The sequence below is a fragment of the Hibiscus syriacus genome, unplaced genomic scaffold (assembly GCF_006381635.1).
Source record: "Hibiscus syriacus cultivar Baekdansim isolate YM2019G1 unplaced genomic scaffold, ASM638163v2 tig00112988_pilon, whole genome shotgun sequence".
In the NCBI taxonomy this organism is placed as follows: Eukaryota; Viridiplantae; Streptophyta; class Magnoliopsida; order Malvales; family Malvaceae; genus Hibiscus; species Hibiscus syriacus.
Window position 1 is genome coordinate 772,513 of NW_024063432.1, and position 72,089 is coordinate 844,601.

Consider the following 72,089-nt stretch of genomic DNA (forward strand, 5'->3'; position numbering starts at 1 on the left):
CCAGGATATATAAATACGCCGCAAGAAACGCCGTTAAAACTAACGCCGCAAACATTAGCGGCGTTTGTAAATAAAAAACGCCTTAATAGCTTCAGACATTTAGTGGCGTTTGTAATGAACTATATATTACAATGAAATTATTACCTTAATACAATCCACAACTTGATTTTTGTTACTATTCGACATCTCATGTCATGACTGAAATTGATCGGTAGAAGATTAATATTGCGCGCAATCACGCCTAAGTAACCAGCCAGAACACGTGCTTCTGTTCCAATTGGTTGACCGACATCATTACTTGTAACTTTGACACGGTCTCTAGTAGGAAGGTCGTATAATTCCATCATTATCGTGTGACCTCTAGTCTTGTGTTTTTGACCATTTTCAACTACATAAGAAATAATTCAGTTTAAGTTTTTAAAATCAAGTCAATAAAAAAATAAACCACCAGTTAAATATAGTATCAAACATTACCTTTAACTTCTACAGTTTCTTCAATTGTATTCGGAACTTCCGAAGATTCACCACCAATCGATTCTTCATTATTTGGTTCTTTCTCCCCTTGAGGAGCTCGAACAATCCGCAGATCACTCAATTTCCTCCTATACATACTATCTACAATAAACAAATAACAATATTAGAAATCGAAGACACTCTGGAGATATTTGAAATATATTTTTAGTTTTCTTCTTCAAACACAAGTGAATCGAAAACATGTTACATGCATCTTTAATCACTATTTAAAACAGAAAATTTTAATTAATGGCTGATAATTTGCTGGACACAATAGCCATATGTGAAATTATCAAAGTCATTTTCATAATCAGTATACATATACCTGGAGAATAATAGTCCATGGAGCATGCTTAATTGAATTTGACAAAATACTACCAATCAACTACCTTGAAATATAAAATAAAAAGAAGTTATTGATACTTTGAAGATCCAAATAACACGTTTTGAAGTTTAAAGACCAATTTAGAACCTGGGTAATAATTTGGGATGTTTGGTGTAATTAATAAAAAACATTGTTATTTCTTAATAGAGAAAATAACTTCAGTGACCGAAAATGCCTTATAATATACGATTTTAACCAATTTTTTTTGGATTTGCGAAAATGACCAACAAATTCGCAACGCGAACTCCAATTTTGCAACACATGTTCCAAAATCGCAACGCAATTCGCAACACTAATTACCGATATAGGTAAACAGTACTATCGCAATGCGATTTTCAAATTCGCAACGAGATTTTCAAATTCGCAACGCTAATTACCGATATAGGTAAACAGTAATATCGCAACGCGATTTTCAAATTCGCAACGGTAATTACCGATATAGGTAAACAACATTTGCCCATAAACGCCGCTAATATTTTTTATTTTTATAATGCTTTACCCATAAACGCCACGTTATGTTTAAATTTAACAGCATTTGCTCTTAAAATGCCGCTAAAAACGCTGTGAAAAAATTATTTTGCTGTAGTGATAAGTATACACGTAAAAAAGTAATATATTGATATGTAATCTCGTCTACACATGGATTGAATTGACGACTTAATGATTGAATTATTGCTTATGAATGTTTTAAGGATACTAGGATATAAAGAGAGTATGTGGTAAAATAAAAGAAGTTATAAAGTGGGATTGAATAAGACAACCTCCCCTTAGTTTTTAGGGTTGCATGCTTAGAACAAATATATAGAAGCATGCATGCAAGAAGATTTAATATAGTAGTGGGATTGAATAAGACAACCTCCCCTTAGTTGTTAGGGTTGCATGCTTAGAACAAATATATAGAAGTATGCATGCAAGAAGATTTAATATAGTAATGGGATTCAATAAGACAACCTCCCCTTAGTTGTTAGGGTTGCATGCTTAGAACAAATATATAGAAGCATGCATGCAAGAAGATCGGTAACGATATTTTTAGGTCAAAAGCAAATATCAATTTTTATAATAATGGAGCAAACGCACAGACAACAAGAAGGAGAACTTGAAGCGATAGAAAGGAAAAGGCTCGTAACATTGTTTGTGGAAAACATATCGAAGACTTTGCATTAGAAAGGGTTATGGTTCGCGTTCAATAGGCATGGAAGGTAGCTGACGCGTAGATTGCGAGAAAGTTAAGTAGAGGAGGAAAGAGGTTTGGTTTTGTTAGGTTTGAGAAAAGAGAGGACGCTCTACGAGCCATTGAGAGACTTAGTAGCTTCCCGTTGTTTGGGCATAGACTGCTGGTATCTTTTGCTAAGTTCAGAGGTAATACGAGATGAGGAAGTCATGAACTTAAAACCAGTGGGAATCAAGCAGAAAATACAAGCAATAAGTATCAGCCGAGCAATAACACAGTTAATGTTCGGATTGGCCCTCGGCTAAATGTGGAAAGAGAGACACTGGCTACAAAAAGAATTCAAGGTCATGTTGAGCAAGATGAACTCTAGCCATTAAAAGAATGCCTTGTGGGTGAGATGGCCACAATATGCAATGTCAATGAAATCAACATTAGATTGAATAAGTGAGGGATGAAGGGCATCAAAGTACAGAGGCTTGGAGGGAAGAAATATTTACTCAGCTTTGACGATGATGAACTATTCATGTTGCTTGAAGACCTCAATTGGGCCAACCTTAAGGAGGTGTTCATAGATATTGAACCATGGACGGAATCTTTGTAGAGGGCAGATAGAGCGACGTGGATTGAGGGGTCAGGGATGCCGTTACACTGCTGGAAGCCTGGAACCACACAACGCTCAAGAGGGTGGCGGAGTTATGGGAATCATTCGATGTTTTGGGAGAAAATGCAGATCACTCGGGCGACTGTGAGAAGGTTACAATATTGATCATGAAAAATCATGAGAAGAAAATTGACGAAAAGGTGGAAATCAAGATTGAAAATATGATTTACGCAATTCGGGTTCATTTGTAGGCCTTTACGTATCATTTCTTAATCAATCAACATATGAAGTTTGTCATTAAACTAGTGTCTTTAGTGCAAGTGAAAGTCTATTTAGAAAGGAACTGATATAACCAAACTTCTTATCCATTTTAAGCTCAGTGTCTCAAAGTTTATCCGCAAAACATTCGAGTCTCATCACTTTGATTAAGTTTTGCATGGTATTGCTTGTTGATGGGGGTACAAATGGGTCAGAATTACTATAGATAGTTCTCTTCTTTTGATTTGGATGAAAAATCGTAACTAATTGTGAAACGGTTGTTGGTTGATGTCAATGTCTTCCACCTAGTGATAAATGAAGAGAAAAGCTTCATAAACTTCTCTCGATCTTGATGAGAGATTTTATAATGACTTATTGATGATGTCAGACATAGATTCGTTATGGCTACTCGTAGGTTAACATATCAGATGAATATGATCGGATGACAATAAATTTAAATTTGATAGGTCTCGTGGGTCTATCAACGGTCGCAACTTTCTAAAGGATGTCACAGCATAAGCTTTCACTCATTCTAATCATCATGAGTTAGCGGGGTACATTTTCTTCAAGTGTCGACAAGTAGAGCATTTTCATTGTGTGCTCTAATAAGGGATGGATCGAGGGATAGGTGAGACAGTTGTCTTTCGAAAATTTTAAAATCATTATATATTTTAGTTTTTTTAATGTATTTTCTATTGAAAATATGTTTTTGTCCCCTTGGAATTTTATAAGTTTAAGTTCGCCTCCTGAAATTTTAAAAATTCAAATTCACTCCCTTAACATAAAAAGTATGTCCATGGCAATGTTGAATGGAAGCCAACTCCACCATATCTTTCCAAGGCATCTAGCTCTGAGTTCAAGTCACAATCTGTGCTGGCTGCCGTTTGCTTCATTGAAAGAAACTGTGACATAAACCAAATCTAAACTAGTTCAATAAATTTGTGCTAAATCTTTCCCATCATATAACCATGCATACATATTAGGGATGAGCATGGGTCGGGTTTGGGTTGGGTTTCGGCCAACCCGGCCCAAAAATTTTACATCCTTAATCTGATTCGATCCGACCCGAAAAATATATACCCTCAACCCGACCCGAACCAACACGATTTTTTGAGATAAAATCCGAACCTAATCCGACCCGACCCTAAATAATAAAAAATAATATTTTTATTCAATAAAAACAACAACTTAATTGAAAAAAATAACATATAGAGGAGTATTATTGTAATTATTCCTAAATATATAAGGTAAAAAAAATTTTGGGTCATGTATTTTTCACCTTAAACCCTAATATGATCCGACCCAAACATCAACTTTAAAAAGCCGACCCGACCCGAATCGAAATTTTAAAAAAGCGCAACCCGATTGGGTCGGGTCGGAACCCGTCGGGTTCAGATCCTATGCCCATCCCTAATACATATAAACTCAAAGGAACAGACGTATAATTTTAAGAGGGGATGAACCTATAAAATTCAAAGAGACGAAAATATATTTTCAAAAGAAAATACATAAAAAAATCTAAAATATATAATATTTTTAAATTTTCAAGAACGACTGTCTCACCTGCCCTCGTTCGATTGATCCCTACAAACTCACCTCGACTTGATTCTGCAAGGACTGCACATAATTGATGATCTCATCAAGCATTACTGCCATCCCCATTGTCTGCAGATTGAAAATTATCAAACAAATGTGAAAATAGCGGAGAAAAGTTTTGTGCGTTTTGGTTAGGGATGGAGGTCGGATCAAGTCGGGTTTCCGGTTAATTGAACTCGAAAATATAAAACGTTAGTCAACTAACGATTTTCATATGGTGATATTTTGCTCCAAAACAAAATATTGGGGCTAAATTGTTCTAAAGAAGGATATGGGGCAAAGTGACAATTTTTGTAAAAGTTGGGGTAATTTTGTAATTATGTCTTTTTTTTAAAAAATCATACCTAATGTTTAGTCTTTGTTTCATTTTAGTAAAATTTAATGCGTTTAGAAACTAAACTATCAATTTTTTTCTGTTTTAGTATCTAAACTTTTAATTTTTTTTAAAAAAATTTAACATTAAGTTTTTAACAGGTACTTAAATGAAACAAAAATTAAACGATAGATAAACGATAGATATGATTTAAAAAAGAAATAAAATTTTAAATACTAAAACGAACTAAAATTAATAATTTAGGTACTAAAAGCGTAATTTACCCTCTAAACTTTAGCCCAACTCCGCATGTCTCTTCTTTTACATTTGGCATCAAATTAGTGCAAGCCAAGCCGCGTTCTCGTTGCCAGCACATCGAATCCCCGTGGCCCGAATGCTTCTGTCTTTAGGCAATTAAATAAAAAAAGTTCCTTTCCCATTGTTCCAGTGTACTGTATCTCACAACCCTCGCCTTTTCACTATTATTTCTTTATGACCCATCAAAGAATAATGAATTTTCTTCAAGAACAAGTTGTTTTGGAGCTCTTGTTTCTTGACATAGTCTTGTGAATCTTGCTATTTCCAGAGATGGGTTGGTGGAGATTTGTTCAACCAAGTTAATCTCACACGGGGCTCTTGATATTTGCTTGTGCACAAGTTTAGGGTTTTAGAAGGACTTGAAAGTTCACATTTTTCTTCTTTGTGGTGGTAAGTGTTTTCTTTTTTGTTCTCTCGTTTCTTTGGTTAGTTTAAGTAGTTGGGAACTTGGGATAAGGTCGTTAATGGAGTTCAACACATTGGTTTTCAAAAAAGTTGTAATTATTATGAGTCTTGAATTGGATTTCTTATGAAATCTGTTAGCAAATGTTTACAATCGTGTGAGTAGTTTTGTGTTTTGGTTTTTTTTCTTGCTTGTTAAAGTTGGTGGAGAATGTGTTACTTGGCTTGTTCGTAGGAATCATTTTGTTAATGCCGATTGGATACATTTAAAAGATTGCTAAAAGTACAACTTTTATGGTTGAAGTCCTGATCAAGGATTTAAATTGCGGTTGTGTTGCGTTTATTGCGATTGCGGTAACAGCGGATGCTATTGCTGTGAAATAACGGTTTCAGACAACACCTTCACCGTTATATGATGGCCGGTATTAAAATTTCTGGTGCTGATGTTTAAACTTTTTTTATGGATTGCATTTCAGTGGGCATGAATTGAGGGAGAAAGTTAGAAATGGCATTTGCGAGCAGAACACGAAATATGTTCGAGGCTTTGGTAAGTGAAGGATCATTAAATCGGTTACTTAGAAGGCGAAGCTCCTTTGCAGAGGAATTTGAGGAGCTGGAGAGGTCTCCATCTGCTGGAAACAATTGGATACCCGAGCTCTCTCCCCTTGCGAATATCGTCGTGCGCAGATGCTCAAAGTAGGTTGCCTCTGCCGCAACTTCTATATTAATCGAAAGTATTTTGTTTGATAAGTTTTCTATGTGCTCCTAAGTTCTAGTTCAACCCGGATGCAAATAAGGACATTGCAACCTGCCTTTTTACTGGTATATGTAGTTTCCTTAACAAACATGAAACGATGCAGAATCCTCGGAACCACTTCAATTGAGCTTCAGGAAAGCTTTAATGCTGAAGCATCCGATTCGATAAAGCAAAAGTTATGGTATGCGAGGAACTTCTTGGAATTCTGCTGTTTCAGGACTCTTGCTCTCTCCGCTCAAGTGATTGGTCATCTAGCGGATAAAAAGTTTCGACGCCTTACTTTCGACATGATGGTTGCCTGGGAATCCCCAACAGCTTCCAGTCAATCTTTAATTAATGTAAGTTTCATATTTTATGCATTTCTTCTTTTCAATCCATGAATGCATGCTACATTATAGTGTGAGAATGCCAAATGGTCTAATAATTTTGCACATTCAAACTATTCTCATGTACATGGAAAATGGTTTAGGGCCTTTAATCGTCCGTTAAACTCTAGAATTGATGCTAAAGTTTATGGTCATCATTTTGTCTTGATTGCAGTTAGATGATGATCTGTCAGTCGGGATGGAAGCTTTCTCTAGGATAGCTCCTGCGGTTCCCATCATTGCCAATGTGATTATTTGTGAAAATCTTTTTGAGGTTCTTACCGTCTCAACAGGTGGCCGGCTTCATTTCTCTGTCTATGACAAGTACCTAAATGGACTAGAGAGGTACGAGTCTTTGCATTGCCAATATCGTATATACTGTCATGTCGCTCTATTGGTTCTGTTTTGATCCCCAATGTGTTTCTAATGCAAAACTTTTCTGGTCAAAGATAAAAAAACCGTGCTCTATTTAGTTCTTGTCCTTGAAGGTTTAGATAACAACTAATCACCAAATAGGCTATATAGCCAAATAAAGGAATCCTAAGATAAATTCTTGATGTTGAAAGTTCTTACCAGAAGCCTAGTAAAATTTACCGCCTATTTAAATGCTGATTACTCCTTGTATCGGGTTTTAGTTTAAGTTAATCTGAAGAAGTTCATAGTAAATAAAAGGTCTAGTAATTTATGGAAGTATCTTCGTTTATCAAATCTGCATATCTAAATATAATTTTCTAAAATTTGATCTCTATAGAGCAATTAAAAAGATGAAGAGACAATCAGAATCATCTCTTTTGTCTGCCATTCGGTCATCGAGAGGAGAAAATATACTTGAGGTGGATGGAACAGTTACTACTCAACCGGTTTTTGAACATGTCGGAATATCAACATGGCCAGGCAAGTTGATGAATACCGAAAGTTTTATTCAATAAACTATTGTATGATATCTTTTTCGATTGGTGAAATTAATTACTTCTATCATGCCTTTTCCATTCCTTCTTTCATTCCGTTTTTGTTTTCGTAAATAGCTTTGATTGCCGATTAACACATGGTGCAATATTTGGCTTGTTCTGAGATTGTTCTTGCATGTCTTCAGGTCGATTAATACTGACAGATCATGCATTGTACTTTGAAGCCCTTCGAGTTGTATCTTATGATAAACCCAAAATATATGATTTATCAGATGATCTAAAACAAATTGTTAAACCTGAGCTCACTGGACCATGGGGTACTCGACTTTTTGACAAGGCAGTCTTATACAAATCCATTTCCTTGTAAGGCACGGTTCATATTTAATTTATTTTCTTTTAACTGTCCTTGTGATTTTTTTTATATTTTTTAGTGTCGAATCAATTATGATTTGTGTTTAATGCTTTAGTTTTAACATAAAGCTCATCTGAAAATATAATTTATCTGCTGATTGTGTATTGATTTTCCCTCGTAGATCAGAACCAGCTATTATCGGGTTTCCTGAACTTAAAGGGCACACTCGGCGTGATTACTGGCTAGCAATAATCCGGGAAGTTTTATATGTTCATAGATTTATAAATAAGTTCAACATTATTGGAATTGAAAAGGACGATGCACTTTCTAAAGCCGTTCTTGGAATTTTGCGTGTGCAAGCTGTTCAGGAAATTAGTTCCTCGAGTTCTGTTCGCTTCGAGTCTCTTCTCGTGTTTAACCTTTGTGACCAATTGCCCGGGGGAGATTTAGTACTGGAGACTCTTGCAAATATGTCAAGCTCAAGGGAATTAGACCGGGGTAAAAATGTTGCAACTAGTGGTGGCATGTACTCGATCTCAGCCTTGACCATGGCCTCGAACTTAGGTTTTATGTTTGGTTCAAGTTCAAATAATCCAAGTGAGGCTGGATTGCTTGTGGGTGAACTAGCTGTGGGCGAGATTAGTTTGATGGAGAGAGCGATTAAAGAGTCTAGAGAAAACTATAAAAAAGTGGTGCTAGCCCAAGAAACAGTTGATGGAGTTAAAGTAGATGGTATCGACACCAATGTAGCTGTTATGAAGGTATCACAGAAGATCCTTTTCGTTATGGAATATTGGTTATCGAATTAAATGTGGTTGGGAGACAAAGTAAATGGCTAAACACTGTACGCATGCGTTTGTTTTGTAACGATGCCATGAAAATATATCATTCAGTGTTGGTTAATGGAGCTATACTATAATCTCATAGTACTTTTCTTTTTTAATTTGCAGGAGTTACTTCTTCCGGTGATGGAACTCGGGAAGTTGCTTCTGTCGCTGGTATATTGGGATGATCATCTGAAGTCTTTTCTGTTCTGTTCGATTTTCACGTACATTATCTTCAGGTAAGGCACGAATCATAGGAGTTGGCTACGTAGTTATGTCGACATCTCGGTAGGTTTCCATATCATAGGAACTGGTTGTTGTCCATTTCAGGGGATGGGTGGGTTATACCTTTGCATCGGCTCTACTCCTTATTGCGATATTTATGGCGGTTACGAGATTTTGCAACCAAGGCCGGCCATTGGCCGAAATCAAGGTAAAAGCACCTCCTCCTATGACCACAATGGAGCAGCTTTTGGCTGTTCAGAATGCAATATCTCAAGCCGAACAGGTTATCCAGGACGGAAACATTGCTCTTCTTAAGTTTCGTGCCTTGCTGCTCTCGATTTTCCCACAGGTTATACTCTTTTAGTTTGTTTTTTGTTCTTACGCATCCCTCGTCTTTAAACCGAGCTGCATGCGCTGACATCCTGGCAATGACCAGGCAAGCGAGAAGCTTGCAGCCGCGCTGGTGCTTACAGCGTTGAGTCTGGCGTTGGTGCCTAGTAAATACGTGGTCATGGCGGTGTTCTTGGAGACGTTTACAAGATATTCGCCTCTGAGGAAGGCGAGCACGGAAAGATGGATGAGGAGACAGAGAGAGTGGTGGTTCAGCATCCCAGCAGCTCCGGTGGTACTTGAAATCCAAAGCCAGAGAGAAAAGGAAGATAAGAAGAGAAAGTGATTAGTTGACTGTAAATTGAAACAACTCAAAACATGAAATCAAAAATTGTTTTAATTTTTTCACAATCTAAAGATTATGAATTGTTGGTATTTGTAAGACAATACCATTTTATTATGGGTAAAATACATGTGGTCGGTTTTAGTATCTAAACTTTTAATCCTTTTAAAATAATTGTTAATATTTAGTTTTTATTTTATTTTAGGATTCCTGTTAAAAATTTCGTTAAGTTTTAAAAGAAATTTAAAGTTTAGGCACTAAAACGGATTAAAACTGATAGTTTAGATACTAAACGTGTAGTTTACCCCTTTATTATTCAAATAAAGTAATTAAAATTAAATCAGGCAACATCGGTATCTTCTCTTGATTATTGACTTGGAATGGATAAATTGAAAGTGAACGCGGAAATTTGGAGATTCCTCATAAATTTGCATTTCAATGTATCTCTGTTGAGTTTGAATTCTGTCGATAGAATTCAATTTTAGGGTTTAGATTCATCAATTTTAGGGTTTAGATTAATCAATTTTAGGGTTTAGGGGTTAAGTGATTAGATTCTAAGGTTTAGATTTAGATTTTAGAGTTGGATTAGAGTCTTAGATATTAGAAATAAAATAAACTTGTTTATCGATTCGTTTATGAGCTCGTTTATCTATTCATTTATTTATGTTCATGAATAAATTCATTTACTCAGTTTTGATTTTTCTTATTTGTACATTTTAAATATTGGTGATTGTAGTGACTAAATTGAACACATGATAAAAATTGAAATTTAAACTGTGAATTTTAGAGAGTTTAAGCACTAGTTGCGTAATTTTACCATTTTTCTTTATCTTGAAAGGGTAAAACTAAAATTTAACGTAGAAATGAATGATAAACGAATACTAAACAAACATTAAACGAACACTAAATGAATATGTTCATGAACGTTAAATGAACACGTTCGAGAACACAAACGAACGTTCACGAACATTGCAGGCAGTGCGACTTAGGGGGGTGACACTGGAAGAGCATTGCGTCTCCTACTGCTCCCAGCAGATGCTGTCCGTGAACCTGTTTTGCATGTACATCATGCATGCAAATGCATGCACCTCATGCATGCAAATGCATGCCAAATCACGTGAAGAATGACAGCAATAATATAGCCATTATTGGTACCTAATAATGGTGCAATTATTGTGTAAATGGGGTGATGAATTTTGAGATATATAGGGCGGGTGGGAACCCAAGTGAAGTGAAGAGAAGAGAAAGGAGAGGATAAGGAAGGAAGAAGGAAGGAAGAAGGAAAGGAAGAAGGAAGAAGGAAGAAGAAGAAGGAAGGAAGAAGGAAGAAGGAAGAAGAAGAAGGAGAAGGAGAAGGAAGAAGGAAGAAGGAGGAGGAAGAAGAAGGAAGAAGGAAGGAAGAAGGAAGGAAGAAGGAGGAAGGAGGAAGGAAGAAGGAAGAAGGAAGAAGGAAGAAGGAAGAAGGAAGAAGGAAGAAGGAAGGAAGAAGGAAGAAGGAAGAAGGAAGGAAGGAAGGAAGGAAGGAGGAAGGAGGAAGGAGGAAGGAAGAAAGAAGAAGGAAGGAAGAAGGAGGAAGGAAGAAGGAAGGAGGAAGAAGGAAGGAGGAAGAAGGAAGGAAAGGAAGGAAGGAAGGAAGGAAGGAAGAAGGAGGAAGGAAAAAGGAGGAAGGAAAAAGGAGGAAGGAAGAAGGAAGAAGGAAGAAGGAAGAAGGAAGAAGGAAAGAAAGAAAAAAATCACAATCTATTTGAAGGTATTTTTTTTATTATTTTATTTATATATTAGTATAGATGAGTTTTGATTTATTGTTTAAATCAGTTAGTTTAGATTAATTTATTGTTGTTAAAAAGTTGATTTTTTCTATAGATTTGTTCAAATAACAAAACAAAATTAGTTATTTTATCTTGACGCTCAACATATTTCAAGTCATTTGATATTGATGTTATTATTATTATTTAGTTTAATAAAATATTTTATTTTATTTGAGAACAAAATCATTATTATTAAATGATCAAAGTTTTTTTTATGATTAATTTAATGTTTTAATGATCTGTAGGAAGACCCAGAACGAGTCCTTTGTCATCGAATCAATTTTCCCAAGAAGCCACGTCAGTTTATTGAATATAAATTGCAACAAGTTGGATTTTATATTGTAACTTTTGTTCGAGATTTCAAGTTAGTTTCGGGTTTGATCAGTGCGTTGATTGAACGTTGGAGACTAGAGACACATACGTTTCATTTTTCGCGTGAAGAATGAACGATAACTTTGGAGGACGTGGCCATGCAACTCGGGGTCCCAACAAATGGGATGTCGATAGTGCATGATAATAAATACAACGTGGATTTTGCTTGCAATACGTTGCTTGGGAAGACAACATTAGACCTAGATTTAAAAGGATGACTTTTGAGGCTATCATGGTTGCAAAATGAATTTCCGCTCGATGATAATAGTTCCAATGAAGAAGTTTTATATGCAACTTGAGCATATATATTGGAGTTGATTTGGGGAGTTTTGATGTCAGATAAATTCGGTAATCTAGTTCACACTCATTATCTCTTATTTTTGGGAAATCTTCAGAATACTCGTCAATATAGTTGGGGATCAATGATATTGGCGTTCTTGTATCGTGAGATGTGCAAGACATTAATAATCGTAAATGATACTGTTACAGCGGAAATCAATAGATGTCTGATGTTACTACAATCATGGGCTTGACACAGACTTCCATTTTTAACACCGACCTAGTCAAACTACAGTTTATTTTTCTCTTGTCGGAAGATAATATTTCTTTTTGGTTTTAATTTAAAATATTAATTAGAATTTTATTAAATATTTTGATTAAAAATAATTAAAGAATATTTTTAATTGATTTACAGATGACAACATAAAATAGAAAGAATTGGGTTGGTGCATAATAACATTAAATATTTTAGGTTGGATATCGACATTAAAAGCAAAAAAGAGGTATATATATATAATTTGATTAATTGAATTTTATTATTATTATTATTATTATATTATGTTGTCTTAGGTTATGCTTACCTTAAATTTTAACTTTTTAGATAATTCATTTTTAAAGTTATTTTACAGTTTATTTGGAGGTTGTACATCGATGATTCGTGTGTGTCGCAAGATGTTTGGGATAGTTGTCAATATTGATGTATTGTTACACTGTTGATTCATTTTACTTTTTGTGGAGTACCAATCTTCAGATAAAGTGTTGAGGCAGTTTGGCTTCCACTAGCCTATTCTGCAACCTTCATACAATCATAATGAGCTCCAGAGATTGAACGCAAAGGGTAAGCATGCCAATAATTGGGCTGAGAGGCATATATATACTTCATTAATATTTGGAACAATAGAGGCTCATGCTTGCCAACTCTTCACCATCTTATGCAACTACTATCTACAATACATGCTTATATTGACCATACAACCACGTACCATCTACTTGGATCACGCGTTTGCAAAATGGAAATCCTTCTATGCATGACTTCAATGCCTTAAAGAGTCCATGAAATATTTTCTTCCCTGGAACAAATTGACCTTCTTCGGCGTATGTATGCATGGTTTGAGACTTTAATATGGTTCCCGGGATAAATCACTTCATTGCTTGTAACAAATATGATAGCTCATTGTACGATGTATCATAATCTTCATATATCAGCTTCATTGCCTTCAACTTCGCATTCAAAACCTTTTTGTATTTTACTTGGTATTCAATCTAGCTTCGAATAGATGCATTTTACACTGAACAATGGATTCTTGGATTTTTTTTCAACCAACACTTTCACGTATTCACATATTACATTAGAGTCCAATAGTCGGTGGTCTTATGCGATGGAGTTTCGCAAACATGTGTGAGGACTATTGTACCTTGCGATGACCCAAGCATCGTGCTTTTGAATTTTCGACACTATGATCTTTCACCTGCACTCTGAGCCATATTTAACACACTTTGCATATATGGTTTTTCTGGTTGGAGTCTGCAACGTGGATATCAACATGGCCTTTGATGGAATACTTTTTAATCGTCAACGTAGCTTTATTTTTTCCTCTAAATTGCATCCAAACTGGAAATGTGTTCGAATTTTCGAATGGTTCATTCATGTGATATGGAGTTAAATATGGCATGTTTGGGAATTCAGGTGCCCTCATTGCATCATAATCTTTCTCGTACATGTACATATAAGATGTAGCTTGGTACGGTGTTGGAACTTCATCGATGCCCAAATTAGGTGCACCTCCACCGCATACATTGTCATTGTCGGCCAAAATGGGTTCCTCAGTTTCTTCATCTTTGTTGGAATCATCATGTATTTCTCCTCATTGATTTTCAGCATCAACATCAACAGTCAGTTTCGATTGATGTATGCTTCTCGCCCCATACGCTGCTGCCGCATATGACCCATCAACTTCATTTCCACTTTTTAATAGTACCATAAAACTATTTTTTGACCTGTATGTCGAGTCCTCAAGCTCACTTCCAAAAGTCATTTGTGATGAATTTCAAGCCACATTTCTTGATGACCTGAGAACATTAGATATGTTACGCATGTAACATCCGCAATACCGGGTTAGTGACCAAATTGTAAAGTTTCAGAATTTGGTGACTAAAGTAGAAGAATGAAAGAATTCAATGATTATTTGAATATATATATATTGAAGGTTATTTGGTATTTATTAAAGGAAATTAAGGGTATTATGGTCATTTGACCAGAAAGATTTTTTTTATAATTTTTTTTAAAGGGTAATAAGCACGGAGGAAGAAGAGTCCAGAGCATTCTTCAGTCTTCTTCCTCCTCTCAACCGGGAAGCTTGGTATAAGGTAAGTGGGTCTTTAGTTGGTTAATTCTTTCGTTTTAAAGCTTGTTTTGATTCTTGGGATATTAAGAAAGATTAAGGAAAGCTTTAAGTGGCTTAAACCTCAAAGATTAACAAGTTATGAGAAATTAAGAAAAATGAGTTTTTAAGTGAATTTTTGATATGGAAGGAGTTAATAGATTGTGAAGTTGAATTTGACTTGTCAAGGATTAAATTAAGAGATATGAAGTGATAGAATGGGAATTATAACACATTGAAAATTTGGTATGATTTTTGAATCTTATATGGAAGATAGAATTTTGAGTTTAAAGAAGTGATTATGGAGTAGAAATGAGTTTAAGTATGTGTATGAAAGTTAGGAATATTAAAGGGAATGAAGTATGATGTGTTGAGCTGAAAATGAAGGATTTTCGAGCTCAAAATATGATTTCTGGGCAAGGGGAATCGGTACCCATTCAAGGGGAACCGATACCCCTTCAAACGAACAAGAATTTCCAGTATGTCATGGGGGAACCGATACCCCCATAGGGGGGAACCGATTCCCCCTAAAGGAAAATTGGGAATATGGGTTTAATAAGTTAGTTTAAGTTGCTAGTATCCAATTACAAGGTGTAGGTACCTAATGATGGTCTCGAAATGTACAATTATGTAGATTCTACGCATAAAGCAATTCCGGAACGTTTGGCAAGTAAGATCGATCAAGGGAAAGATAAGAGATTGGAATTGGCTAGTGAGGCCAGGTGAGTGCATATTAGTTAGTTTATGGTGCTAAATGGAAACAAGACTTGCGACAAGTCTATTTCCTATGTTAGAATGCATGAATATGATTATACGTATATGAATGACATGAATTGTATGTATGCATGAATATATGTGTTGACATGCTTTTGAATGTAATGTTATGAGAAGTATGTGCTATATAATGTATATATATATACATATGTGAAACTGAACTATGTGACTGCATGAGAAAGATATGAGCCATATGACATGATATAGGTGAACATGAGAAAGCAAAGTATGAGATATAAACTATGTGATCATAGTAAAATATAATTATATTATTATGATAAGTGAAATAAGCTGGATAATATTGATCTATAGGATGAAGTGAAAATAGTACACTAACTAGGGGATTTGAACATAAATGATAAGATGAACGTATAAGATAAGCTAGATGGGAAAGATTCATAGGTTTAAATAAAACTATAACACATGGGTTGAATGATAGAAATTTGTGAAGTTATATGAGAAGATTATAAGAGTGATATGAAATTGAATTAAGTAACAGATTAGATTATATATATAGAAATAATAGAAGTGAGATATGTTTATAAGTCTGCCCTAGATGAATACGAAATATAAGAGTGCTATATGATTTATATTAGGATAATCTTGAGGATATAGATATATAGATAGATATGAAATGAAATGAAATGAGTTATATGAATACACAATTATGTGATGAAATGGTGAATTACCTGAACATGTGAATATATATATATATGTTTAAGAGAAGGCATAAGATTAAGATATAAGCAATATGACTTATAAGTATTGCTATTATAATGTTACATGATATGTTATGTATGTTAAAGGAATTATGTGATGGTATAAGAAATGCTATGAAATATATATATGTGAAAACAAGTATAGGTTATGAGATAAGACTTATGACTATAAGCTACGTGAAAGTGTTCTAGGTGTTTCGATATATTATATGAAGTATATGATCTTATGTGAACAAGATATGATAAGTATGTTTATATGAATAAAGGTGATTGGGTGAGAAATGATAGAAATTATATGAAAACATGACATATGTGACATGTGAATTATATGGAAATGATCTACGTGCAAGTGAACTACGGGACTATGTGATCATATGAAAAGAAGCTATGTGATACGTGATATGTGAAAGTGAATTACAAGTTTATGTGAATATTTGAAATGAAATAAATGATAACGCCCATGTTATGTGTCATGAGAGCTAGGGGTATAGTTGGCATGCCAAGAGTCGAGGGTCTATTCGGTTCTTTAGGACATATGTATATTCTTTGGAACATGTGTGAAGTCTCGAAAGACACATACTTGATCCCTAGCATATGTATATGATTCTTAAGGAATTCTACGTGGTCCTTATGGACATCATTATATGGCACTACGGTGCAATTCTACGGGCACTTCGGTGCAATTCTACGGGCACTTCGGTGCAATTCTACGGGGCACTTCGGTGCATTTATACGAGCTGTGGTGACAGCATAGTGCACAACCTCTATAGACTCACATATCGATAGTTCTCACATATATACATGGGCTAATCCAGAAATATGAACAAATATAAGTTAGTGGTATGATAAATGCTATAGAAATGATATGATGTTGTGTGTGTATAGTGTTTGATTGAAATAGTATGTGATTATATGATAAACTGTTAATGATGAACTATGTGTATGCATGTATTTACTGCAATTAATATGATATGATTTTATACGATATGAAAAATGCATGAAGTTGCTGTAACATGATAGAACAGAACATGCATGTATCAATATAGGTTTTAAAGTGCATTAAGTTGTTATGCCTCACTAAGTCTTCGACTTAGCGTGTGATTGTTTCACACGTAGGTTTCGAGAAGAGTAAGGAGTGATGCGGAGCAAGACAGGTCAGTTTTCCTTACCAAAAGATCAGATCAGAAATATTTGACAAAGTATGTTTTTGGTTATGTATAAAGTGTTGGCATGTAATAAGTCATTAAGTACGAGCACTCTGATAAAGTCTGTATTTTGTTTTAAATAAAGTTTTAAATTTCCCGGGATTTTTCTTAAGAGTCAAGGTTTGAAAAGTCAATGTGACACTTCGGACTCGTATCCGGGTCGGATACGGGTTGGGGGTGTTACAACGCACCTCAACAAATAACTCAATAACTGCAACATTTGTTGACTCATGTAATCCAATCATGGTTCCTATATCATCATCTTCTTCAACTGGTATTGCAGCATATCTGATTGGATTGGGACATACCATAAACCTGTACTTCAAACCATCATCAGTAGCTCGAATTTTTCGTTCTATCCTCTGCTTTATTTCTACAATTGTAATGTCATTTTTTAATATCCTATTTATAGGTCTTTCAGACTGAAAACAACTCCAACCTTATTTTCACAATATGTCCATTATAATGGACAATCGTGAAAAATGTGTTGCTTATTTTCTGTACAAATTAAAATTTTGTATTTAGATTAAAAAATACAGGTACATAAATAATTATACTATGATCATAAATCGTAAAATGATATTATATAATATAAAAATATTATAATCATAATAACAACAATAAATCTATAAAGGTAAAATACATACAACTATTAATATTATAAAAATAATAATATTAACATAACAATAAATTGTAAAATACTTCAAATAAAATCTATTAACACTTCACCATTTCTTTCAACAACTTGACTTAAAAAATTGAAACAAATAATTTCACACTTACTCAAATTAAAATAACAGCAAAACGGACCAAATAAATAGACCAAAAAAAAAAACGCATCAAATGAACAATCAAATCTTTTAACCAATTGTTGTTATCTTCTCAATTTTAATTCCCGGATTCATTCATATTTATAAGGGTAAAGTATAGTAATGGTCACTGAACATTTCTGAAGCTTGCATTTAGGTCCCCCAACTTTTAAAACTTGCAATGCAGTCCCCAAACATTTATTCCGTTTGCAATATGGTCCCCCAACTTAAACCACCGTTAGAAAATTAGGGTAAATTATATAAATGGTCATTGAACTTTTTAGGTACTTGAATTTAGGTCCCCCAACTTTTAAAACTTACAAAACAGTCCTCAATTTCATTCTAAACCCCAATTTCCAAAGTAATTCAATTTCATTCTAAACCCTAAATTCTAAAATAATTCAATTAAATTCTAAATCCCAAATTCTAAAATACTTCAATTTAAGGTTTAGAAAATAAATTTATTAATTATTTCAAATAAACACATATTGATATAATATATAATTTATAAAAATTCAGAATATTATTTTACCAGGTCATATTGAACCTAGATCCACCTATTTATAATAACATTTCAATAGAAAGACGTTTCAAAATATTTTAAAAATATATATTATTTTTTACTAAACACGTGACTTTATGGAATTATGAAAGTGGCGTTGTCTTGATGGAATAATTTTTGTCAATGCGTTAAGTGAGTTTGTAAAACATTTGACAGAAAAATATAAACACGTGACAAGGTTGGCCTCTTTGATGGCTGCAACTTTTTTTCTTATTTGTCCTCCTGCATTCTTTTGACATCCTTAATTCACCGGGATATTGTGTGGCTTCAGCGGGACTTTGGCATATATATATGCAATCTCTTTGACACTGGACATGTTTGTATTGTCAACTTGTCACTTCTCTGAACTTGAGGATTTAATTTGATAATTTTCTGTTAAACTCTTAGTGTTTCTATGAAGCTATTTATTGGGGTTATTAGCACTTATCAATAAATTAGGGGGAAGGAAATCGGTATCTCAGACTATACATGACAACTCTGAACTTGTGGTATAGTAACACAAATTTTGGATGATTAAGAAGATGCTAATCTCATTGGAACTCATTGAAGATGTTAAATATATTATAGGCTTGGGAATGTTACTGCTTACTGCATATTAAAGAGCCTAATTACTGTACGTTAAATGCCATTGTCTTTATGGAAATGCTTAGGCATAGTTTTGAGTGCAATTAGATATACATGAATTACTTGCCTGAATTGAAGTGAAAATTTGTGTCGGATACCTACCAATTTGTTGACTTATGCTTTCATTGTTTTACGTCTCCTAATTGCTTTGTTTTTATTATATGTTTTGTGATGACAGATATGCTAGAGAAGACACGCACTATTTGCTGTACATTTATGATTTAATGAGAATCAAATTGCTATAAATACCTATGGAACCTGAATAGTGTGATGCTCCTTTGGTAGAGGTACGAAGCTATGAATCATAATTCACATTATTTTCTACATTCACCATAGTTTGTCATATCATAGTGCTGACCCTTCTTGGAGATGAGAAGCTAAGGGATTTCAATAGTCTTTAATCATAGTTAAATTCATGGAAGTGTTGTGCTCCTTTACATATTCCTCTGGCTTTTGACATTCTATTTTGTTCAAGCTTCAATGATAATCTACAACTGAGGCTATGTATTCAAAATGTTTAATGCATGTGTAATTTTTTTGATTTCCCCCCTTGAAATTAGCTTCTTGGTCATTGGTTCTCCTATTTTTCAAATAAATTTACATGGATGTATGAATTGAGAACTTTATTGCTTTCCGGTATTTATTTTGACCGTTATCTTACTGGAAAAGGTTTTCCTACTAGCAGGTCTACAAGCGTAGTTTTGATGTATGCATGCAACTATATTTTTCTGTCAAATGTTTTACAAACTCACTTAACGCATTGACAAAAATTATTCCATCAAGACAACGCCACTTTCATAATTCCATAAAGTCACGTGTTTAGTAAAAAATAATATATATTTTTAAAATATTTTGAAACGTCTTTCTATTGAAATGTTATTATAAATAGGTGGATCTAGGTTCAATATGACCTGGTAAAATAATATTCTGAATTTTTATAAATTATATATTATATCAATATGTGTTTATTTGAAATAATTAATAAATTTATTTTCTAAACCTTAAATTGAAGTATTTTAGAATTTGGGGTTTAGAATTTAATTGAATTATTTTGGAATTTAGGATTTAGAATGAAATTGAATTACTTTGGAAATTGGGGTTTAGAATGAAATTGAGGATTGTTTTGCAAGTTTTAAAAGTTGGGGGACCTAAATTCAAGTACCTGAAAAGTTCAATGACCATTTATATAATTTACCCTAATTTTCTAACGGTGGTTTAAGTTGAGGGACCATATTGCAAACGGAATAAATGTTTGGGGATTGTATTGCAAGTTTTAAAAGTTAGGGGACCTAAATGCAAACTTCAGAAATATTCAGTGACCATTACTATAATTTACCCTCTATATAATTGTATCTATGAACAGGGCATGGTTCGATATAGCTGGAGACATCAGTCTACATAGGTAAAATGCATGAAAAAACTTTGAAATTATGGACTGCCATGTGTTGTGCTTGGCGATGCATGGTATTCCACGAGTTTTGCATGTGTCGCATGGTGCTCCGTACGAGTAGTGTTTGTATTATTTAAGAAAATAATTTCGATCCAATATTTTTATGTAATCACCATTTTTATCCCAAATAATAATAATAATAATAATAATAATAATAATAATAATAATAATAATAATAATAATAATAATAATCCTGCAAAATTTGGGCCTCCCATGCCCAGTTATTGTTACTGCCATCAGCAAGATCTCCAGCAGTCTCCACGTCCGATCAATGTAACACGAAATCCCAGCTCAGCTACAGCAGTCACAAGCAGAGTAACAAAATAAGAAAAAATGTCACTTTCTTTTTATTAAGATCTAATACGGGTTCTATATAAACCCACACAAAAATATGTAAAGAGGAGAGGACCCATGTATTCAAAGTAATACACAGAGGAATAAAACGTAAGTTTTTTTTCATATATGGAAATACTTCAAAGCAACAAAAAACAACCCATTCGAACCAAGCAAGCATTTTTCATTTTTTTTTTCTATTCATTTAAGTTAGCCAAACAAGAACAAAAAAAAATGAAAAGAAGAAGAATAAAGGAAGTTTACCTCTCGGCCAAGGACTCGCCGATGTTTGGAGTCACCATCGACGAATCCGAACGGTGAAGAGAAGCGCACGGAGGAGGGGAACCATATACTTCAGAACCACCACGATCCAACGACTGCCGGGGTAGATCGGGGCATCAAAAGTCGAAGTGTCTAGGCCTTGTTTCAAGGTGTTGGAGGCCGGTTCTCGTGAAAACAAGCCCGGATCCATGACCACCGCGTTGAGGTGAGCCAGCCCGAGGAATTTGGGCCCTAACGACCACTGGCAATGGCGGCTGCGCGTTGAGGTGAGCCAGCCCGAGGCCTTGTTTCAAGAGCTTTGTGGACGGTGCCAAAGTGGTGACAACGACAGCAGAGGCGCCAGTACCTGTGAAGAGACGGAGGCCAAGAGAAAGAAAGGTTCCCGCTACTCCATTTTCTAGAGCATTTGGGTAAATTGCGTGTATTTCTTTTAATGTTTTATCATTTATTGCTACTGCTAAATTATATGTTCCTTTTTTGTTACTTTTCTAACTAGTTATTTGTTTAACATCAAAAGCTTTGCTGCATTAGGAGCTGGTCTTTCTTGGGGAACAGTTCAGGAATTTGCCAAGAGGCTTGTTTATGGTTCTCCAAACTCAAATGAAAAGCAGTCTGCTGTTTCACAATTCTTGTCCGAAAAAAATGCAGAAAGATTGGCTCTTGCATTACGTAGGATGCGTGGGGCCACTCTTAAAGTCAGACAAATGTTAAGCATACAGGATGAGTCCATTGTTCCAGCTCCGGTATGCTGACTTATGTTATTTTTTCCCCTGCCGTTACCCGTATGTGTTACGGTGATGTTTAATTAATGTAATTTGGTAGTGGGGGAAAGTTCATTCTGGGAATGGTATATTTATGGTTGTTTGTTGAGAATCAATTTAAGAATATGTGTTGTTGGAGCTTATGGTTTTTATTTTCTAGTTTTCTGATTAAGGTTACTTTCCTAAAAGACTCTGTAGAGCGCTCAATCATACTTTTACCTACTCCCATTTGTTGTAGATATTAGCTGCTCTGGATATTGTGCGTCAAGGCGCAGATGTGATGCCAAGGAGCCAGCTCAATCAAGTTTTAGATGCTGAACTTGGTCCTGGTTGGTCAACAAAGCTGACTAGCTTTGATTATGAACCCTTGGTTGCTACAAGTATAGGCCATGTAAGAAAAATGGTTGCATGTTTATTATGTTGTCATGCTGACTAGGATGTTCCCCATATGCTTTGTCTTTAACCTTTTAAAGCAGAATGTTTTTTTGTCTATACGTTGCTCCATGCTACAAAGAGTCTTTATGTACAAAATCTTGTATCTACAAGTGGACATGTTAATATCAATTACTCATTTTATTTCTGGCATTGATGTTATTTGGTTGGAATTGATCATTGTTTAATGCTCTGGCATTTCTGTTCTTTTCAACCTTCATTTGTGTTCACTGGTGTTTTGTGTGATAATTGCCTTGTTTAATTTAATTTGTCCCTGGCAGTTGATGCATGTTACTACTTACACATGGTTTCCTTCTTTTATATATATAAATTCATTTTTTTGAGTTTTGCTTATGCTTTTCGGCATTTAAAAAATGATCATCTTTGTTTTTTAACTCTAGACGTGAGTTCAAGTTGAATTCACAGTAAAATGATTGGCTTTTGTGGAGAAAGACAAGAACTTGTCATATCATATCATTCCTTCCTATGTTTTGTCTATTATACAGTAGGGGTATAAAATTATTATCTCGCTCAGGGCATTAAAATTCATTGGACCGGCCCTGCGTGTAACTGACTCTCGAACCTATTTTCTGGTTTTCGTAGACCCTAAACTTGACATTTTGATAAAAATAAAATATTTTATTAAAATCAATCGGTTTTTATGGTGTCCCGATCACACCTTAAAATGATTGGCGACGACTCTTAACATTTCAAAACCTTTTCAAAGAAAACCCTTAAGTTCATACTTGTTTTTCCTCAATCGGGCGAAAAACGGTGTCGACATATTCGAGTCATTTTCTTTCTAGAAAATATCATAAAAATTTAGCTCAATTATACAATTATAGTTTTAATAAAAATATTTTAAATTATACAGATTAAAAAACGTTGACAAATATTCAATTAATTTTTAAATAAACGCGATTATAACAATACGAGATAAAGAATATTAACAATTGTAATTCTTAAAAAAAAATACTTCAAATTGTACGAGATAAAAATGTTGATAATTATGGTATCTTTTGAATTTAATAGCTACTTTTTAAGGTGTATTAAATTTAATATGGATTATAAAGCCACTATACTTTTTAAACTAAATAACTAATATTAAATATTTTTATAATTTTAAAATAAATAATGGTAGATATATTTTAATTTTAAAATTATAATAATTACATTATTTTTGTTATAAAAAAATTTATTTTATAATAGATAGGATTAAAAAAATAGATCAATATAACTTATTCAAAACATTGTGTAAAATTATTTTCTGATGACAAGTATCTCGTTCATCTTATTTATATATTTAAAACTTCAAAATGCAATTAAATAAACACTTGACACTACTTTAAGATAGTTGTAAAACCTTATTTATAGGTAAATTATGCATTTAGTACATAAATTATCAGTTTTAGTATGTAGACATCCATTTTTTTCAAAATCATACCTAACGTTTAGTTTTTGTTTTATTTTAATATCTCATCGTAAAAAGCTTAACACGTTTAGTACCTAAACTATCAATTTTGGTCTATTTTAGTACATAAACTTTCAATTTTGAACAGAGATACTTAAATGAAACAAAAACTAAATTTTGTAACAGCATGGTACTAAAATAAAACAGAAACTAAACTTTAGGTATGATTTTAAAAAAATTGAAAGTTTAGGTACTAAAACGGACCAAAACTGATAGTTTAGATACTAAACACATAATTTAACCCTTAATTATTTAATATTATACCAAAATAGTTATCCAAAAAATATAATTTAATAACAAAAATCGATATAAATTAAACTTGGTACATGTAAAAAATTTATTTATTCTCCTTGAAAATACAAAACTATAGTTCCATGAATAAAATCAGAACCTTATTTGCGTAATCAAAACCAATAATTAAAAAAACTATAAAAAGTAATGGAATAAAATATTTTCCTCTTCAAAAATAATATATATTTTTTAAAAAATATAAAAAAAAATAATCGCGAAAGTCATTCATCCCTTCCAATCCTGAAGAAGAAGAAATGGAGCATCTCATGTTTGGTGTAGGGATGGCAAACGGGTACAGTTTCGTGGATTCCGCATCGCACCCGCTCCAATTGGGGCGGGGATGGATATAATTTTAGCGGGTAGTGGGCGGGTGTGGATTTAGAAAGTGATACCTGTCGCGGGTGGTGGGGGGTAATGGTTTGAGACATTACCCGCCCCGCATCCGCCCGCCCAACTAAATATTCATTAAATTTTGGACCATTATGAATTTAGGTGTAATTTTAGAGACTAATTTATAAATTCTAATACTGTATAAGATGTAACATGTAATTTAACCAAATATTAGGGATATTTAGTCTTTATTTTGATCTCGTCTTTAGTCTTTAATCTCGTTATTGCACCGATCTTTCTTGGTCTCCACTCTTTAGGTACGTTTCTTCTTCTTCTTTAGTCTTTAATCTGGTCTCTTCTTTAGTCTTTAATCTTTAGTCTCTGTGCCCCAAACCTACAAAAACCCAACTTTGATTCCTATATTTTGCTTGTTTCTCGAGCATAAAAAATAAAGGAAAAAAGGTGTTTTCTTTATGCAGTTTTACCTCCGAACTTCACACTGTAAAGCTTAGCCACTTTCTTTCTCAGCTGTCAAAGCTTGTTAGATTCTTTTTCTACAGTTAAAACTCAGGTATTTTCTCTCTTTCTCTCAAGACCTATGATTTAAAAGTTCCAATTTTTTGCTTGTTTCTCGAGACACAATGTATACTTCCATTTCGTTTTTTTCCTTCTAATTTCATTTATCGAGTGCTGATTTGTGATGGGTATTTTTTTAACTTCAGTGGTGTTTTCAAAATTTTGAAGTTTTAGTTAGAGGGTAAAGAGTTCTAGAAGCTTTGTCAGAATTTTGTTTAAAAGCGAGTGATGTAGGATAAGCAAGTAGAAGAGAAACCATAGAAAATGGATGGGGAAATCTGAAATTGAATGAAAATAGTGAGGGAGTAGTTGGATGAAATTTGGGGACAACCTAACCACAAAGTTAACAAAAGGCTAAATTAAATAAAGGGATGAAAATGAATAACGTTGATTTGAAATTTAAATCATCCTAATTATTAATTATAATGGGCTTAATATATATATATATTATTCTTTTAAAACAATTTGATATAATGTTCATATTATCTAGATTTTTTTTCACTTACATTAAGCGTATAAGAATATTTAAATGAACATACATTATTATCTAGAGTTTTTACATACATTATTATAATGTTTCTTAATGGAAATGTTTTTTTATGTTTGTTGCTTATATATAACTTAAGTTTGTTGTCAGATGGGTCTAAACGGGTATGTCGCTAGTGGGTAGTGAGTGTGGGGATAGATTTGATAATGTACCCACGTGGGCGGGTGTGGATTTGAAAATTTGTACCTATCATGGGTGGTGGGCGGGTGGTGGATTGAAAAATATTAGGTGGGTATGGGGATGGGGGAGGGGGTATCTGCACCTGACCCGCCCTTTTGCCATCCCTAGTTTGGTGTAAAAAACAAAGAATCGGTGTAATTGTAAAACGGCTGATGATGATTGACGCAAAGAAAATCGGCGAAATTCGACGGAAAAACTGGATTTTTTTTTGTTAAAAACAGTGCTGCCGCCGCTGCCGGTGGATCAAACAACGGCGGAATGAAACAAGAATTCACTTCTCTGATTCTAAATTAAATTTAGGTCACTATAAATATTGTTTGTTATTTTGAGGACGGATAATTATTCATTCTGAAATTCAAATTTTCTTGTTAGAAGGTTGCCCACTCATTGTATGGATCGAATAATTATCCACTCTAAAATTTGAATTTATTTATTAGAAGACCGTCCATTTATCTTCTAGTTGATGTCGCTCGTTCTCCCGCCCGTCGAGATTGAATTCATTCGGGTCGAATTTTATAGAGCATATATAATCGGGTTGATAAATCGAGTCGGGTTTAAATTATAATTTTTTATCAGAATACTTGAAATGAAAATCCTAATATTTTCATTCTCACCAAAATTATTGATTTTTCTCCCTAATTTAATCCCTCATTTTCCCCTCAAAATCATTTCACCACCCACTTTCAACGTATATGGTCTTTAATATTTTAAATAAAATAATATTCTTTTTATCATTAAATTCTCCTTGAATCTTTTTCATTAAATTTTTAAAATAAAATAATATTTCATGGTTTCTTTATTTTTTAATTATTTTTCATCTCCATTTTTTAGTTCGAAACATCCATGTTACCAAACATAAATCACCTCTTGAAGCATCTCAAACGACTATTATATCCAAATCAACATGTTAACATTTAACACAAACAACTATCAATTTTTTACTAGAAAAGTACAAATTTAGAACATATAAATAGTTAGTACTCACACAAACCAAGTGACCTCCGTATTAAAAGAATTGTTAGTATTCATTGAGGATCCGACTTCGAACACCAGAAGTGTGAGCTTTCAATGTCAAAAGGTTGAATGTTATCTTTGAATAAATATTGCCTTGTACTTATTCCATATTAATCAAAATAATAATAATCAGATGACCACTTTATAACTTTCAACAATCAGAAGATTCAACAAAACAACAAATTATAATTGAAACATCATTTTATAACTTTTAATTATTAGAGGACCTAAGATAGCAATACCTTATAATCAAAGGATCATCCATGTATTTTATCAAAAAATTCAATAACACAAGGACCTCCAACAGCTTAAGTACCCAAATCCTTCCGGTAGATGTCAAACTCTTGGCAGTGTCAATCCTACCAAGTTTTTCACTTCTAACAACTCCTTTAATCAGTTCACCTGAGATTACCAAATTGGCAAAATCTTTAGCTGTACAGCCCTTTAAATGGACTTGGGTGGTTGATTTGGATTTTTTTTTTGGATTTAGGGTTTTCCCTTAAAGTTGAACTTAATTTTGAACTAGCCCGTGTTAGGTGGATCAGACATCAAGTTCCACCTAACACTGGCTAGTTCAATATCAATATCAATATCAGAGACCGTCTGACCAGAGGTTACCGCTCCGAAGGGTCAAACGGCGAGAGATCCATGTACGGGTTACTAGAAAGAGTTCCACAAGTACAAAAGTTCCAGTCAGTTGGGTGAAGTTGAAACTCTTCAAGATATGCAACAAGAGTGTATGGTGCAGCTTGAGAATGATTCAACAAGATAAAGGAACTCGGTCTGGAAATTTTCGACCCATTGCCATCTGTAAGCACAAGACCTTCCAAAAGTCGAGGCAAATCTTTCACTTCTAATTGTTAGTTTTGTTCTTTCAATCAATAAATAGATCAAGATCATGCATTTTTGTCATACCTAATAATGCTCACTTGACACTACCGCTCCCTGCAAAAGTGAACGATAAAAGGGCCAACACTGAATCTGCAACTTACTTCTTACTACATGAGGTTTGACTTTAAAGAGGTTTCTATAGGCCTTCAAACAAATTACCGAGCTCGCAAAGGAGCCCGAAGACGAAATTAATTCCTATAACCCTCCGCAGCAAATGCTGAATCAAGGGTAAGTGATTAACCTGTTCCGGAGTGCAGCTCATAACCTGTGCTGTTATTAAACCTTCTCATTGGCGAAGAATCTGCTGGAGCTGAAGTACTTGATTCCTTTGCTCAGGAGGCAAGAGATTAATCTGTTCTGGAGTAAGGCTCATTACCTGCTGAAGTAGTTCCTTCTCCATCTCAGGAGTCAACTACAATGAGCCAGCAGAAAAAACCAACCAGTTTAATAGACCAGCTTCAGTTATTGCAAATTAACCGTTGCTTATATGAAACCCAAAGTTCAGATAATCACCGAGGCAGTGAGAGGGGCCTGGTTTCCAGGACCCATCTGATTGGGAACCAAAGATGAGGGTCCTTGAAGCTGTGGAAGTGTTGAATTATCTGGTTGGCTTGACATCCAAGGAGATCCTCTATCTGCCTGCATTGAACCTCGAACTTGGTTGCCAAAGTCAGATCCTAAACGTAAGCTTCCTGCCTGAAAGAATAACCATTGCACATACCATTAGACATGGAATTTCTTTCCACTAATTATAGAAAATCAAGCTTAAGGAATCTTAAACTACATTTGGATATTGTATTTGGTCATTAGTTCTTTATCATTTACTCTTTTTTCCCTTAAAATTATATCATATTTACTTACAATAAAGTAACTTTAAAATATAACACAAAGCTAAAATCATGCATAATTATCATTTATATGTATATTATGAGTGCATCTAAAGCCCTTCTTCACTTCTGTTCCGCTTTTGAAAGAAAAGGTAAGAATAAAAAATAACTAAGAAACATGAGATAATAATTTAACTACTGCAAGACAACGAAGGGGCATCTTAATTTCATCATTAGAATAATTTGAATCGAAGTCATTAAAACCTTGTTTCTTATATTAAATTCAAAATCAGTTACCAGCTCATAATCATTGTTCAGTGCATTCGATGGATTACCATTCTTCTAGCTTGAGCCAGAACTCTTAACTTATGTGGCTAGCTGAATGAATAGGATCCAAACACTTGTCTGTCCTTCCATTTCATTAAAAAAACATACAATGCCCAGGTTCTCTAGAATTATTTCTCCTCATTGACTTGATTAAAATGCATCAAGATACATCAGACAACCACCTCTCCACACTGAATTACAAAACCTTGAACTAGTTGCTATTGCAATCACAATCGCATACATTCTTAACTTGCAATTGTGTTTCTGTCTTCACATACAAAATTATGATGGAAAAAGTAAAAAAGACTTCCACAATTTTTAACAAGGCACAAAAAACACATATATACATAAAGGAATCCACTATTTTTGCGTCATTTGAACTTTAAAGCGTAAACTAGTCAACCAAAAGAAGGGGGATTCAAACTGATAGATTGCATTGTGCCTCATAAAAGGTAATTGGATGTATTTTAAATACAAGGTAGACCATGGAGAGTGCAGGCTCGTTAGCTTAATTAAGCACAAATAAAAGACATGAGCTTACCTTTATCATCAGCCACAAATAATGGTTCATTAATTGATAAAAAGAATACATATAAAAAAACTAGGTTATGCACATACTTGATTTTGATACACCGATTGAGATGGCAACTGATTTGAGTGTGGTGTCTGTCCTTGTGGAAAAGAGTATCCAAGGCCAGGTGGTGGTTTATTACCAGACTGGAATATAAAACAGTAAAAAGAATTATTACGTTATATGTTACTAGGGAGAATCCAAGAACGACTTCCAAAATGTAACTTCCGACTTACATGGAACATCGGCTGTGAATGATGCTGGGGAGCACCAGGGTGCTGGAAACCGACATTAGGACCCATTTGGGGAGTATACTGATGATGTAAAGTTGGTACAGAAGAGGGTCTTGCCTGTTGCGGCATAGGTGGCTGCAGAGGCATATGAGAAATTCCAGTTGTCTGCAATGACTGCTGCAACTGGCCGGAGGCCATTGGCATATGTGTTTGTTGATGATGTTGGGGCTGTGAAGATGGATGAAGAGGAAGTTGGGATGATTGTGGAAGGGACATTGGAGGATTCAGATGTCCCTTCATCTGCTGAGGTGTCTGGAGGGAATGTGCTGGCATGGGTTGAGACTGAACGTTTCCAGCAGGTACAGCAGCAGCTGAGATTTGTGTGCCAGCTTGGTTTTGATGCTGTTTTCTTAAAGGAGGTTGGGTCTGACACGGAGCAGTTTGGTCCTGCAACCCAAGTTGACCTTGAAATGATTTTGCTGGCTGCATGTTCGGCATTGGAGGCGGTTGTGCTGATTGCTGAGACTGAGATTGTTGCAATACAGATGGCTGAATGGTAGGAATCTGAACACAAAAAAGGATTCATAACACAGGTACAGTTCCCAACAAAAAATTTCAAGATAATTTTGCAGAGATAAAAAGCATACCACTTGAGGGGGGCTAACCATTCCAAGCATAATCTGAGCCTGAAGTAAAAAAAATGATAAAAGAAACCTGTTTAGGCATGGAAGCTCCTAAAGATTTTCAGCAACAAACAATCTAAACGTATGCAGTACACTGAAAAATTAGAGCGATTAACCAATAACCATCAAGCCCTACAGCATTACAATATCCATGATTCTTATTCTGGGTTGCAACTAGAACTACAGGCATATAAATACAAAAAAAATGGCAACAAACGTTCATAGCTTTATCATACAAGGCATATAAATACACTTAAAGGGATAGCAATAAAAAAATTCATTCGAACCAACATATCACAGCAACGTATAATTACTATGGAAATACAAAAACAAAATCTACAAAAGAATCAATAATAGATTGGAAAGGGAAACGATGAGGGTTTAATTAAATCTGAAAAAGGGAATATATAAGAGAAGGAAAACCTGGAAAAGGGCTTTAGTCAAGAGAGGGTTTTGAATAAGGATCTCTTTCGCTTGTTGCTGATTTTGTTCTATAAGTGTCTGCATATACCCAATAGACAATCAACAGAAAATACTAGTTTAAATTACAAATTATATTTCACGGCTAAGGAACCGGCGTTTAGAAGAAAGATAAAAGAAAAGGGGGAAATTGAAAGGGAAAGTACCTTCATCTGAGACATGATATCGTAAAGTTGATTCTTCGTCATTCCAGCTATGTAGGCAGGCAATCCCTCACCGCCGATTTGCTTCCCCGCCATTATCTCCGTTGACTTTCCGGCAAGAGTAGAGAGAGAGAGAGAGAGAGAGAGAGAGAGAGAGGCTTGAAGCTTGAAGCTTGAAGCTTTTACGTGGTATTTTATAGCGTAGTGGTTTTAGAAGGCCGGCCCACAATAGAATTTGGATCCAACCCCATTGCGTAATATAATTTTGGCAAAAACGTGTAAGAGGTCCTTGTACTTTTGAAAATATTTATGTGATCCTCTTTTTATTTTTTCTCTCAATGTAGCCTTCCAACTCATAAAACAAATCTAATGTGATTCTTTGACCAACGTTTTTCATCGATTGTTTGTTACGATACTAATGTGGTGGTCTAGGGTACTGATGTGGCAATCCATTTGTCATGTTTGAGTTATCAATTTAGTATATTTGTCATGTTATCTGTCACGTTATTAACCACCGTAGACTGTCACATCAACACTATAGGCCACACGTCAGGGTCGTGAATTATCATGTCAATATCATAACGATCAACGACAAAAAAAATTGCTCAAAGGGTCACGTTAAACTTATTTTCTAAGTTAAATAACAATATTAAGAGAAAAAATAATACGAATACTATATTGATTTTTTCAAGTACATAGAACTCTAATATATTTTATTTATATATATATATATATATATATATATAATAAACTTTTGAAGAAATGCTCGAGAAAAAATGCATTTGATAAAGTATTCTTTAAAATCAAATTATAGTTTTTACATTATTTTATTATTTTATAATGGATTTATTTTATAATTTGTATTTATATTTTTTATCAAAATATAATTATATAGTTTTTCTCGTCATTTATTTTAATAGAATATATATAGAATTTTGTAATTCATCACTAGACAAGGAGCTTGACTCAGGTTTTATCTCTTAGTGGTTGAAATTTTTATTAGATTAAATAAGTTATAATTAAGAAAATATACTCTAATTAATATGAATTGAGTGACTTCCGTAGTAAAGAAATTACTGTTGTTCTTTAAAATCTCGAGTTTGAGTACCAGGAATATCAAGAATTATCGTTATTCTTCAAACAAATGTTATTTTGTATTTACCCCATATTAATAAAAAATATACGCCAATTAAGTGGTGACACATATCATTATTTAATTAAAAATTAAATTTTATTAAATTAAAATTAAAAGTATGAAATTAATAAAATATTTAAGTAATGAGAATTGAAAATATAATTATATTAATTATTTTAATAATCATGTCAATTTAACGATTGGCGGTTTGATTTCAACACTTGAATGAATAATTAAGTAGTCTAAAAGAGCTAATTGCATCATATGTCATCAAAATAAAACCCTCATTTTAAATTGGTCCATGAACTTTAATATTCTAATTTCATCTGTAAATTATGAATATTATTTTAAATTAATCCTCAAAACTTTTGAACATTTTAATTTCATCCCAAACTATGACCTTCATCCTAAATTGGTACCCAAACTTTTTAAACATTCCTATTTCATCCCAAATTATACATATATAGTAATCACATCCATTGTTAATAAAATCATTAGGCCAAATCATATTATTATATGTTTGAGAAACAAAATTTAGGTTAAACATTGGTTGAAACTAATTACATATTTGGATGAAATTGGAATATTTAAAAGTTTGTGGATTACTTTAGAATGAAGGTCATAATTTAGGGATGAAATTGAAATGTTAAAAAGTCTAAGGATTAATTTAGAATAATAGTCACATTTTAAGGATGAAATTAGAATATTAAAAATTTTAGAGACTAATTTAAAATAAAACTCATATTTTGAAAATATATAATGTAATAAAATTTGAATAAAATTAAAAGATCAATGATAGTTCCGCTATGCTACTATTGATGTGAAATTTGTTCACTCCGCTATTGAGCTCTTGACCGGCGGTGGACGGCGTCTCTATCAGAAAATAGAGGCCTCATCCTCATCACCTCTACGCCACCGGGCGCCCGCGATATAACAGTAGTGGTGCCTTCGGCAACTGTTATTACATGACCGTGATACCCGCAATCCCCATAAGAGCGTTCATTATGTCCTCAATCGCAACCGCTATTTGAATCCGTGCCGGCAGACCTAGATTCTTTTGTCCTACTACATGTGTGGATTCTTTTGTCCTGCTACATGTGTGGAAAGGTTAAGTTGGGAAGGCTCTTCTCATGCCGTTTTGTAGACAAAGCTTGAAAATGAATTGAAGGATCTCAAGCTGGATGAAGCATGGGAAACTTTCAATGATTTTAAAAGGTTGTAGGGTTTTCCTAGCCATTTGCTTGTTAGTAGGTTCGTCACTCGACTATCTTACTCGTCCAGCCCTCGTTGGCTGCTGAAAGCTTGTGATTTGGTTACGATGGCCATGAAAGAGAAATCGAATCATCTTCAGCCTGACATGTTTAGTAAGCTAGTTCTTTCGCAGGTCATGGTGCAAACTTGCTGAAACCTGATACAATGATGTTCAATCGTGTGCTTGATTCTTGTGTTAGATTTGTGGCATCGTTGAAAGGGCAACGAATTATAGAATCGATGTCGCAAATTGGTGTTGTTTTGATGCTTCCTTTTAGTTTTACTTGTCATGACCATTTTTCTAGAAATTCTTTTTATATTTTTAAAACTTTATTTTGTAAGATTTGAATTTTTGTTTAATTTGAAATTTGAAGTCGCCATCGACATTTGGGTTAGGTAGATCGAATACCTAAAACCGTCTTTTAAACAATTTTAAGAAAAATATTTTTTAAAGACGAAAGTTGGTCTGTGTGTTATCAGAGATTCATTTTTTTAGGGTTCGGGAGTCGATTACGCGTGAGGAAGAATAAGTATCCCATGGTGCCTAAAATTGATATCTCTCGGTTATATGTTGTCTAAGTAGTGAAACTTTACAAATTTGAATTCAAACCTTAAATTACGATCCTTTTATTTCTTTGAATGAAAAAGTGAATTTCTTTGCAAAATAGTTAACTCGATGAAAATGATATAACTCACTCGATTTTATTTGAAAATGATGTCCCTTTACTTCAAAAATTAACGACAATCATTATCCAGTCATGTTGGACACGATCCCATTAATTCTTGATTTAAAACAACGTTGCATTATACAACAATAAGAAAAAATAAATGAAAAATTAACGAATGCAACAATAATAAATGTCATAAAAATGATGAAAAAGATGTACGAAATGTACAAATTTAAACAAATAAATTAACGCACAATACATTTATATTAATTGAGTTGAAATTGATAGGGCATTCTTTCACTCGTGTTTTTAAAGAATCTCACTCCAGGTATTTGGAGGGTTTCTTAATCTCTCTTCGTTCGAGATATTTCCCATAAAATGAACTACAATTTATTTTTTATTTAAACAATTCTATCATAAAAATATAAATATTTATAAAAAAGAAAATGAAAATATATATACATACATACATAAGGGTCAAAATATATTAAATATATATATATATATATATATATATATAATAAGACACGTGTATAAGATATATAAGTAGATGCTCTTATAAGTAGATATATAAGTAGATGCTCATATATATTGATTTAGTGGATTGCATCGTATAGTAGGGTATGGTTGATAGTATGGATTTGCCTTGACGGATGCCTCTAGATGGTTTGAAGGGCTCAGTCAGGGAGCCATTCCAAACAATCTGCGTTGTAACCAAAGTAATGCAATTCATAATAACATTTCGAAGTGCGTATGGGAATCTAATGTCTTTAAGGGTGTCATCGATGAACGCCCATTCAAGTTGATCGTACGCTTTCTCGAGGTCGATTTTAATCGCCATCCAACATGTTCTCCCTTTCTTCCTTTGCATGGAATGGATGGTTTCTTGGGCAAGGACAATGTTATCCGTAATGGAGCGACCGGGCACAAAGCTCGTCTGACTGCAAGAAATAAGATCAGGAAGTAAAGGTTTAACGCGATTAACAATGGCCTTTGTGATAATTTTATACAACACCGAACATAAGCTAATAGGAAGGCATTGAGTAATTTTGTTCGGGTTCTCCGTCTTAGGAATCAGAACAACCAAGGTTTTATTGATCGATTCGTCCAAAGGCTCGCCCTTAAAAGCTTTCTTGACAAACTCACAGACGTTTTCCCCCACACAGTCCCAATTCCTCTGATAAAACATGGCATGGATGCCATCCACTCCTGGAGCCTTAAGAGGGCTCATACTGAAGATAGCTTCACGAATCTCAGGGTCGTCCAAAGGAGCGTCTAGTTGTTTCATTTGGGTCGAATCAATTATGGGAAACTGATTACTAGGGGCCAAATTCTGGAAGTCATCTATAGAGCTAGTAAAAAGGTCCCTGAAGTAATTGACAGCACATGCCATCAACGCTTCCTGGTTCGTTCAGGTAACCCCACTAGAAATCTCGAGGGCTGAAACAAATTTCTTCTTTTGTCTCAGGATAACGCTCCTGTGATTGTTCAAGAGTCTCAAGGTTCCATTTCGTCACTTCTTGTTTAAAGCAGTCTAAATTAGTTGTAATATCCCCATCAACGGTCCAATGATTGTTGAAAAGCTCGTTGAAATTCGAATGATCAAGCCATGCTGCCAACATGAGGAAAGGGCGATTCCTCTTATGATTTTCTTTCATAGCTTGAATCAAAATCGGGTTGTCGTCAAATTCGAGACGGTCTAGATGGATTTCTTTAGAGTCGGAAACCGGTTATTCCATTCTTCATTAACGAAAGTACAATCAATACACTGCCGAAGGCTTCCTCTTCTCCAAGTAAATTTCTGGCCAATGCAATCCAGATCAAAGAGATCGTTGTCGAACACAGTTATTAAAAAGGCTGTTGTACCCTCTGTTGCGTACACTGCCTCCTTGTCTGTCATCATTTTTGAGGATACAATTGAAGTCGCTAATGTCCTTGGTGAACTAGTACTAACTGTTAACTAAGCATCAGAATCTTCTTGTACATTTTCTCTCCTTCGGTATTCACTCCGCGCAACAGAACTACCAGATTCATTTCGGATTTAAGAGGGAAGAAACAACGCTGGGATGAACATTACTCCAACTCATTCAAACTTAACAGTAACACAGCTAAGTGATTAAATATATGGAACAAACGGACCAAACAGGTCAACACCTGAATAATATCCAACCATATAAAAGATAAAACCAAATGTCTTCCAACATCAAAACAAAACCTTAAAAAGCTTAGCAAGGCAAGTGAATCTAGTAACGACCAATTCCCCAAACTCTGATTACACCATCAGTGTACCCACTAAACAATGTGCTTCCATCCGCACTCCAGTTCAAGCTAGTGCAGTATATCACCTGCAATATTCACCACATTAACACTTCATTTTTTTTCTTTGCAACACAATGAAAATATTTCCATCATTATCCTAACTGAGAATGCTAGTTAGTGAACTACTATCAAACAAATTCTACACAACCGAAACAATAAACAACCCAGAATTACACAAATCATATGAAGTGAAAGCAGATCCTAAGTACAAATTCTACCATGCAAAGCTTCGAGCATCCTATAGCACAGCATGTTTCGAAACAATAAACTTCAAATGAATGAAATGTGATTATTTATAATTCAACAAGTATATGTCCAAATATATAGCATGTGTAAAGAAAAAATAACGACAGAATCACAATTCACAAACAAGATAAAGCCAAGTAGTAATGGATGAGTCTAAAATACAACCGGTTAATATAAGACTAAAAAAGGCATATATCGGTTGTAACCAAAAAACTTCAAGAGAATAAATTTTAAGTGTAAATTCGGTAACAATTCATGCAAACTGCGTAACTATTCTGGTTACGATCTAAAGAGTTACCATCACTACATTGATTGTAATCGAAGTTATTACCAATTGTGTAACTTTTTAGGGTAGACCAGTAACATTTAAGTTAGTACCCACCACAATGTAATATTCTCCGTTTTACCCAAAATTATTACCAATTGAACCGATAAATAAAAATAATATATGGTAAAATACAAATGTACCTGGTAACTAAACTGCTTCTCTTAATAAACAAATTCATGGCAAAATGGTATTAACTATTGAGTATTGACAAAGAACCCAAACGTAGTATAATTTAAAAGCAAATCAAATTCTCTATTTTTCCCCAAAAAAATAATGTACAGTAAATATAGTTGCATCTAAAATTTCCCACAAAAATATGAATTACCCATTGCTAAACAATTATATTAATCCCCAAAAAAGAAGATTTAACTGAAAATAGAGCAGGAAGGATAAGAAAGCATTATTACCTTCTTCTTGTTTCCGGTGTCAGAGACATCAGACTTCTCAGCCTCGGCCTTAAGATCAACCTTCAAGTCCTCCACAATGCTCTTGCTTTCCAAATCCCAGATCTTGATGCTCTGCTCGGTGGCGGCGCAGAGCCAATACCTATTAGGACTAAAGCAAAGCGAGTGAATGATCGAACCCGCTTCAAGACTGTAAAGCTTCTTCCCTTCAGCCAAATCCCACAACAGAATCACTACATGTTTCCCTCCACTTCCATCTTTCCCTCCACTGGCACACAGAGACCCATCAGGAGAAACCGCCACTGTGTTCACATAACCGGAGTGTCCGGCCAAAGTGTTACGAAGCTTACAATTTGTCAAGTTCCAAACCTTAACCGTTTTGTCCCACGAAGCTGAGACAATTGTGGGTTGGAGAGTATTTGGGCTGAAACGAACGCAGCTAACCCAATCGGTATGAGCGTCACCTTCTTGAATCGTGTATTTGCATTCTCCAAGCGTATTCCAGAGCTTGATGGACCGATCTCGAGAAGCCGAAACGATCTGACGATTGTCGATCGAAAATGCAACGGAAAGAACGTCTTTGGTGTGGCCGACGAAGCGACGAGTTGATGTTCCGGCGTTTAAATCCCAGAGACGAAGCTCGCCGTCCCATGAACCAGAGAGAGCGAACTGAGAATCGGAAGATAGCACGACGTCTTGGACGAAGTGAGAGTGACCGGTGAGACGACGACGAGCGACGCCGTAGTTCTTTTCGTCCTTCGTTAAGTGCCAAAGGATGATGGATTTGTCGCGTGAGGAGGTGACGATCATGTCGGAGTTATCGATGGGAGTGGCGATGGCGGTCACCATGTCGGTGTGGGCCCGCATGGTGCCACGGAGAACTAATCCTTCACCGGCCATTTTCCGAGGTGATTGAGAGGCGACGGCAGCTATTAGGGTTTTCAGGGAAATGTGATACTGAACGGTTCTAAGGGGAAAAGGAGCATGAGAAGTATATATAGTTCGGGTTTAGAGGGCATTAGGGTTTTGGAAATAAACTATATTGTATATAATTAGTATTGTAAATGAGATGAGACGGATCATCAGCTAATTGAGATCGATTCAGTCCAAGTTTGATAAATACTCGATCTGAATAGATTCGATTTGAGGTTGAGTTTGACTCGAATTCTTAACGAACCAAAGCGAACTACTTGATATTTAACTCGAAACTTGCGATTAAGATTTTATTTTTCAAACAAATAAATTATTAATAATATTAACATTTTATGTGTTGATTTTAAAAATGCAGTATAAAGTTTTTATGTATTTAAGGTTCATGTTCGAGTTAGAGCTTGAGAATCGAGTTAAGTTTAAGATTTTTTTTCCATTTTGAGCCTTTTCAAGCTTCAATTCATAATTTCAAGTTCGAGTTGAGCTTGAAAATTTTAGGATCATAAGTTTTCGAGTTGATTCGAGCTCCGTTTTAGAATTTTCGAGTCGAGTCAAGCTCAACAATACTCGAGCTCGAATCGATTTATTTACAACCCTATTAACACTCTTCTTTATTTTCAATCTGATCACTCCAAATGTATTTTTTAATATTCTAGATTAATTATAAGATAATATATGTTTATAATCTTTTTTAATTATTAATAATATGCACGTCTTACAAATTAGAACTTCAAAGGAGAACAATAATTCTTTAACCAATGAAACCACTCAATCAGTTTCTCCAAATGTAATTGTTGAAAGTTTATTCACCCGATTGAAGTTTTCTTTCTATAATAAAACTTTATTTAATAATCTCAGTGATAAAAAATATTAATTTTTTAGAAAATTCGATTCGAGAATTGATATGAAAATTTTAACAGATATTACTTTTTAATCACCCAGACTATTATATATATATAATGAATTGTGTCTTTATAATAAAGATAAATTACATATTTAGTCATCTAACTATTACTTTGGTTTTATTTTGATAATCTGACTATTCTTTTTTTTAAATCATATCCAACGTAACGTTTTGGTTCGTTTTAGTCATACGCCGATAAAAATTTAATGATAATGATGACCTATCATCATAAGATATTTTCATGCCAGTATTGAGAAGTAATTTAAAAAAATCATGTCAGAATCGTTTTTAATTTTTTAATTATAGATGACCAAAACATAATTAAAACGTAATGTTAAACATGATTTAAAAAATAATAATTGAGTGACCAAAACAAAAACTAAAATATAGGTGTGTGACCAAATAGATAATTTATACTAAAAGGAAAAAGTTAGTTCATTTGTAGGGTTAAGCCCAATTGATAATATTTGGACATAAATAATAGAGTTAATTGTATCACACATCTCTAATCTATGTCATTCATTTCAAATTGGTCCCTAAGCTTTTAAACATTTTAATTTCTTCTTTACACTATGGCTATCATTCTAAATTAGTCCTCAAACTTTTGAACATTCATTTTCATCCCCAAATTGTGATATTCATTCTAAATTGATCCCAAAACTTTTTGAATATTTCAATTTTATCCTAAATTGTACGTATATACTAATCGTATCTCTTGTTAATAAAATCATTAGGCCAAGTTACAATATTATATGTTTGAAGAAAATAAAAATCCAAGTTAAACTATGGTTAAAACGGATTACACATTTGGATGAATTTGGGGATGAAATTGGAAGATCTAAAAGTTTAGGGACTAATTCAGAATGAGATTCATAGTTTGGGGATGAAATGGTATGTTCAAAAGTTTGAGGAATAATTTAGAATGATATTCATAATTTAAGGATGAAATTGAAATATTTATAAGTTTTCATGTAAATCCAATTGATCCAGGTGAGTTTTTGCTTTGTATTCCTTATATATATTTTACAATTTATATTTACAATCAATGATTATTTATCGTAATAATATATATACTTTTGGGTAAAGTACGTAAATGATCCTCCGACTATAATATGTTTTTTATTAAGTCCCTCAATTATTATAAGTTACAAAACAGTCCCATGACTTTAGAGTGTTGCTTTGTTGAGTCCCGCGGCTATTAAAAGTTTCAAAATGGTCACCCAACTATTTATTATGTTCCAAATTCGTCATTTTCTGTTAAAAATTGACGATATTCCGAGTTAATCGTTTGTTGGAGTATGAATGAAGGAAGTTTGTTAAGCTACCATGCTAAGATGTACGTTGAGGTGTATAGATTGTTAGAGTTTAGCTGTATAGCAATCAGACACATTGATAAGCAACCTCTCTCTTATTGTAAAAGAGTGTATTTATTCATCAATAGTTATAGTCTTACAATCATTGTTCATTCACACTCCAACGATATTACTCTGCTAACTATGATATGATAGAATCTAATCCAATAATCTCAAACGACTATCATATCATAATCATCATGCTAACGTCGACGTTAGACAATCGTCAATCTTTTAACGAAAAATGACGAGATTGGAATATAATGAATAGTTAGGTGACCAATTTATAACTTTTAATAGTCAAGAGACTTAATAAAATAATACCCTATAGTCAGGGGACCATTTGTGCACTTTACCTTTTACTTTTTTATTATATAATATATCATTTAACCATGAATCAAACTACCTCAATAGTTAAAAAATTATTGTTATCCCATAAGGTCTCGAATTCGAGCATTATATATAGATAAATATGAACGTTTATTATTAAAATGATTAAAAGCCTTTAAATATATATTACCTTATTTTCAGGTCAGATTTATAAAAATAAAAAAACGAGACGAAAACTAGGGGTGTAAACGAGCCGAGTCGAGCTCAAAAACTCTAAAATAGAGCTCGACTCGACTCAAAAACTCGCGAGCTTAAAATTTTCAAGCTTGACTCGAACTCAAAATCCCGAACTGAAGCTCATGAGCAGCTTGAAAAGGCTCGAAATGAAAAAAAATCTTAAACTTAACTCGATTGAAGCCTCAAACTCGAACCTTAAATATATGAAAATCTTTCTGTATTTTTAAAAAATCAATACATAAATTTTAATATTATTAATAATTTATTTTTAAAAAAACAAAATCTTAATATATTATATTTTCGAGTTGCTCACGAGCTTTTCGAGTCGAATATCAAGTAACTCGTTTCAAATCGTTAAGATCTTGAGTCGAGCTCGACTCGAATCCATTCGATCCGATTATTTATCGAGCCTTGATCGAGTCTATCTCGAATAGCTTGCGATATACCTTGTCTCATTTACAGCCCTAACGAAAACGGGTGGGTTTTGGGTCGAAAGAATACCCCTAGTGGCTCTAAAGGCGTTGGAGAGGCCAACAAATATTTCAATTGCTACTATTCCCATCATTGGGCCTACGCATTATAATCTTGCATGGGACATGTTGCTAAAATTTTGAAATTGACTTATTTTTTTTAAAAAAATGCATATTCAAAATATATTATCTTCTTATTTAAATATTTAAAATATTTTTATTGAAATAAATTATTAAATTATATTGTTTTTTTTTATGAATATCTAAAGTTGATATGTGATAATAATTAGAAAACATTTTAAATATTTTTTAATAGTTTGAGTGATTACAAAATACTATCTAAAATGTTTTTAACCAAATTATAATAAATACTTTGTAGACGTAACTGTTCGAACTTATAATTTCGAGGGTTAACAATGCTTATTTTAAACACTGAAGCCGACTTAAATAAAAAGATATTTTTTTATTAATTTAAAATGATTATAAGATAATATAGATTTAAAAATTTCTCAACTAATTAGCAATAAATATGCATATCTTGCTGACACTGCTGCTCGTACCTAAAATCGAAAGAATAATAATTCTTTTAATTATTAAGATAGTTTAATTCGATGAATTCAAAAATAATATTTTTTAAGTATTTATTTTTGGGTAAACTGTGCATTTAATACTTAAGCTATCAATTTTGGTCCGTTTTAGTACCTAAACTTTTAATTTTTTTCAAAACCATACCTAATGTTTAGTTTTTATTTCATTTTAGTACCCTACCATTAAAGACTTAACGTGTTTGGTACCTAGACTACCGGTTTTGGTCTCTTTTAGTACCTAAACTTTTATTATTATTTTTTCAAAACTTAATATTAAATTTTGAACGAAATACTAAAATAAAATAAAAACTAAATTTTACGTATAATTTTAAAAAATTTAAAAGTTTACGTACTAAAACCATTAAAATTTAGAGAAAATAACTTCAGTGACCGAAAATGCCTTATAATATACGATTTTAATTAACTTTTTTTGGATTAGCGAAAATGACCAACAAATTCACAATGCGATCTCAAATTCACAACGTAAATTTTAATTTCGCAACACAAATTCCAAAATCACAACGCAAATTCCCGAATGCGATTTTTTTACAAGATAATTGATTTTTCGACTTAGCATGGCTGGGAGGCTAGAAGTCTACATCATACTTACTTGACTGATGTACTAAAACGTGCTACTTTATCAAGAGGATGAATACCATTGTCACAGTAAGCTTTAAAGGTGTAAACAGTATTATCGCAATATAATTAATATTATTGTAATATGATTTTTAAATTCGTAATGTTAATTACTGATATAAGTAAACAGTATTATCGCAATGTAAACAGTAATATCGTAATGTGAACAGTATTATCGCAATGTAAACAATACTATCGCAATGCGGTTTTCAAATTCGCAATGCTAATTACCGATGTAGGTAAACACAACTATCGTAACGCGAATTTTTGAAACTGAGTTGCGAATTTGAAAACTGTGTTGTGGTTTTGAAAATCGCGTTGCGATTTGAAACCTGTATTGCGAAATTGAAGTTCGCTTTACGAATTTATTGATAATTCTCATAAATCTAAAAAAAATTAATTAAAATCATATATTATAAGATATTTTCGGTCACCAAAATTCTTTTCTCTAAAATTTAATTCTTCATCGTTGGTCGTGGGTCAAGTTACATGGAAAGAAAAAAAAAATCAATTTTATCGTTATCACTAAAAGGAACGAGTGGCTGTCTGGCTGCCTTTATTTGGCAGTGTCGGCAAGGAAGATAAAATTACTTCATTTTCTTTTGTACTCTAAACAGTTGTGATCGACTCATTGATGGAACGGTCATTATTGATAAGTTGAGCCTTCGAGCATCTTCATTTTATATGGTTATAATTGTACTTGGAAAAAATACTATTGCAATTGTTACAATTATCAACACGTGTTCAATTGTGTTTCAGTTTCCACGTGTATATAAACTTCTAGGGTAAACTATTCAAGTTAACTATTAGATTGACGTAGACATGATTACGTAATTATTTAAGTGATTTTAATATAATTACTCGTTGTTAAAAACAAATAGTGTAATTAATATAGACTTCTAACTCGTCGTTTATGAATAATAATGACATTAGCTATGTCATTTGTTTTGTAACGACGGATAACTACGTTGAAATCACTTAAATATTCATGTGATCATATTATCAAAACTAAAATTACGATGATCATATCGACAAGGGACACCAATAGGCTTGACCCGACTTGACTTGATCGAGTTAGATTTTTTTTAAAAATTTAGGGTTTGGTTCGGGTTTAGGGTGAAAAAATCCGATCCGACCCAAAAAATATATATAATTTTACCCTATATATTTAGGGATAATTATAATAATACCCCTCTATATATAATTTTTTCAATTAAGTCACTGTTTTTATTAAATAAAAATATTTTTATTATTATTTGGGATCGGGTCGGATTTTTAAGTCATATATTCGAGTCAGGTCGGGTCGGGTGAAACCTTAATTTCGTCTGGTCGAGTCACGGGTGGATGACCCTTTCTTCTCGAATCGTGTCGGGTGGTCCAAAAACCCGACCCAACCCATTGCCATCCCTAGTTATAATTGTACTTGGAAAAAATACTATTGCAATTGTTACTATTATCAACACGTGTTCAATTGTGTTTCCGTTTCCACATGTATATATAGTTTGTTAATTACGTTATTAAATAGTTATGTGATTATATTGCCAAAACTTAAAATACGATGATCATATTGACCAGGGACATTAATAGGCCTGTAAATGAACTGAACATTCAACGAACCGTTTGTGAACATTTCGGAGGGAAATTCATTTATGTTCGTTTATTTATTAAACGAGCGAACATACAAGATTTTGTGTTCGTTTAATTAAATGAACGAACATGAACAGAGAGCTCGTTCGTTCATATACGTTTGTAAACGTTCGATAATATGTTCGTTTATATTCGTTCATTTATATTCGTTCGTTTATGTTCGTTCGTTTATGTTCGTTTATGTGCGTTTATTTACGTTTAGCCTAATCTCTCTAGATCCATTTAAAATATTAAAGCCCAATAAGTTTTAATCTAATACCCATAAATATTTGAAAATTCAATTAATTTTAAATATAAATAAAAAAACCTCAAAACAATTAAATATAATATAATCCTAAAATTGTTAGGAAAGAAAAAAATATTTTCATTTATGTTTGTTTACGTTCATTTACGTTCGTTTATTGTATTCGTTTATGTTCGTTTACATCCATTAGTTTGTGATTGTTTAGGTTCGTTTATGTTCGTTTGTTTATGTTCGTTCATTTGTGTTCGTTTATCATTTAAATGAAGGAACACGAACAATCCACATTCCTTAACAAACAAACACAAATAAGAAATTTTTTGCTCGCTTTTGTTCGTGTTCATTCATTTGTTCGGTTAAAGTTAAACAAACGAACACAAACATATCCTCGTTCGTGTTCGTTCGTTCGATAATATAACAATCATATATTTAGTAGATGAAATCTTCACCGTCTATCAAACCATATATCAATCAGGCAGTACGTCCCATAATGCTATATTGCCTTTGTTTTTTATTCAAAGGAAACTCACGCTAAAGTAATAGAGATATTGAACCGTCGGGATTATTTTTTCTTGGCTAGGAAAAGTCCCCACCTCTGCTCACCAGATGAGCTCCTTATCAGCTTTGCCTTCCATCCACCAACTATATCATCATAGTCTTGCTGAAATCATAGAGTACCATTAGCATACGAGGACGAAGCAATCGAGTTATCGACGTAAAATGAGCGAGAGAAACACTCACTTGCGAAAAGTCGGAGACGAATGAGTCCTTGTTCTTCTCGACTTCGTTTAGTTCTCGTTGCAGAACCTTTATGAACTGAAAGGACACAGGTGAAATAGTCTCATTTAGCTAATGAATACCAACAGAAAGTTCATAGTTTTTCTCAAGTGGTGGGTTTATCCGAACCTGATCGGTTCGATCCTCTGCTACAACCTCGTCGAAACCGGCATCCTTAAGCATCTGCAAGCAATGGAACAAAAGGTAACTTAAGATGCAAGGAATCGTAAACAAGAAGTGATTATTTGATTCGAATATACCTGGCCGTATGCTTTTACATCATGGAGATCATACCCTCTCTTCTTGATGTAACTGGCGAATTCCGGTGACGGAGTTCCGGCACTTTTGCAGTAATCGCTAATTAGAACCTTGCCCCCAGGCTTCAACCATTTGTAGAATGATCTAAACAGTGCAGGCTTGTCCTGAAAGTCGATTTTTATTGCAGAGAACATTAGAGAGTGACACAAAATGGATCAAGAAGAACACACATAAGCCCAACATATTATTAAAGGATTTTTATCGAAATCGGCACAAACATAAGCCTCGGAACATATCAGGATCCTCGACAAATATAAGCCCAACAAACGGTAGATGAGATAATCCTGTCCTCTTACTTGAATGTGTAGAATGGTGTCACGACTGTAGATAACATCGAAAGTGTTGTCCGGATAAGTCTTCTTAGTGCAATCAGCAACTTCGAATTCCACCGAGTATTTGAGTCCAATCGCTCGTTCGACAGCAAAAGATATCATGTTTACGGAGAGATCGATGCCGACAACATGGACATCAAAATTCTCTGCCATGTAAAAGTCACCTCCACCAATTCCACATCCAACATCTAGAACCTTTTGTCCGGGCTTAAGATCCAACATCCCCACAAATTCTTTGGTTGTTTCTGCTCAACAACCATTTTCATTTTAGACTAGAGGACCTTAAGCTAATTGAAGAAGCACAGGAAAAAAAAACAAATATTTGAAGCAGTTCTATAATAATTAACTCATAATCTGATACACAAAACTTGCTAAAAAAAACCATTGATTATAGCCAGATATACTGTCTAGACTTTTGGGGTTCAAACATTAGTGAAAATGGTAGAAATTCTACTCCAAATCCCAGAAAAAGCCTCTCGTATGTAGTATCAAATTTTCGAACAGTTTCAGAGGAAGAATTTTCATGTTTTAACATGCATGTTGAATGCAATTGTTTCAAGTATTAGGTTGAAATGGAATACCAACTCCTCCTGTGCTCACATATCCTTCTCCGAATACGCGCTCATAGCGGAGTATGCCATCGGTTTTGTACTGAACGGTATCCAAGAAGCGCTGGAATCTCCTGTCATTGTATGAATTAACTTTCTGCCACACCCAGCAAATCTGTCATTGTGCAAACAAAACACTGAATCTTGTTAGTAGATCAATTCAAGACTCAGAGATGAAAATATAATACTAATCAAATGAGATTAAGTTTACCTGATTCTGATTCTTTTTGTTCCGAACATAAGCTCCGATGCACTTGTAGCTAACTAGAGAAAGTTCAAAGGGATTCCCAGAATCATCAGTTGCGTAGCATTCTTTAAAGACCTGCATTAAAAATACATGAAAAACATTTGTTTAGAAGTGTGAAAACTTATGAGCTCACTCCGTATAATGCATAATTCAAACCTTGGTGTAAAATCTGGGCTCACGGTAGTGAGTCGGATTGTTCTTTCGCTTACAGTCCCCGGACTGGTGGAAACATGACTCCCTGAAGAAAATATGTCCCCCAACCTTCAACCATTTCATCATCCTTTCGGCCAAAATCTCGACCTGCGAGTCATATGGAATGATGGTTTTATATAGGAATACAATCAAGACTACTGTTAACTTGAGAATCCAAAGTCCTTAAAAGTATGAAGATACATGTAAGACATGGAAATCCAAATTACCATTCACTTAAAGAAGAAGCAAAAGGTATTTGCTCCAAGAATCTCACCTATACCAATTTGTGTGAGTAATTTTGTGTGTCTGTATTATGTGTTTCGGGCATGAAGACGGTCTGGGACCTTTTTGTCCAATGTTTAAGTCTCACAGTCCAAGATTATGTTGGATTTGTCCAATTATGTGCTGGTTGATTGTTTGATTGTAATTCAGTGATTTCTTAGATATAAAGTAATGGTTGATTATCATTTTTGTTTCTCTTGTAACATGTAAAATCTCCCATACCAAAAAGAGCAAGTTTTATAACTGAAATAACCTCTTTATCGGAAAGGTACATGAGCAGCCAATTCGAGAAGATCAAGTCCAGTGATCCTTCTTCAATTTTCAAGTCCGGGGACGTCACGTCGGCGCAGACGAATTCTATATTCTTATAATGTCCATAGATGGTTTCATTCTGCAATCAAGAGGGGAAAAATACAGTCAATTCCCCTTATGAAAACATCAAATCAACACGGTTTCGAGTCAAGTTCGAGTTTGTAAATCACCTTCTTTATAACACTGTCAATGAAGTCCAAGGCTATAACATGGCCAGCCGTCTTAGCTAATTCACCAGTAAATCGGCCAATGCCAGCTCCAAGCTCCAGAATTCTTTTCCCTTCGTACGGAGGAAGCATGGACAACACCTACTCAAACAATCAAACACTAAACAACTATTCCAAACAATAATCGAAGGACAACAAAAAACAGGAAAATTCGAAAATCCCTACTCAAAATAAAAAATAAACAAGAAAAAAGAGAAACACAAATTACTTCGGGACGTTCTTCTTTGTCGAGATCGGCGGCTTTGGAATCGAGCATCATATCCTCCAAAGTCAAGTTCACGGAGTGCTCCTTCCAGTACTTCTTTTGAGCCTCCCGTTCATTTCCTATCATTTTTTTTCAAACAATTTCAAATTCATTTCTTATTTTTCAATGTTTCAGTTAAATCAGTCCTTTTATCACTTTTTTCAATGTTCTTCGTCTCTAAATCTAAGTTCCAGTACGAATAAGCTCCGCATAAAGATTATGGACGGAAACGGAGATCTCACCATTAGCTGCCATATCGTTAGAGCAGAAGATCTCCAGATAACACAATTTTTTGATTTTTTTTTTAATTTGATGAAAAGAGAAGGAAGAGAACTAGAATCCTTCGACGGCGAGACGAGATCTCGAGAATGTTCTTGATCTGGAGTTGTTGATTCTTCCTCTTTGCTGCATCAAACACACTGAAAATCTCAATTAGTTTCTATTGCTTCCTCTGTTGTGGTAAATCAATGCTTGCTGCACCCCGCCTTTTATAGGCCCAGTCAGGGGCAATATTGGTCTTTTTGTTTTTTTTCCCATTTTTGTTTAGTGAAATAAAAAGTTAAGTTGTATGTATTAGAATAATTTCTAGTGTAGATGTATCTAATTCACACGTAACTAACACTATTAAAAACAAAGATTGTATGTGAAGGGAAGTATGATGTATGTTAAATGTATGCAATTCAGGGTTTCTATCACGTAAACACAACAAAAAATAGGTTTTTAACATTGTTTTTTAGTAATATAATAACGTTTTTAATCGTCGCAAAAAACCCTTTTGATTCAAAAAAGCGCTGCAAAAGTTTGTGGCGTTTGTGAACGATGTTATGCTTTTTAGCGGTGTTTTTTTACAAATGTCGCTAAAGGATATGATATTTAGTGGTGTTTCTTTAAATGATGCTATTTATCTCTTCTTTAGTGGTGTTTGTTCCAAAAAAATGCTGCTAAATATTCTGACATATAGTGGCATTTGTGAATGTAAAACGCTGTTATTAACTACGTATATAGTGGTAATTTCTATATAAGCTCCGCAAAAGATCTCGAACTTTAGTGGCGTTTTGTTTTACAAATGCCGGTATTAACTGTGTATTTAGTGACATTTTATTATACAAACACCGTTAATTAAAATTGATTTTTCAAATGATGTTTTCTACTCTTTTTTACCCAAATTTAAAATTTTAACATGTAGCATTATCCAATAAACTTGAAATCTATAATAATAAATCAAAATTTATATTAAAGTGAAATATAATGTAGTTCAACATTGTTAACTAGAATAAATAAAACATATATCTAAAATAACACCAATTAACAAGTCGTGTTATTTCAGATCATTTGAGGCATCTGATGTTAATAAACAAATCTTCAAGAGCGTGGTTCCAATACTAGAAGGCAAAAACTTATCCCTCAGGGTATTGGTGAGTAAAGTTACTTGTTTCATGCTCTTAGTTGTATATTGTTTTGGAGAGCAATGAACATGAAAATGGTATTTTTTTCTCTTTTTTGTAGGTGGACTATTCAATTATCAAAAGCTTTGCTCAAGGTGGAAGGACAATGATAACATCTAGGGTTTATCCGACAAAAGCAATCTATAGAGATGCTAAACTGTTCATATTCAACAATGCGACCGAGGTGGGTGTTAGTGTTTCACTTAGGATTTGGAAAATGAACTTTGCATTCATTCGACCTTAACTAAATCTCGATAACAAGACCCAAATAAGATGTGCTAACCATTGATTCATTCACGTTCCTTGTGTCATTTTAAGGCAAATGAAGTTTCTTGTACTTATAATACACATGTTTCTTCTTCTTTCCTTTTTTTTGTAAGACTAATAAGAATATTATTACAAATCGAAGAGTTTACCTTAAAACATAACAACCAGGAAGACCAAATCATCAAAGCACATCTCCAGATGCATAAGAGATTTGAATTTAACTAGAAAATTGTTTTAAAAGTGGAATTTAAGTCTAAAAACTGACCAAAAAAATTGAAAATGTATTACCCACATATTTGTTTTAAAAAAAGAAGAAGATACGAGTAAATTGGTGTAACTTTCCATGGATGATCAACACAAACCTGCATTTTTATCTTATTTTTTAGTCTATAAATTTTTAAATTAATCTAAAACATGAAAAAACCGACTTTAAATGACTTAAAGGGATGAGTAAGTTATACATCCTAAAATAGGAGAAACATGAAATAACCAACTTTAAATTTGTCCACAAATTATAATTATTATTTGAAATTTAAGAGAGAAATTGAAACTAAATTCACAAATAATAACAAAAGCATAGGCTTCCCACCAAGAAAAAGCAAGAACAAATTCGAAATTCAAACTCTCTACAAAATCTCTTAAACTGAGTTCACAAAAAAAACCTTAAAATTTTAAACAAGCGTAAGAAAATTATCTTTGTATTTGCTAGATAAAGTTGGAAACAACAACCAAACCCTTAATTTATTCCAAAACCCCGTTAAGGAAACATCAATAAATAAAGCATATCAAACCCATATACAAAAATAATCAAACATGTAAAAAAACTATGTTTTAAGAATCGAAATCAAAAGAAAATGGCTTACAAAGAAATGGAAGAGAAGAACAATGGTCCAATCAATTCCAGGAGAAGTACCCAAGAGAGAGAATAGTGTGCTATGAAAAGAAATCGAAGTGCTGGAGGCAAGAGTGGCTAGGCTGACTCGGAATAGTGAATAAATCTTCATGGGCATGAGGGTGAAGGCCACGATAGCGTCAAACATCGACAATAGCTTTGTGGGTTTGGGTAAACGACCGAAACCTTTGAGAAAGGTAAAGAAAAAATGAAAAGGGGTTAAATGTTTTGGGATGATAATAGACTCAAAACTTGCGGCGTTTGTATTTAAAAATGCCACTAATGTACTAGTATATTGCGGCGTTTGTATTCAAAAACACCACCAATGCACTGACATATTGCGGCGTTTGTTTTAAAAATGTCACAAAAGATGAGTATATAACAGTGTTACAGGTAAAATGCTGCTAATATTACCAATTTGTGGCGTTTGTTTTAAAAAACGCCACTAATGCACTGACCTATTGCATCATTTATTTAAAAAAACACCACAAAAAACAAGGCTACAACGACGCTTATAGAAAAATGCCACTAATGTTACCATTTTGTGGCATTTGTATTTAAAAACGCCACTAATGCATTGATCTATTGCTGTGTTTGTTTAAAAAATGCCACAAAAGATGAGGTTATAGTGACGTTTATAGAAAAATGTCGCTAATGTTACTATTTTGTGGCGTTTAGGATTTAAACGTTGTTATATTTATAAATTTAGCGGCGTTTTCTCTCAAAATGCCGCTAAAAACACCACTACAAACCTATTTTGTTGTAGTGAAACCAATATTATTGCAAGCATTACCATGCAATTTAGGTTCTTTTTAAAAATATTTAATTTTTTTTGAAATTAAAATTTTAATAATAATAATAATAATAATAATAATAAGGCTTAGTATAAAAATAAGTGGCTAAACTATACTTAAAATTGACTTTTGGTGTCTAAAGATTTAAAAACAACACCTAATGTGTTTGTCTGTTATACTTTTAGGTGACTACCGTTTAAAAAAACCTTTAAGTGGCACGTGTCACATTTATATTTTTTTTTATTTTTTTCATAAATAAAATATTATTTAATTTAAAAAAAACTGAGCATAACACATGTCACTTAAAGGTAGACACTTAAAAGTGTAACAGAGAAAACAATATGTACTTATTTTTAACAAAAAATTCTTTATATACCAAAAGTTAATTTTAATTATAGTTTAAGAACTTACTTTTATATTAAGCCTAATAATAATCGATGAGAATTTTTAAAAGTTTTAGGAAGAACTCAATTAAAAATATCCAAACATAATAATAATTTTAAAAAAATAAAGGTAAACTACACGTTTAATAATTGAATTATTATTTTTTGTTACGCTTTAGTCACATAACTATTTTTTTTTTCAAAATCATGTCTAACGTTTCATTTTGGTCATATGTTGTTAAAAATAATAGTGATATTGATGTGTCACCATAAGATAATGCCACACTATCATTAAAAATAAAAAAAATATCACTTCAATGGTTCTATTAATTTTTTAACGGTGGGTGATCAAAATAAAACCAAAATATAATGTTAGCTATGATTTTTTTAAAAAGTAATTTAGTTATCAAAACAGAACAAAAGTAATATTTGAGATATTAAATGTAATTTACCAAAATTTAAAAAACCAAATTAAAGTATTTCAAAAATTAAATGACAATTTTTCAAAATTTTAGAGGACTAGGACCTTCTCGAGTCTCATTATGGATCGTCTTTGACAATGATTATGATGTATTTCAAATATTAAAATTCAAATTATTTTAATTTTAGTTTATAATTTAGTTTGGTATTAAAATAAATATTAATTAATAAATAAATTGTAATTATAAGTTATATTATACCGAAAAATAGATTTTAGTCTTAAAAACAAATTGTTATAAAAATTATAAATATCAACACAATAATAAAATAAATAAAAGCTCTATTTTTTGGATATTATATTTGTGGTAGAATATTTAAAGCTCAAAAAGAAATAAAAGGGACACTTATATGAAACCCAAAAGAGTAAATACTATTATTAAATTTAAGGGTTTTTCTTATATTTTATTTTTGGATTAAATGTTTAAATATCTATTAAAATATATTTTTTATCAAATTATTTCCTAAAAGTTTTTTTTGAGTACTCTAATTTTTTAATTTTTAAAAATTCTTTTTTTTCTTATTCTTTAATATTTTTTGAAAAAAATTGGTCAACGTATTAGAGGTCGGGTCCAGATCCTATACAGACCCTAATCCTAAAATATCGATACTTTTAAGCAGTATTGATATCAAGTTCACATACCAAAATAATGCTTTTAATTTCGGTTCCGAGTGGTTCATATCGATATTTTATGAATCAGTACCGATAACCCGAATTTCTACTACAAATTCATGCAATATCAATATCTCAAAAACAATAATAATATTCAAACCAATAAATAACTATTTTGAACTTGAGAATCACTCCCAAAACTCCTGTATACACCCAGGTTAAGGCCTTGCTTTATTCCTAAAGTTTATAGGGAAAATATAGTGTCATTTAACATCACTCTTTCGTATGTTTAACCATAAAGCATGCTTGATGCTCAAACACTCAACATACATTATAGCAAAGAGCAAAGCATCGCAATCATGAAGCTCAAAAAGTATTTTAAATAAGGGTAAACCACGCATTTTGAATCTAAACTAACAGTTCTGATATGTTTTAGTATTTAAACTTTCAATTTTTTTAAAATCATACTTAATGTTTATTTTTCATTTTTATTTTAATATCTCGCTGTTAAAAACTTAACGCGTAGTACCTAAACTATCAGTTTTAACCCGTTTTAGTACACGAACTTTCAATTTTTTCAAAACTTAACGTTAAATTTTGAACGATGATACTAAAATGAAACAAAAACTAAAGTTTTTAACAATGTAGTACTAAAATGAAACAAAAACTAAACTTTAAGTATAGTTTTGATTTTTTTTTAAAAGTTTAGGTACTAAATCAAATCAAAAATGATAATTTAGATACTAAACGTAATTTACCTTTTAAATAATTGTTTGATTAAAATGCTTACATGGTTTTTTTTAATACCATGCTAACAAGAAAAATCTACTTTGGTATGATAAGTTAGAATTGGTGCTCTTAAGGAAATCTATGTCCACATCTTAACAAGAATAGTTAAAAATATTAATTATTTAGATTAACTAATAATATCATAATTATAATTATAAGGTGAACACAAATAAAATTTTAGGGCGTCTCCTCATCAATAAAATAAATAGATAATTGAATAAAATTCAAATTTCAAGATAGACGAAATTCCACCTTTAGTCCTCAATGAATCCCCTACTGATTGTAATTATTATTATTATCATCATCATCATCAAGGGAATCACGGATGTAGCTTGTTGTCATGATGGGTGCATATACGATTTGAAATTCGATTTTTTATTAATTGTTTATTTTTTTTATTGTGTTCATCCTGAAATTTCATTTATGTTCATCCGTATTAAATCTTTTTATTAGTAACATATGTATGCCCACGTTAAAAATTATTTTTAGATCTGTCACTGATATTCGGAGCAGATAGAAAAAGAAGGAAGTAGTAATTTAATTAATATTAAATAAGCGACTACTTATACACGAAAAACAAATGGCTTTCCAATTGGTATGAATCAACGTACCCGGTTTGTGTAGAGTTTCAAGGACGGCTTAGAGGCTCAAAGCTCAGTCGTTGAGTCGAGTTCGTGCATTATTGAGTTTGACTCAACTCAAATATTTTAAAACTAAACTCGATTTGAAAATTCACAAATATAAAATTGGTAAGCTCGACTCGAACTTGAAATAAAAAAACTGAAGCTCGACTCGACTAAAAAACTTACAAGCTTAAAATTTTTAAATTCCACTCGAAATAAAATATAGAAGCTCGACTTGAACAATAACCCTAGTTCTAAGTACATGAAAGCATTATATTGTATCTTTTTTTTTTTTAAAAAAATAGCATATAAATGTTAATATTATTAATAATTTAATTTTAAAAATCTAAAATTTCAATATATTGTTTTTTCAAGTAGCTCGAGAGTTTTCCGAATCGAGTATCAAGTAGCTCGCTTCGACTTGTTAAGAATTCGAGTTGAGTTTGAGCTCGACTTAAGTCCATTTGATTCAAGTGCTGTCTGAGCTTTGACCGAGCCAATCTTAAGTAACTCACGATATGTCTCGTCTCAATTACAATCCTAATTAGGATGTTGATTTAGGATCAATGAATAAGTATATAATCCAAGTCATTTATTTATTTAAATCTGATGATTAATATATATATATATATTAATCATCAGATTTAAATAAATAAATGACTTGGATTTAATTAAAATTTATAACACATAAATAGATATTTCTTTAACTCACAATAAATAAATATTTTTTAGGGTTGGGGTTTAGAATTTAGGTTTAAGATTTAGGGTTTAGGATTTAGAGATTAAAATTCGGGTTTGATATAGAGGTTTTAGATTTGTCTTTTTTTCAAATTAGTTAGGGTTATGTCTGTAAACGATTCGAGTTCGTGTATTATTGAGTTTGACTCGACTCAAGTATTTTAAAACTAAACTCGATTTGAAAATTCACAACTATAAAATTGGCCGATTTGAAAATTCACAAATATAAAATTGGTAAGCTCGGCTCGAACTTGAAATAAAAAAAACTGAAGCTCGACTCGACTCAAAAGATTACAAGATTAAAATTTTTAAATTCCACTCGAAATAAAATATAGAAGCTCGACTCGAACAATAACCCTAGTTCTAAGTACATGAAAGCATTATATTGTATCTTTTTTTTAAAAAAATAGCATATAAATGTCAATATTATTACTAATTTAATTTTAAAAAATCTGAAATTTCAATATATTGTTTTTTCAAGTAGCTCGAGAGTTTTCCGAATCGAGTATCAAGTAGCTCGCTTCGACTTGTTAAGAATTCGAGTTGAGTTTGAGCTCGACTTAAGTCCATTTGATTCAAGTCTTGTCTGAGCTTTGACCGAGCCAATCTTAAGTAACTCACGATATGTCTCGTCTCAATTACAATCCTAATTAGGATATTGATTTAGGATCAATGAATAAGTATATAATCCAAGTCATTTATTTATTTAAATCTAATGATTATAACATATATATATATATATATATATATATTAATCATCATATTTAAATAAATAAATGACTTGGATTTAATTAAAATTTATAACACATAAATAGATATTTCTTTAACTCACAATAAATAAATATTTTTTAGGGTTGGGGTTTAGAATTTAGATTTAAGATTTAGGGGTTAGGATTTAGAGTTTAAAATTCGGGTTTGATATAGAGGTTTTAGATTTGTCTTTTTTTCAAATTAGTTAGGGTTATGTCTGTAAACGAGTCGAGTTCGTGTATTATTGAGTTTGACTCGACTCAAATATTTTAAAACTAAACTCGATTTGAAAATTCACAAATATAAAATTGGCCGATTTGAAAATTCACAAATATAAAATTGGTACGCTCGACTCGAACTTGAAATAAAAAAAACTGAAGCTCGACTCGACTCAAAAGCTTACAAGATTAAAATATTTAAATTCCACTCGAAATAAAATATAGAAGCTCGACTCGAATAATAACCCTAGTTCTAAGTACATGAAAGCATTATATTGTATCTTTTTTTTAAAAAAATAGCATATAAATGTTAATATTATGAATAATTTAATTTTAAAAAATCTGAAATTTCAATATATTGTTTTTTCAAGTAGCTCGAGAGTTTTCCGAATCGAGTATCAAGTAGCTCGCTTCGACTTGTTAAGAATTCGAGTTGAGTTTGAGCTCGACTTAAGTCCATTTGATTCAAGTCTTGTCTGAGCTTTGACCGAGCCAATCTTAAGTAACTCACGATATGTCTCGTCTCAATTACAATCCTAATTAGGATATTGATTTAGGATCAATGAATAAGTATATAATCCAAGTCATTTATTTATTTAAATCTAATGATTATAACATATATATATATATATATTAATCATCATATTTAAATAAATAAATGACTTGGATTTAATTAAAATTTATAACACATAAATAGATATTTCTTTAACTCACAATAAATAAATATTTTTTAGGGTTGGGGTTTAGAATTTAGATTTAAGATTTAGGGGTTAGGATTTAGAGTTTAAAATTCGGGTTTGATATAGAGGTTTTAGATTTGTCTTTTTTTCAAATTAGTTAGGGTTATGTCTGTAAACGAGTCGAGTTCGTGTATTATTGAGTTTGACTCGACTCAAATATTTTAAAACTAAACTCGATTTGAAAATTCACAAATATAAAATTGGCCGATTTGAAAATTCACAAATATAAAATTGGTAAGCTCGACTCGAACTTGAAATAAAAAAAACTGAAGCTCGACTCGACTCAAAAGCTTACAAGATTAAAATATTTAAATTCCACTCGAAATAAAATATAGAAGCTCGACTCGAATAATAACCCTAGTTCTAAGTACATGAAAGCATTATATTGTATCTTTTTTTTTAAAAAAAATAGCATATAAATGTTAATATTATGAATAATTTAATTTTAAAAAATCTGAAATTTCAATATATTGTTTTTTCAAGTAGCTCGAGAGTTTTTCGAATCGAGTATCAAGTAGCTCGCTTCGACTTGTTAAGAATTCGAGTTGAATTTGAGCTCGACTTAAGTCCATTTGATTCAAGTGTTGTCTGAGCTTTGACCGAGCCAATCTCAAGTAACTCACGATATGTCTCGTTCAATTACAATCCTAATTAGGATGTTGATTTAGGATCAATGAATAAGTATATAATCCAAGTCATTTATTTATTTAAATCTAATGATTATAACATATATATTAATCATCAGATTTAAATAAATAAATGACTTGGTTTTAATTAAAATTTATAACACATAAATAGATATTTCTTTAACTCACAATAAATAAATATTTTTTAGGGTTGGGGTTTAGAATTTAGGTTTAAAATTTAGGGGTTAGGATTTAGAGTTTAAAATTCGGGTTTGATATAGAGGTTTTAGATTTGTCTTTTTTTCAAATTAGTTAGGGTTATGTCTGTAAACGAGTCGAGTTCGTGTATTATTGAGTTTGACTCGACTCAAATATTTTAAAACTAAACTCGATTTGAAAATTCACAAATATAAAATTGGCCGATTTGAAAATTCACAAATATAAAATTGGTAAGCTCGACTCGAACTTGAAATAAAAAAACTGAAGCTCGACTCGACTCAAAAGCTTACAAGATTAAAATTTTTAAATTCCACTCGAAATAAAATATAGAAGCTCGAATCGAACAATAACCCTAGTTCTAAGTACATGAAAGCATTATATTGTATTTTTTTTTAAAAATAGCATATAAATGTTAATATTATTAATAATTTAATTTTAAAAAATCTGAAATTTCAATATATTGTTTTTTCAAGTAGCTCGAGAGTTTTTCGAATCGAGTATCAAGTAGCTCGCTTCGACTTGTTAAGAATTCGAGTTGAGTTTGAGCTCGACTTAAGTCCATTTGATTCAAGTGTTGTCTGAGCTTTGACCGAGTCAATCTCAAGTAACTCACGATATGTTTCGTCTCAATTATAATCCTAATTAGGATGTTGATTTAGGATCAATGAATAAGTATATAATCCAAGTCATTTATTTATTTAAATCTAATGATTATAACATATATATATATATATATATATATATATATATATATATTAATCATCAGATTTAAATAAATAAATGAGTTGTATTTAATTAAAATTTATAACACATAAATAGATAATTCTTTAACTCACAATAAATAAATATTTTTTAGGGTTGGGGTTTAGAATTTAGGTTTAAGATTTAGGGGTTAGGTTTTAGAGTTTAAAATTTGAGGTTTGAGATAGAGGTTTTAGATTTGTCTTTTTTTTTTCAAATTAGTTAGGGTTATGTCCGTAAACGAGTCGAGTTCGTGTATTATTGAGTTTGACTCGACTCAAATATTTTAAAACTAAACTCGATTTGAAAATTCACAAATATAAAATTGGTAAGCTTGACTCGAACTTGAAATAAAAAAACTGAAGCTCGACTCGACTCAAAAGCTTACAAGCTTAAAATTTTTAAACTCCACTCGAAATAAAATATAGAAGCTCGACTTGAACAATAACCCTAGTTCTAAGTACATGAAAGCATTATATTGTATTTGTTTTTAAAAATAAGATATAAATGTTAATATTATTAATAATTTAATTTTAAAAAATCTGAAATTTCAATATATTATTTTTTCAACTAGCTCGAGAGTTTTCCAAATCGAGTATCAAGTAGCTCGCTTCGGCTCGTTAAGAACTCGAGTTAAGTTTGAGCTCGATTCAAGTCCATTTGATTCGAGTGTTATCTGAGCTTTGACCGAGTCAATCTCAAGTAACTCATAATCTGTCTCGTATCAATTACAATCCTAATTAGGACGTTGATTTAGGATCAATGAATAAGTATATATATATATATATTATAATCATTAGATTTAAATAAATAAATGACTTGGATTTAATTAAAATTTATAACACATAAATAGATATTTCTTTAACTCGCAATAAATAAATAGTTTTTAGGGTTATAGTTTAGAATTAGATTTAAGATTTAGGGTTTAGAGTTTATAATTTATAATTTAAGATTCGGGGTTTGAGATAGAGATTTGTGATTTGTGATTGAGGTAAAAAGATATATTTTTTTACTACGAGTTAAAAGATATTTGTATACGGCATAAAATTTTAATTAAATCTAAATTATTTATTTAATAAATCTAATAATTATAAATTAATATAAAACTTATTATTTTACATAGCATACTACAGAGAAGAAGATCTTATCATAATCAATACATTTCTTTGTCTAGGTAACCTTTAACTATAAGTTTCTTTTGTTTCATTTTTTGTTCATTAAGTATTTTTTATAAAATTGGTAGATGTTTTTGTCTATTCTTGTATTTTGTTTTTATCTTACTTTTATAAAAAAAATTAGGGTTAGATTTATTGTCACTCGTCTAATTGATGAATATTTTAATTATTTTATTGGTTTATCCTTACTTTGGACTTTTAGGGAACGTTTGGTTCACAAAATATAAGAATATTTATGGAAATAAGATTATCGAAATGTAACATTACTTTGAGAATATTGTATTACCTTGTTCGGTTTATTTAGCAGGAATGTAAGATTACAATGTTTAGTTTGAGGAATATAAAATTACGTGAATGTATACTTTATCAAATTATCCCTATGATATATGTTCTACAACAAGTTAAAATTTAATATTAAATTATAAAAATTTGAATGAAAATTAATATAAATATTTTAATTGTTACACTATCTAACTTTTGAGGAAAAAAATGCATTTATCATACAATTAATATAATTAGTATATCAAACTTATCTTTTTAAATAGTTTTTATAAGTATCATATTTACTTATATAAAATATAATATAATATGAAAAATAATATTATGCCTCGAGTGGACAAATATATTATTTTTCAATGTATAAGATCTATTTTTTTTGCTAACTAAATGACAAATTACCAGGGACGGAGTCAAAATTAAATATTGATAGGGGCTGAAATATTAGACTATTTAAGAAAAATATAAAGACTTATTAGATATTTAAACTCGAAATTCAGCATGAACAAGCGACCTTAGTAATTAAGGGGATTGTTGTTATCTTTAATTGTTTTAAGAATAATGATAAGGTAATGTGATTGACTTACTTTGGATTTTTTTTTATAACGATTGATATTTGATTTATTAATCGATTAATCTAAATCAGGTATTATCGAGTCAAGGGTTATCCTCTTACTTCAGTTTTCTCTTACTCTGGATCCTGTTAATTCTTCTTTCTCGAAATTATAATTTTTATTATATTTCTTATTTATTTATTCAATAACATTAACTATTATTATTTTTTAAAAATCCCAAGAGAAAAAGGACATTATTGTCCAATTCACATAATTCATTGGAGCTATTATTAGGGATGGATTGAGGGAGGGAGGGAGGGAGGTAGGAAGGGACAATTTTCTCCATAAAAAATATTTAAATTATTATATATATTTGTATTCTTCTAAATTTTTATAAATTCATCGTTATAATATAAAATCTTACGTTTATCCGTCTTTCGTCGATACTCAAGTATGTAGTGAATTTTGTGACCACATCCCCACTGCATTAATGCTCCCCAAACAGATGTGTGTGGTGCAATTGGAGTAAAAGAGACAGCTAAACACACCATGATAGAGCTGCAATTAACAACTAACATTGCTACACATATGACTTCATTTTCAGTCAAATTCTTATGCCAATAAGTCATTGTATGCATTTACAAGTGTCACCAAAATAAGTGGGTCAATATATATGACTTATTTAATACCACATAAAAAGTGAGTGCTTGTGACTTATATAATCACATATAATAATAATAGTAACAAAAAAACATTACCCAAAGTATTATTTTTTTACCAAAAATATTAATTTTACTAACTAATTTTCGGTAGAACTTAATATTAACATTTCTGATATAAAATAATATTTTAAGTAGCGTTTTACCGAAAATATTAAACATTTTAGGTAGAGTCCAATATTAACATTTTAGGTAGAGTCCAATATTAATATTTTCGGTAAAAAAATAATATTTTAAGTAGCGATTTACAAAAAATATTAAAAAAATATTAACATTTCTGATAATTTTTTTTCTTAATCCTATATTAAAATTATATTACCTAAAAAATCCCAATATACAGAGAAGATTGTATCATCAAAGAATCCAATGAACGGCGGAAACGTTAAATGACATCATGTTGCACTATTTTTACTTTTTTTTATTATTAGGGTAAATTACATATTTAGTATCTAAATTATCAGTTTTGATAGTTTTCACACTTAAACCTTCAATTTTTTCAAAATCATACCTAACATTTAGTTTTCATTTTATTTATTACCTCGTCGTTAAAAACTTAACATGTTTAGTACCTAAACTATTAATTTTGATGTGTTTTAGTACATAAACTTTCAATATATTCAAAACTTAACGTTAAATTTTGAACAATGGTACTAAAATGCAACAAAGAATAAAGTTTTTAATGGTGAGTTCTAAAATGAAACAAAAACTAAACTTTAGGTATAATTTTGAAAAAAGTGAAAGTTTAGGTACTAAAAATGATAGTTTAGATACTAAACGCGTAATTTACTCTTATTATTATTATTATTATTATTATTATTACTACTAGGCTTATCTATGCATTTAGTACCCTAACTATTATTTTTGTTTCGTCTGGTCACTTAACTATTTTTTCAAAATCATACCTAAAGTTTTGTTTAGTTTCAGTTTAGTCACCCATTGTTAAAAAAAATATCAGAATTGTTGATGTGATATTTTTTAATGATGATATGACATTACTTATAGTGACACATCAACATTACATTTAAATATGTGTATGTTTAGAAGAATATATTTAAACAGTACAAAAAATATCATATCTCAACAATGTGAGATTTGAGAAGCGAATTGTCAAACGTGTTAACTTTGAGCTGTTAAATATAGATTCTGAACTTTATTAAGCCCATGTAAGTTTATAAAATAATTATTAAATTTATTAAATTGTTATAAAATCCTCATTAAAATATTATAATAATTATAAAATTTTGATAAATTTAATAATATTATATCACAGCTTAATAACATCTAATATAATATCTAATGTTCATGCCATAATAGTTTAATAAAAATTTAATGGTAATTTTATAACAATTTAATATATTTGGTGATTAATTTATAATTTTAAAAGTTTAGTAATTAAAAATAATTATTTAAATATAATTTATTAAACTTTGTCTATTTTTTTCTCTATTTGTGTTGGATTCTAAATTCATTGACATTGACACTTTTGTTCTTTGTTTTATGCTCTTTTTATTTTTCAACATTACTAGCGTGTTCATTTTATTTTCTTATAAATAAATAGAAATAATAAGTAGATATTAATTTATATTATAATTAAAATTTTAATTAATTAAAGTTTAATTTATTTGAATTAATTTAATAAAAGAGGGTAAACTACATAAATGACCACCTAACTATGGGTTTGGTCTCAAAATGACAACCATTTTCAAATTTACCTCAATATGACCACTGAATTATTTCAATAGTTTCAATATAGCCATCTTCCGTTAACATTTAACGGAAGTGTTTATGCGGCAGTTAACAAAATTGGTCTAATTAGGGTGCAAGTCCTTGTAAAGTTATGTATATGTAGTGCTGGAACCCTACTTAGTTTTCTTCTATTTTGATCACTACTTGTATATGATTTGTTTCCTTGGATTTTCATTTAATGCAATTTGATCTTGATTATGTTTTTAATTTGTCTAATGCCTTAATTTGAGCATTAACTCTAAAATATTTTATTCTAGTCATGTATTAAATTTATAGATTAAATCCCCTAGATTTTAGAATTAATCAATTTGATCACCAAAAGTAACTTTAATTCTTAATTTTTTAATTAGGCCCTAATTTCAATTAAATTTAATAAATTTATTTCTCCAATCAAATCATGACATCTCCAATCAAATTGTGACACATGTCACAATCTGATTAGAGGGTTTTTTATTTTAATTTCATAAATTTTCAATCCAATCAAAAGTTTATACGTGTCACCTTTTGAATTGAAGTGAAAATAAATGAAGATGAGTTTTAACACCCAAGAGTAAACTCCACATCCTTAACCATTGAGCTAATTTCACGCTTGTTATTGAGATAATACATATTTTATATAACTTGTTCAAGTTAAGGCAGAAAAAATAATTTTATATTTATTTTTAAAGATTATATATATGAAATCATTAAAAAATTTAATATTCATATCATAACCATAAGAAAAAATATTTAAGATTTAAATTATAAATTTATCTTTTGGTGCTCATGAGTTTGGGTATGTTAAATAAATTTTTAATTTAATTTTAAATATAATTTATATATATACTCTTTAATAAATAAATATAAAATTAATTTAAAAATATATTAGATTTTTTAGCAATTTAAGTGTTATCATATTCTCAATTGGCCTAGATTTAAGTCATCGCTTGTCTATTTTTAATTTTATCATCAACTATAATATATAATATATAAAAAAATATTTTAATTGATTCCTAAATATTATATTTAGCCTTTTGGTTAATGCTTTGCTTGGTTATTAATTGATCCTAGGTTCGAATGCAATTAAGTTATTTTAGTTTCATTTTTCTGCCTAAACCTGATTAAGCTGTATAACATATGTATTATCTTGATAACAAGTGTGAGAATTGACTTAGCGTTTAATTGACAAATTAATATATAAACTAAATACATGACTGTAATAAAAGATTTTAAAGTTAATTCTAAAATTAAGGCACTAGACAAATTTAAAACATAATCAGGATCAAATTGCATTAAATGAAAATCCAAGGAAACAAATCATATCCAAGTAATGACCAAAATGGAAGAAAACAAAGTAGGGTGGCAAGCCGCGAATACATAACATTACAAGGACCCACACCCTAGTTATACTAATTTTGTTAACTGCCACGTAAACACTTCCGTTAAATGTTAACAGCAAGAGGCCATATTGAAACCATTTAAATAGTTTAATAGTCATATTGACGTAAATTTAAAGTAATAATCAATTATAGACCAAACCCCATAGTTAAGTGATCATTTATGTAATTTACTCTTTTTTTTTTTCAATTTAGGAACATTCAAATTAATATTTTTACATTTCATTTTTTTCAACCATCTTTTTTTCCTTTCAATTTTGAATAAATATATCCATACTCATTAATTGAAGGAATAATATATATTTTATAAAATTAATACTTTTACTGTAAAGCTTGACAAAATGTACCACTAATGCCCATGATCTCTTTTATAAAATACAAAGTAAAAATGAATTCATATGAGCCAATCATATTGGATGTAGTAGTGGCATCCCCCACATAAAGAATAAATAGATCCATCCTTTTTTAATATTTTTATGCACTAAACAATTTGCATCAAACACTTTTATAAGATTACATATAGAATGAAAATATAAACCCCAATAAGTATATCCTACCTATTTTAATTTTGTTATTCCTAGAGGTCATAGGTTTGAGCACCAGCAACTACAAGGCTGGTTGGACATTCATTGTCAATAAAACTCAAATTATTAAAAACTTGTGAATAAAATTTACCTCATGTTGGATGGAAACCGTTATTTGACTAACAATCAATACATGTTACTAACGTAATATTTTTACACGCGTTTAATTGATGACATAACAAGGATGGAGCTAGGCTTAAATATTGGCAGGGGTCGAAATATTAAAGTTTTTAAGAAAAAGTACAACGTCTTCTTAGGTATTTAACTTTAAGCACGAACCAAACGATCTCGATAGTAAAGTAATTGTCATTATTCTTTGAGGTCTCGGATTCGAGTACCAAGAATGTCGGGAGTGTGAGCGTTCAATGTCAAATGGTTGAAAGATTATCTTTAAACAGATATTTCATTCACCCCATATTAATAAAAAAAACTTAAAATTCATAAGACAATACTTAATTTGTCTAATATTTAAACTTACATTGACCTAAATTGTTATTAGACCAAAACATTTCAGAATATGTAATTATCATTCTTAGTTCGCCCTTATTTAATTAAAATATTTAATAAAACTTTATATTTTTAAATTTGAATACTTATTTTTATATGAATCAAAATACTATTAGACCAAAATCTATCAAATATATAATTTTTTATAGGGACCAAGGCCCCAACAGAGCTCCGCCTCTGTGACGTAGCATGGACTACGTCACTAAAATAATAGTATGATATATGTCAAATCACTTAAAATGATAATATAATATATATCATATCGTTTAAAACATTAATGTAACATATTTCATTTCATTTAAAATGATGACATAACATATATTATATCACTCGAAATGAATAATGAGATAGATGTCACGAATGATAACTTTCGATATGATTTCGATATTTATTACTATTTATTAAACATATGCGTTTCAACTTTTAAATAACAGAAAACAAAATATTTTTAAAAACTAAAAATAGAAAATAATTTCAGAAATTATAAAAGAAAATGATCTGTAAAAGACTCAATTATTGGACCAAAATTGATTAATCACTTATAGATAATTAGTATGAATTTTTTATTTGAATATTCCATCACCATATATCATATGTGGTGACGTGAAATATCATACCCTATCTCTTTGCTCCTTTTTACACCCTCCTCAACTACGAACAAGTGCTCGCCACGTGTGCTTAAATAATAAATGTCTATTACTTCTTTTAATAGTCTAAAAAAATTATTCATCTCTATTATAAAGTTAATTTAAGGTAAAATCACATGCCAAACTAAATTTTACTCCCTCCCCTATTTTACTCACTGTACTTTTAAGTTTTCTAGTTTACTCATTGAACTTTCGATTTGCTCCTGTTTTGATCACTCTTAATTATTTTATTATTATTTTCGTATGACATGGGATTTTTTTATAATTATTTAATATAAAAAATAATTTAAAATAGAAGGTAGATGTTCACTGTTCGTCGGTGTTAGACACCACCGTCGATCATCTTTGATCGCTGTAGATGGTGGTCATTTTGTCTCAAATTTCATGGGTTGGTTTGTCTTACCCCCGAGTCCAAACCTGATAATTGTTTCACCGGAAAATATCATAAAACCCGTGAATCTCAACTGAAACATTTTGACTTCCTCACTTTCAATATCCAATTCGTGAATTTTGGAGCAAATTCTAATAAAATGGAGATTGGGTTACGACTCAGAGTGTCGAGGCAAAACGACATATGAAATTTGGGACTGAACGACCAACATCTATGATGTCGATGGTAGCATTCAACACAGACAAACAACCACCAGCCACCTTCTATTTTTATTTTATATTGTTTTTATATTAAATAATAATAAAAAATGTCACATTATACAAAAAAATAATAAAATATTTCAGAATGATTATAACAAGAGTAATTCAAAAGTTCAACGAATGTAATTTACCTTAATAATGAACATAAAACATATTCAAGCTTGGAATCATAATAACCTAGCATGTCTAATTGATCATTCAAGCATCATTAAAAGCACAATCAAGCAAGACCCAAAATAATAAGTATTAGGTCCACACAATTATCAACTTAGATGCAGTCAAGCTATAATTTAAGAGTTACACATTTAATATTGGACAATAGGAAAGTTTGCCGAACAAGGATGCTGCGCCTACTCAAAAGGTCTTGTACATATATGTCACTCTTTTGAAAATTTCAAATTCTCTTATATTTTAGATTACAAGGAAACTTGGGACTTTTCTCCGATATGATCCTCCAACAGGGCATGGCTCCATCCACAGTGATGGGTGGATTCCTCTCCAACTCCTCATAGTTAAAATCTTCAATCTCGATCGGCCCATAAATCACCAACTCTCTAAGGTTTGTTAAGTGGATAAGATCCTTTGGATAACAACTCTTGTGGTTGAAGTTCGTAAGTGTTTGCAGGTTTCTCAGAGTACCCAACTTCAACTTTATTTTACGACTACATTCCTTAGGGATATGGTTGCTTCATCCTCCATATCACATTAGGTACATGAACAGTATGAAATATATTATTACCAAGTCTTAAATCCAAGGTTTGCATGCACCTTAAGTTGCCCAAAGATGACGGTAACTTCCACCATTAGATCTCAAGATCCCTTAGACTCAAGAATCTTAAATGGATGAGATTACCTATATCATTGGGTAACTTGCATCCTGCAAAATCAACAGACTTCAATCTTCCTTCATAATTTAGGACTCTTAGCAATTTGAAACTATTGTGCATGTATCGCCAAACTCCCTTGGCTTTAGCAAAAAACAAGAATCTTAAATGGATGAGATTACCTATTTCGTACTTGAATCATGCACCTTTCCACAAGTTCCATATCTTCGGGTGCTTTGAGATATGGATGATGAAGCAACTAAGACATCTATATCTCCTTTTGAAATATGATAGTAAAACGAAGTTGAAGTTGGGTACTTTGAGATACCTGCAAACACTTGTGAATCTCAATCCCAAGAGTTGTTATCTAAAGGATCTTATCAACATGTGGAACCTTAGAGAGTTGGTGATTCGAGGCCCGTTCGAGATCGAAGATTTTAATGAGGAGGAACTTGAAAAGAATCCACCCATCATTGAAGGAAAATATCTCCATTTCCGGTCTATTATTGATCATGGTGGACTAGTAGACCCGAGACATTTAAATCACCTCCTTTCAAGCGGCATTAGTCTCTGTAAGTTGAGTTTAGATGCGGAGATAAATGAGCGACCAAAGTACAACCACTTGTCCTCGAATCTTGCTTACATAAAGTTGAGCTTTTGCAAGCTTGAGGAAGATCCAATGCCAACACTAGAGAAGCTGCCTAACTTAAGTATTGCCTTGAAACAATTAGCTTGGGATAACACATTCACCTTGGAATATGATAGAAGGAATGTGCTGGACTTTGTTAAAATCCTCTCCTCCTTCCACCACTTTATCTTTGAGTTCCTTTGACACTCCTTTAATCTCCAGTTTTTGGAGGGTTGTAATGAACCTCAATCCAACCGGAACCATCTTCAGCGCTCGGCAGTATTTGATCTCCAATCCGCGGAAGAGAAGGCAAGGCTCCTTCTTCCACGTTCCACTCCTCCAAGTTTTCGAGGCATTTAACCTCTAAAGACTCAAGTTTAGGAAAACCTTGTGCAGAGCAAAGTATTTTGTTTGCTACTAAAGCCCCAGAATCCAATTTAAGAATCCTCAAGTTAGGCAGCTTCTCTAGTGTTGGCATCGGATCTTCCTCAAGCCTGCAAAAGCTCAACTTTACGTACGCAAGATTCGGAGACAAGAGGTTGTACTTTGGTAACTCATTTATCTCCGCATCTAAACTTAACTTACAGAGAATAAGGCAGCTTGAATGGAGGTGATTCAAATGTCTCGGATCTGTTCGTCCTTCGATAGAACAATACCTTTGGCAACCCACAATTGATTCAACCTATCAACGGATATCTCATAATCATCAGGAAAATGACTTGAATAAAGAAAACATGGCCTTAAATAGGGAGGCAAATCATCATAACTCAAGGCTAACACATCTTCTGGTCCTTCACTTTTGCCCCTCTTCAAGTATGATTTCACATTTGCAGATACCTTTAGCCATTCATTTAATGGGTTGTCCTTTGTAACCAACATCCCTCCCAACGTGACTACGGCTAATGGAAGCCTTGCACAATGTTTAACCATTTCCTCCCCCAACTGCTTCAATTTCGCATCAACCATGTTTTCTGTAAGGAAAACAAATTAAATTAGATGAGATCTAGAATACAAGTTCCCAAAGATGTGAAATCGAAAACAGGACTGAAACTAGAAATGATGGATTTTCGATACGCTTTGCCCGTCGGCAAGCAAGTTAATGATGCTAGGTTTACTAGTTAACTCTGTGTAAAAAGATAAGCTAAACAAGTTGATGATAGGGAGGTTGCTGTCCTACACTCCTACTATGAAAGATGTAACATTGCTTATGATTATAAAATAATTAATAACCTAACTCAACTCATGGACACTGGAGTACTGGACAGGACTCCCCAACTATACAAACACACCTCTTGAGGCTAAGCCTTGTTACGTGATCCCCCAGCCTTGTTCTCGCCTTTCAGTCGATGAACTCGGCCCTTCACCGTGATCCCCCAGCCTTGTTACGTTGTACGGCTTCAATCGTCGTGTCAATTCTTCGATTCTGGCCGTGATCTTCCCTATCTCCGACTGGTCCGGTGGAGCAAACACACCTCCTTGAGGAAACAACCGCACCCTTTGATGCAATTTGAGAAACCACTTTTCCTTTTGGATGCAACTTTGAGGGAAAACGTTTCGAGCACATCTTCAACATCGTAGGCCAACTCTCTGATCTCTGCAACACTGGTACGTATCACTTCGTTATCGACTTTTCTTGCACCAGCCACCATTAAGCAGCTTTGATCCATCTCAGCTCCCTTCCCAAGCTCTCAACTTGCTCATCCACACCCAACAAGGACGTTACTTAACTCGCCGATTGTTTACAGAGCGGAAGAAACAGCAGACAGATCCATGAGTGAGCAAAAGACAATAAGTGTGGGGGAATTTTTGGTTTGTAGAACCATTGATTATATGTCTGAAAAGCGTAAAGTTCTTTTTACTTTAACCCTTACCTATCAGCATGTTGAAGCAAAGAATTAAAGGAGTAGACAACACCCTTTGCCGAAAGTTTGAGCAAAGAATAATGCTTGAATAAAGTCCCATGAAAATGATTAACAATACATATAGAATAATATAGCTTTTTTTAATAAACATACGATAATATAATTACCTGATTGGATTGGATTGTTAATTAATTGAATTCAATTAAAATTAAGATTAAATTGATATAATATGTATTTATTGAGGATTAAATATATAATTATATAAATTTTATTAACTGAACTTTACTCTTTTTTATTTTACTAAATGTATTTTTAATTTTTTTAATTTATTCATCAAACTTTTGAATTGTTCTTGTTTTAATCATTCTGAATTATTTTATTATTATTTTAGTATGATATGAAATTTTTTATTATTACTTAATATAAAAAATAATTTAAAATAAATAAAATAGAAGGTGGTGTTCCACTCTTCGCTAGTGTTGGACGCCATCGTTGGTCACCGTCGATTGCTGTAAATGGCGGCTGTTCGACCCCAAATTTCATGGATCAATTCACCTCTACTCATTGAGTTCAAATCAGGTGTGTCGTAACCGGTTTTCGCCCGGGCACAAATGTTTCTTTGCGGAAAAGTATGTGAATAAGTAAATGGTTTTTAATAAAATGTTTTGGAGTCACCATCAAACCTTTTTGGTTAAGTAGGTCGAATTCCTAAAAATCATCTTTTAAAAGAGTTTTTAAGAAGACACCATTTAAAAGATAAATCAGTTTGCGTATAACTAGAAATTCATTCTTTTTAGTAATAAAAAAGGATTCGGAGTCGGTTACGTTTGGAGAATGATTAACATCCCACAATGCCTAAAATTGGTACCCATCGATTATAAAATTATTTCTAGTAGTGAAAGTCTAAGAATTCAAATATAAATTTAATTTAAGATTCTGTTATTTCAGATTCAACTTCATAATTCTATGAAAAAATATAAAATATTTCAATATTTCCAATTGAAGAGAAATTAATCCCTAAATTACTTTAGGATGAATATTTCTCCTTCCAACTGAAATAATATGAATATGATAATTTTTTCCAAAGAAAACATATTTAAAATAATTAGGATATAAAAAATGAATATAATTTATTACAATTTACTAAACTCAAAGTTTAAATTGATTATTAGTTTTATTAAAACTATGATGAATATGGCAACCTTTAATTATTAATGTTTTTTTCTTGGGTTAGGTGAACGATTATGCCAGCTTTACATCAATTTCAAAACTATACTATTCTTACCAACTATGTCGACCATCTTGGCTAAGCCTAATTAACCTATTCTAAGCTCATTGATTAATGTGTGATCTGTCATATATATTAAAATAGATCCACTTATATTAATATAAAAATAAATGAGTTCACATGCATTTACAAGTGTTTTCACTATTGATATTTTAATAATTTAATTATATACAAATTAAAATCACCTAATTAAACGACTTAAACAGGATAAAATCACCAATTGAACTCATAATTTTTGGTTCTTGGAATGAGCTTAACATTTGAAACGATAATGGTTCCACCGAATGAATGCAGTCATCAATAGCTAATATCTTCCCAATAGTAAGGTAAACTCTCAGAACTATTTTTATGCCTTTATTATTACTTTTAATTATTCACTATTTTGTAGTTTGGTTTAACTTTTAGTATGCAGGATACATATATTCATGTGACTAAAATAAAAAAAATATTAAATTATAAAATATATAAATTAATAGCCCTAATTCAAATTATTATAAAATATAGGTACTATTAGTGTAATTTATTCATAATTAATTAATTCGGAATAAAAAATATAATTTTAGGGATTAAATATGTTATTCACCCTAAATATATGTGAATAAAATGCAAGGACTAGAATATAAACTAATAAAATTTAAATACCAAATTAAAAGACACAGAAATGTAATTCCAGTGACTAAAACATAAAGTTTATAAA

The 72,089-nt window shown here is 32.0% G+C and overlaps 4 protein-coding genes and 1 long non-coding RNA gene across 6 annotated transcripts; 1 reads left to right on the plus strand and 4 right to left on the minus strand.

The window, feature by feature from the left end:
• Positions 1-5,217: 5,217 nt before the first annotated feature.
• Positions 5,218-9,794, plus strand: LOC120184993. Its single transcript, XM_039189330.1, has 10 exons — positions 5,218-5,545; positions 6,034-6,253; positions 6,418-6,652; positions 6,855-7,024; positions 7,431-7,573; positions 7,773-7,950; positions 8,121-8,700; positions 8,890-9,002; positions 9,094-9,337; positions 9,425-9,794. Exons 2-10 carry the CDS (start codon positions 6,063-6,065, stop codon positions 9,662-9,664), a joined length of 2,094 nt encoding a protein of 697 aa, XP_039045261.1. The 5' UTR covers positions 5,218-5,545; positions 6,034-6,062; the 3' UTR covers positions 9,665-9,794.
• Positions 9,795-27,153: 17,359 nt separating this feature from the next.
• On the minus strand, positions 27,154-31,127 carry LOC120185000 (cleavage stimulating factor 64-like). Of its 2 annotated transcripts, XR_005522085.1 has the most exons (8): positions 31,020-31,127; positions 30,817-30,894; positions 30,358-30,396; positions 29,714-30,274; positions 29,525-29,623; positions 28,266-28,448; positions 27,777-28,164; positions 27,154-27,684 (listed from the first exon to the last, which is right to left on the minus strand). XR_005522085.1 is itself a non-coding variant. In XM_039189337.1 (7 exons), the coding sequence occupies exons 1-7, from the start codon at positions 31,110-31,112 to the stop codon at positions 28,039-28,041; spliced, it is 1,179 nt and encodes a 392-aa protein (XP_039045268.1). In that variant the 5' UTR covers positions 31,113-31,127; the 3' UTR covers positions 27,686-28,038. The 2 variants fall into 2 exon arrangements, 1 of the variants encoding a protein (XP_039045268.1); XM_039189337.1 differs by lacking the exon at positions 27,154-27,684 and having other exon boundaries at positions 27,686-28,164.
• A 5,006-nt stretch (positions 31,128-36,133) lies between these two features.
• Positions 36,134-38,330, minus strand: LOC120185031 (guanine nucleotide-binding protein subunit beta-like protein). Its single transcript, XM_039189363.1, has 2 exons — positions 37,371-38,330; positions 36,134-36,415 (listed from the first exon to the last, which is right to left on the minus strand). Exons 1-2 carry the CDS (start codon positions 38,265-38,267, stop codon positions 36,314-36,316), a joined length of 999 nt encoding a protein of 332 aa, XP_039045294.1. The 5' UTR covers positions 38,268-38,330; the 3' UTR covers positions 36,134-36,313.
• Positions 38,331-45,184: 6,854 nt separating this feature from the next.
• LOC120185030 (phosphomethylethanolamine N-methyltransferase-like) lies at positions 45,185-48,629 on the minus strand. The gene is made up of 12 exons (XM_039189362.1): positions 48,483-48,629; positions 48,205-48,320; positions 47,940-48,077; positions 47,711-47,848; positions 47,140-47,283; positions 46,948-47,058; positions 46,710-46,851; positions 46,093-46,373; positions 45,739-45,900; positions 45,608-45,661; positions 45,443-45,517; positions 45,185-45,362 (listed from the first exon to the last, which is right to left on the minus strand). The coding sequence occupies exons 1-12, from the start codon at positions 48,493-48,495 to the stop codon at positions 45,264-45,266; spliced, it is 1,473 nt and encodes a 490-aa protein (XP_039045293.1). The 5' UTR covers positions 48,496-48,629; the 3' UTR covers positions 45,185-45,263.
• An 18,429-nt stretch (positions 48,630-67,058) lies between these two features.
• Positions 67,059-70,174, minus strand: LOC120185018. Its single transcript, XR_005522087.1, has 3 exons — positions 69,532-70,174; positions 67,797-69,213; positions 67,059-67,667 (listed from the first exon to the last, which is right to left on the minus strand). It is a non-coding gene; the product is annotated as an uncharacterized LOC120185018 (long non-coding RNA).
• Positions 70,175-72,089: the final 1,915 nt, after the last annotated feature.

Bases quoted from the DNA above. Each gene is read 5' to 3' on its own strand.
- LOC120185030 (XM_039189362.1), bottom strand. The intron at 47,284-47,710 runs GTTATTTCAGTT...TATGACTCGCAG, and splicing joins TGTACCTTTCCGATAAAGAG to GTCGAGATTTTGGCCGAAAG. The intron at 45,518-45,607 runs GTTCGGATAAAC...GTGTCCTTTCAG, and splicing joins CAGAGGATCGAACCGATCAG to TTCATAAAGGTTCTGCAACG.
- LOC120184993 (XM_039189330.1), top strand. From the start codon at position 6,063: ATGGCATTTGCGAGCAGAACACGAAATATGTTCGAGGCTTTGGTAAGT. The intron at 6,653-6,854 runs GTAAGTTTCATA...TCTTGATTGCAG, and splicing joins CCAGTCAATCTTTAATTAAT to TTAGATGATGATCTGTCAGT. The intron at 7,025-7,430 runs GTACGAGTCTTT...TGATCTCTATAG, and splicing joins TACCTAAATGGACTAGAGAG to AGCAATTAAAAAGATGAAGA.
- LOC120185000 (XM_039189337.1), bottom strand. From the start codon at position 31,112: ATGGCGGGGAAGCAAATCGGCGGTGAGGGATTGCCTGCCTACATAGCT. The intron at 30,397-30,816 runs GTTTTCCTTCTC...TTTTTACTTCAG, and splicing joins TGACTAAAGCCCTTTTCCAG to GCTCAGATTATGCTTGGAAT. The intron at 29,624-29,713 runs GTAAGTCGGAAG...TTTATATTCCAG, and splicing joins ATTCACAGCCGATGTTCCAT to TCTGGTAATAAACCACCACC.
- LOC120185031 (XM_039189363.1), bottom strand. From the start codon at position 38,267: ATGGCCGGTGAAGGATTAGTTCTCCGTGGCACCATGCGGGCCCACACC. The intron at 36,416-37,370 runs GTAATAATGCTT...TGAATATTGCAG, and splicing joins ACACCGGAAACAAGAAGAAG to GTGATATACTGCACTAGCTT.